This window comes from Nicotiana tabacum, chromosome 24 (assembly GCF_000715075.1).
Source record: "Nicotiana tabacum cultivar K326 chromosome 24, ASM71507v2, whole genome shotgun sequence".
NCBI lineage: Eukaryota > Viridiplantae > Streptophyta > Magnoliopsida > Solanales > Solanaceae > Nicotiana > Nicotiana tabacum.
The window spans coordinates 16,556,912-16,629,000 of NC_134103.1; the positions used below are offsets into that span (position 1 = coordinate 16,556,912).

Here is a 72,089-nt window from a genome sequence, read left to right on the forward strand (position 1 = left end):
TTCTGAATTCACTGTCGAGGCCAAAACTTTGCTCTCCATTATCTGTGCTTGAGTCATGCCTTCATGTAATGAGACCGAGGTGACACTTGAGAAGGCAAGGGTGATTTGCGCAATCATAGAGGGCAAACCAGTAAATGTGGGACATCTTATTATTGATCAGATTGCAGAGGTTATTACAGAGAGGACTAAGAGTTTATTCTTCCCATCCCTGATCACTCATTTATGCTATGAGGCTAGGGTGGAGAAGAGGCCTACAGAGAAGGAAAAGAACCCAGAGAGGCTTATTCATCCATTGCTAAGAAAGGGAGCAGGGAATGCACAGAAGAAAAGAAAGATTGATGTAGCATCTCCCTCATTTGGCCAGTGTCCTGACACTATCACTGAGATACCCGATTCTGCCATAGGGCCTTGTACTGCTATTGTACCACTTGATCAGGGACCTCTCACACTCAGGTATATTTCTCGCCAGGTCTATGGCATGGAGACATAGGTCCGCCAGCTTATAGCTGGTCTCCCTTATGGACCGTCTGGAGAGAGCACATCTGCAGGTCCAGCTGGCCAAGGAAAGGGTCCAACATTGTCAGATCTTGCTAAGGAGCAGCAGGCCATAAAATCCAAATTGGATAAGATTGAGCGGAGGCAGCGAAAGCAAAGAGAAAATAAAAAGAAGAAAAGCAAGTTCTTGACAAAGATGATGAACACCTTGAGGAAGTTTTGCGGATCAGATGACGACGACGAGGATGACTTAGAGCTCTCAGTTCCCAGTACCTCCAGCTCAGAGTGATGCTATTCAGGGAGCACCTCTTTCATTTTAGCTTGTTTTGTTTAGTTGCATTAGGGACAATGCAACACTTTAGGTTGGGGGTGGCTCATATATGATGGATGTATGTGGAGCATGATCACTTTTTGAGAACTTGTGTAGATTGGTTGACATTTATAGTTTATTAGTAATATTTTGTAGTTTAATTCTAGCATGTTAGCATTAGCATTTTCTTGTTAGTTTTTATTTTTCATAGTAGTAGTAATGAAACTCCTTGATTTTTCGTTATACTGCGGTTCTTTTCCAAGGAATTAATTTGTATTGAACTGGGTGACTTTTTCCTATGATGGATGGCGTGACAACTTTCTTAAAGGATTAGTCTTAATTAGTTTTTTTTTCTTTTTTAGGTAAATATTTTTTTTCTAGTTAGCTTAATAGCTAGTAGTGAATAAATTAGTTATTGGGTGTGATCTTTTGGCCACAAACCAACGTGTGGCTTGTTTGGTACCAACATAATTTAAACTATAGCATATGAAGTTTTGATCTTTAAAATAAAAAATGATTGAAGTGATAATCCTTGCTGTGAATTTTAGGCTCTATTTTTAGCTATTTGATTCATTAAATAGCCTTTTAGGCTATATGTGATTTTCTTTGGTTCATTGGTGTTAATTGGATTTTGGATTTATAAGTCACTCGAGTTTGCATGTATCATGTGTGGTAAGATTTGTATGAGTTCTTTTGCATTATTTGTAGTCTAGAACTTGTCTGGAATGTGCTTCAAGGCGAAATCCTAGATTAACTTGGTTTAGAAAATAATGTTAGGCCTTCCTTGGACCGTTATTGTGCTTTAAATTTTCTACCCTTGCATATTTTCCCTAGTCAACCCCTTTTGAGCATTTGAACTTTTTCTTTGGCAAATATGTTACAAGCTTTAACCCTTTGTTCTTTATTGACCTATTTTTGGCACCCTACATCCCTAAGTACTTTAAAAGTGTAAACATAGGCTAAAAGCCTAAGTTTGGGGGTAAAGGTTGGAAAAGTTGTGATGTGGAAGTTGCTTAAAAGATGAAAGGTAAAAAAAAACAAAATGATGAGTAAGAAAGAAGAAAAAAAGGAAGGAAAAATAAGGAGTTGTGAATAAAGAGAAGATTAAGTATGGAATGAAAAGTGAAGAAAGGGTGAAAAATATTTTTGAAGAAAGTGTGCTTTAATTGTTGCAAAGTGTAGTGCTTAGGGAGGTTTTGAGTCACTCTTATCCAAATTGTGCCCTACCTTAACCAAAACCTACATTACAAATCTTTTAAGTCCTACTTGATTTTGAACCAAGTGTGTCTACATTAGTGGAGAAATACATGAAGGGCAAGCATATGGCACTACTTTTGTGCATTTGAATATCTTTGTGAGAATGAGGGTTAATTCTTTCCATTTAATATCACATATGTGTTTAAATTACAATTTATAAGTTGGGATCTCTCTTAAGTGTAAGGGCACATGAAAATTCTTAGTTGTGAACTTAATCCAATCTCCAATTGGGAGGAATGAACAAAAGAAAATTGTTTGTGATAATGAGGCAAATTTTGAAGCTTTATTGTCATGACTTGGTTGCCACTTTGATTAATGTGGTGTTTGAGTACTTGAATTGAAATGAAAATTTTTGAGAAGTTGGTGATGCATATGCTTTAGATTAATTGTTGGTACCAACCAAAGTCACTAGATTGTGAAATGATGTTCGGTATGCCATTGAGCTTAATTGATGATTTTATTGAAGGATGTTCTTAGTTTTTAAATTGCTTGAGTACAAGCAATAGTTTATGTTTTGGGGTTTGATAAGTTGGTATTTTACCAACTTATCTCTTCTTGATACTTAATCTTTTAAATGATTTTGTAAAGAAACTAAGGCATTTATTGAGGTTTATTAGCATATATCAGGTATCAAGTGATTTAAAAGAGATACGGAAGAAACCAAGTCAAAATATGCTAAATTGAGGAAAAATGACTAATACCAGATAATGCTCTTTGCGATCGCGAACATTGACATGCGATCGTAGAAAGCCAGGAAATAATACATCGCGAACGCAGGGCAAAATCTGTGAACGCGAAGAAGATGCTGGTCAACTGCTCCCAAGTGCTCTATGCGAACGCGTGATTTGGTCTGCGATCGCAATGTTTACAGCATAACTCTTCGCGATCGCAGGCTTCTTTTCGCGATCGCGATTGACAAATCTGGGCAGTTCTAGAATTTTATGATTTTGACCCCAAACCATTTAATATACGACCTTGCTCATTTGTAAATTATCTTTGGCTTATTTTTCAGTTCCTGGGCTAGAAAAGACAAGTTTTGGAGCTAGGATTCTTGCACACACACTTAGGTCTTGAAGATTTGAAGCTTTTGGTTGAGAATTTCTTACTCATTTATGCTCATTTCTTCATTTTCTTGCTTTGTATTGAATATTTAAGTGTGTAGTATTTTTTCCAACACTTGAATCTTAGTTTATGAAAATATTCATATTTAAAGTGTGGATTAAATATTTTGTTGTGCTTATGTATTGAACGATTTTTATTTATTATGAAGTGGGTTATTGTTTCTTTAATTATTCTTGCTCTTTAATGTTTCCAAAGGGATTAGCTAACCCTAGAACTCGCCCATTAACTTCAAATTGATTTAGGAAAAGATAATTTGGGGTTGGGAAAGATTAATTAATAAGAACTTGAGGCTTTAACCCTCATTTTATAGATTCTACCTAGGGATAGGATTGAACTACTTTTAGCCATATTCGGGTGCTTAATCTCTTAATTATTTTAGGGGTAATTCAATTAGGGAGTCTTGTTAGTCTTCGGAAGAAGCTAATATAGAATTATTACCCGAGGCTAATTAAAATAAACTCGCTCATATTTGTAAAATCGTAAAATACATTGGATCGTTACTTAAGTGTAAATCCCGATGCATCCATGCTTGTAGCCATTGATTATTTTACTTACTTTCTAGGTTAGTTTACATTTTCGCATTTAGCTATAATATTTTCTCAACAACCATTCTAAGTATTTGGCATTGCATAATAAGTAATAATTCTTTTACATTCCTAATCACCTACATATTGTTCTCTGTTAGATTCGACCCCGACTCATAGTTGGGTAAATTATATTACATGCGACCGTGTCCATTTACTTTTTAGTAGTAGATTTGGACGTCATCACTATTGCACCATAGGTGTGAGGATCGCTGGGCAGCGAGGTTTTATAAAACGGGATTTTGGCTCATTTTTTACTTCATTTCATCCATGGGAGCCGATTTTGGAGCACTTTTGGAGTGCCATCTTCATCAACTATAATGGGGTAAGTGATTTCTTTACATTGTGAGTTAAATACATGGTTTTTACATGGATTCAAGCATGAAAATTTGTAGAAATTTGGGATTTTGATGAAAAATCTAGAAATTGGTATTCTTGGATTCTGATCACGAATTTAGGCATGAAATTGAGAATAAATTATATATTGGAGTTCGTAGTGCTATGGGTAGTGTTTGTCTTCAAAAATTTTTGGAATTTGAGCATGTGGGCCCGATGGTTGCTTTATCAATTTTTCAAGCGGAGATGAAAGTTGTTATAAATTGATTAATTATGAATATTAGAGTATATTTTGATTGGGTTGCATCTTATTTGACTAGTTTTGGATCGGCGGGCATCGGCTGGAGGTGTTAGAGAGGCTTTGGAGCCGGTTATGAAATTTCGGAGCGAGGTAAGTCTCCTGTCTAACTCTGTGAGGTGGAAACTACCCCTAGGGGTTGTATATTGATGTGTGCTACTTGTTAAAGGGGCTACATACGCGCGAGGTGACGAGAGCCCGTACGTAGTTATATTCATGTTATTGTCCGGGTAGGCTTAGGTTCACATCATGCTATAGCTGTATTATTTGAGCAGTCTCTCGCCTATTAAATTCCTCTGTTTTACATCACTACTTGAGGCTAGACTCGTTATTATAGAGATTTCACAAGTTCATGATTAGTCACCGAATAATTTTGCTCCTCTTACGGCATGTTTCCGCGATATATATACTTCATCGAAAGGTTTTTGTTAAAGAAATTACAACTCATACGTTTATTCGTGAGTGGGGTCAAGGACCCATCAAAGCTTCTTATTCTAATGGGATCGGGTCGTTCGCCTCAACAGGAATTTGTCTTTCACTTTTTATGGGATCGGGTCGTTCGTCTCGGTAGGATTTATGTACCACATTCTCATGGGAGCGGGCCGTTCGCTTCGGCATATTAATTGATTTATCATATGGTTCGGGCCGTTCTACCCTCGGTAGTGCACATTTTTATTATTATGTTGGATCGGGTCGTACGTCTCGGCATTTTCTGTATCACATTCTAATGAAATCGTGCGTAAAACTTGGCAAGAAACCAATGTATCTATAAATTCCGGATTTGAATTATGGTAACCACTTGATGAGTTTCACTATACCTATATATATGCTCCGGTTAAGGAGGAAATTTCTAATGAAGAGCTTGAGTTCCTCGTAAAGAGAGGAGATTTGTGCCACGTGATCTATATTTGTCTATTTCACTTACTTACTTTGCCTCATGATTGCTATCTCTTTAATGTACCTTATGTTGTTGGACCATTAGTGAGTGTCGATGTCGACCCCTCGTCACTACTTCTCTGGAGTTAGGCTAGATACTTATTGGGTACACATTGCTTACGTACTCATACTACACTTGCTGCACATTTTGGTGCAGGTACATATATGTCTAGAGGCCATGTGAGAGCAGTGGTGTGTATACATGTGGGGACCTAGGTGAGGTGCATTTCATTTGTCGACCCGCAGCCAGCAGAGTCTCCTTCAGAGTATTTACATTTTTTTCGTCTAATTTGTATTTCGGACAGTTGCTGTATTTTATTTTATATTCCTAGTTAATGCTCATGCACTTGTGACATCGGGTTTTGGGATGATTATGGGTTGTTCTGTATTTAATTTGTTAAAAGTATTCAATAAATTATGATAAATCAAGTTAGGGACTTTTAAATTTAATTTCGGGCATACACCCGAGTCCCAAATCATGATACGGACCCACCTGGACTGTCAAAATACTGATCCGGATCCGTTTACTCAAAACACTAACCGAAGTCAACTCAAATGAGTTTTAAGGTACGATTTCACTTTTTCATCAAATTTCTCAATTAAACATTCTGGAAAAAGGACACGAAATGCGCACACAAATCGAAAAAGGCCAAACGGAGCTATTCGAGGTCTCGGAATACAGAAACAAAAAGTAAAACTATAAATGACCTATCGGATCATCACAATGATACTAATACTTTTTTAGATAGGGTTTTAGATATAATGAAATTATTGTTTGTTAGAAGAATATATGTAATCTTAGATAGGGCTTAAGGGGTCGTTCGGAGGGAAACAAGTTATTTTACTAAATAACGGGATTATTTAGTAAATATATTTTTATTGCAAGATGTTTGATTTATTGAGCTAAAAATAAAATATACAGGGTGTAACATAAATATGTGTTTGGTGTACACTAAATAATTTGGGATAAAACTTTTTCAATTTTAATCTTGTTTAAAAGATTGGGGGAAGAGCCCAGGAGAAGGTATCTTTGTCATTTTAGTATTTATCTCGGGATTACCGGAACTATTAATTCCGAGATTATTATCCCACCGCCAATGTGGGATAGAATAATACTCAATTGTGGGATTAATCCCGAGATTGGTAATATCGAATTCAAAAATTCAACCAAACGCAGAATAAAATAATTATATATCTAATCTCGAGATTATGCTCTCTTATCCCATATGTCAAACGACTCCTAAATGTATTATTCCGTGATATTTCAAGATTTTAGGACAAACAAAAAATAGGTTTTTTCCTCGTCTTCCCCTTATTATTTTGGGCTTAATGGCTAAGTCAGAAAAGAATTGGATCCTATGAAATGGGCAAAGCCCTTGAATTATTTAAAGTCAGTGGAATCTAAGGGTGTAATTGGGAGACATTAAGATATTCATGTCCAGTTTTGTCTTATTATTGGGCCCTTGGTAGCTTCAAACTAACCAACTACACCCATTCATATAATAAATAAGTTCAATCAAGGACATAATTAGACAGCATGTGTGATCGAATTCAAGGGAATATTTGATTTTTAGTCTATTATAAATGTCATTTTAGTTATATAATATTTTCACAAGAGATCAGTATAAAATAACATCGAAGATCGTTGTCGTGTATGATCATTTTCTTTCTTCTCAGATTTACTGTCCAAGATTTGTATCAATATGGTAATGAAGAATGAACTTAAATATAATTATAATGCAAGCACTTAAACTTAAAATACCCGGCGAATATATAATATATATATATAGTCCATGTATAATATATATATGTATAATCGTATATAATTATAGTATAATTTATGTATACTGGCTGAAAAAAGTAAACAGTGAATTCGACCGCCTATTTATGTAAAAATGAGTGATTTTTAGAGAAAAACATTTTATTCTAAATCGGCACACATTTGCGACAAGATAGTTGGGATGCTATGATACTCTTGCATTTAGTAACTGAAAATTTTGAATTCATCTCCGCTTAATGAATACAAAATACTAAATAAAGTTTTGGTTAATTCAAGATCCTAAACAAAAATCTTGGTAAAATTTTATGGTATGTGATTACTTTTTCTTTGAAGTTGGCAAGTGCAAAGCCGCAACAGAATTTATGAGTTCGGTAAAATTTAATAGATTTGGCTCAAACTCTTTATTTGTATTTAGAAATTCACTTAACCCAACAAATAACACAAATTATATTCATAACTTATAAACTTAAAATTGTCGATCTGTCCACGGACTGTTTGTCCATAAAACTGATCGATAACACATGAACACAATAGATAAGTAGTCCCACAAAACCAAAAGTCATGGACCAATCTTGATTCCTCCCTTGTTGTGGAACTTGTTAGTGAAAAGGCAATATGACCTAAAAACTTAGGGGAGCAGATAGGACTTGTAGGAGAACAATGGCCATGGAATTTGACTTTAAATATAAGTGGTGCAAACTAAAAGAAAGCAACAAAACGTGTCTCGTTTTCTGTATTCTGATTCATTAAAATCTGAGTAACATACAAGGGGGAAGAGCAAAAGTGGGGTTCCATCTACAACTGTCAAATTGTGATTGGTTGAAAAAAACTTGGTTAGGACCAATTGGTTCAAAGCGTTGGTACCCCACAAATTGAATCATAAGCTATGAGACTTTCCTCATTGTGGGCTTTCATGGCACTTAGATATGAAACAACTCTATCACTTCTAAATTGATTCTTGGATTATTATCACTTTTAGTCCGTACCAGAAACTATTTATATTCGTTAATCAAAAAAGTATATAAAATTTATATAATTTTTGTATATAACATACATAATTAATGTATATATACAAAAGATATATAAAAAATATACATTTTATTTTACTATTATTTTAAAAACGGCTATATAGTGTCATTTTCCCTTTTCCAAGATAGCTATGGATATTTTTTATCATCCTTATAATAATCAAAGATCACTGCATAGATCAAGAATACTATGAAAGTGAGGTAAGATACTAATCCACATCTTGTTTATCATTGCAGACGCGTTTCAAATTAAACTGAGGTTAGATCAGAAGCAGAGCTAGCCTGTTAAGTGCTTTAAAGGATCATTAGAGTAAACACAAATTATGGTCCGATGGACCTATTTATAGAATGCAAATCCCAATTGAGTTTCAATATGTTATCACACTAGGAACTAAAGGAATCCATTATATTTTTATGATAACAAAAAAAAAGACATGTTTTTATTCATAGTTATACTAATCTCAGTGTATAAGATCCATTCAGATAAAAATACTAGATTTCTTTCCTCATATGGGTTTTAATTGGACTAAAGTTCTTATCATGTTATAGCAATCTCTGGGTCCCTTCGTTCTCCTCATAAGAAAATCTTTCACTAAGTTAATTAATAACAGAATGTTTGCAATAAATGTTCGAGATATAAAAGATTAATTGTAATAACAAAATAGAAGAAAAGTTATTTTATTAGTCAATCGTGAGTATAATTCGGTTTGTTTCCTTGGTTCTCTTCTCAGAATTATTCTCCACAAGAAGTGTCGGCCGCATTTCAAATTGATTCTGAGGAAGAATGTCTCCTGATCAATTCGACTTAATTTGAGAAAGATATTATTTTATGTCATGGTCTTTTTTTGAATATCCCAGAAGTTTATGAAATTTTCGATATGTTTCATCGAGGGACCATGTACCCTTTTATATAGGAATGAACTAGGATTTAGGGTAAAGTAGCCTGCAACAAACTTTTAATGGACTTTTGGGGTTGAAAACCATGAATTAGACTTGTCTTGTAAAGGCTCAACCTAATAGACTTGATCCATAAAATTACATGTCTATAGACTATAATGAAAACAAAAGATTGATAAATAGGAGGATAATAACAAAACCATACTAACCAATCAAATGGATATAGCCAGATCATCTAGCAAAGTCAATATTTTGGAATTATGAATATTGAAAATAAAAAGTGGAGTTGTCAAAATCGCATCATGTTGATTAATTTATGTGTTAATTAATATATCAAAGAAAATAACAAAATTTTAAGGGTATGGGATGGTGACACTGCAAGTCACTTGCTGAAAGCTCCATGCAAGTCGATCAGATGAAGATGAAAAGGCCAGAAAAATTTGAAAGGGACCTTCAAAAAATTAAATTCATATGAAAATATTATATAATATTTTTTTTGGTTACTTTTATACAACATGATACATGCTAAAAATTGCCAATTCAATGACTGCAAGAAAGAAGTGTCATGATCATATCTCAAGACTGCCATTCTCAACATTTGTTTTTGCTAGAAAACGAAAATTTTATTAAAGACAGGAAAGTTAACAAAGTACAGTAGTTGGAACTGAACGAAGAGATTCAGTTCCTATTACATCAAAATCTAAATGCGGTAAAGTAAAGTTGGAGGGGGGGGGGGGGGGGGTTGTCAAAAACTAGTACATGTTGGGAAGTTGAGTCATCTAATGTTTTCCAAATTTTGCCATAGCATCCGCCACTCCATTACTCTCCCGAAATGTGTGGTAGAGCTGCTGCACTACGACTTTATGTAGCATCAACCTGCATGCAGTAAAAAGGTGTGAGTATTTTAAATTTCATGTAGGGGAATTGCATTTGCTTCGCTTCATCGGAACAACATATAATTTCATAAATTCTACTTACAGTCTTTAAAGTCAGAGGCGGATCCAAGATTTTGGCAGGATGGGTGCATTATTAAGAAAAAGTGGATCCAGAATATAAATTTTACGAGTTCAACATTTAATTCTTACGATTGTGTACCCATTGCACTTTTGGAATTATAAGTTCAGTTTTTTTTTAAATAGTAATTTTCTTACATCTATATCTATTTTCCATATTGAAAATATTGAGATCAATTGAACTCATTGACTATATGCTATATCATACACTCTGCTACTAGTTTTAATATACACATTTTGTTTAATCATATAAGATTTTACAGCGACAAGGAAAAACAACAAGATTGACATAAGATTTGAACTCACAACCTCACCTAGAGAGGTACACTCAATAATCATCACATCATATAATACTTTGAGTATGGGTGCACACACATATATTTAAATATTTTTAAAAAATATAATATTACTATACATGATTTAGGGCGGGAAACATGGGTTGGAACCCCTAGATGCGCCCTAAAGCGCCAGTATCTCCGCTTGTAGTACATTCGTATACGGAAGGTACTTTGTAAAGCCATATATCCATGTACCATTTGTATCGTTGAAGACATTTACAATACTTAGCTTCTGCAAATGTTACTACTTTCCCTTCAAAATATTAATTATTTTAGCAAATTAAATTTATTTTAAAATATTTGACGATTTAAAAGTCCAGCAGATCTCTATTACCTAATTGAGATGTTTAAGGTGAGATAATATGACAGTTCAAACAATTATTTTTATGATTAATGCAATTAAATATTTTTCTTACTAGGTGAGTAAAAACTTTAAAATAGATCAAAGAAAATAGTTTGTCATTCACGTAAATGTGTCATTAATTTTCTTTTACCTTTTACATCTCCATTTTCACTTTGGCAATGCTGCTACCACGTATGTGGTGACATTGGACTTTAAATAAAATTTAATGTATTTGCTTAATACTAGTATATGGGACCTTTACATATCTTTAGTGGCCCTAAAACGTACGTGCGTTGAGTGGTGAAATTAGATGCTTTAATCCAACATATGTGCCCAACACTAAAGTATGGGACCTTCACCTCTCTCTCTTTTGTGGCCCTAATTAAGCTATTGCTTGTGTTTGGAAAAATGCGATCTGAATCCGATGCACATTATATTCAACATTTTAAGTTTATAGATGCGAAATATTATCTTATACTTCACTATTTTGTGGTAATGAATGGTTATAATTGTGTGTATATATTACATATTATACCCGGCATACCTCGAGGCAGAGTCAAAATTTTAAGTTTATGGGTTCGGGGTTCTAATCGTTTTTAAACTACTGGATTCTAAATTAATAATTTATATATATTCAATAAAAATTTTAAGATAAATACATAATTTAGACCAAAACTACTAGCAACGCTATCGATTCAAATATCTATAGTGATGACTTGATTATGGCCTTAGCTATCATGCAATTTATGGGCTCACGTGAACCAATAATTTCTATCCAAAATTTTGTATACTTATTTATTAAGAAATGCACAATATTTCTATAAATATTTGACTGTGAACTCAATTATTATTATATATTAATTTAAGTTTGCTATAGTTAACCATATAAACTTCAAATTTTAAATCCATCTCTGAATATGAGGTTAAACTGACATTATGCATCACTTAAGGAAAAGAAGAATTTTAGCTTCACCCACATTTCAAGGGAGATTCACACACATTTCAAGGTTTTAGAAGAATTACATAAAATTTATGATCAATTTTTGAAACTTTTTACCCTCTTCAATTAATTATTTGAAAAAAGAATGTAGTTTCAAAAGGGACAAGAAAAAAAGAAAATCTAAAAAGAGCTGAATCTTGGATGATTTTTACCTTTTTTGGTGGGTCAAACTAGAGGAACCCCACAATAATTATTAAGAAAGCTAATCTCCCAAAAATGCATGCTTAGCACTTTATCTTCTCCAAGTAAATGACAATCAATAAGACAAGACTTTTGTCTAATTATTGAAATTAATCACTGAGTGAAATCCACTACTGTTTTTACAGCTTTTGACCAAATAATCCTTCAAGAATGCCTTTCTAATTTCGTCTTCCTTCCATTTGCTTAAGAATGCTGATATTGTACATGTTATTTATTGGAGTTTAACTTCTATATATACTCTTAACAATATAAAAAATAATTAAACAGAGAGGTCACTTTAAATCCTTTATAGGTAATTTTTTATAGGGAAAAGGGCCAAATATACCCCTCTACTTTGATATATTGTTCATATTTACCATCCGTTATACTATCGGGTCAAATCTAGCCTCACCGTTAGCAAAGTTTTTAAATTTACCCTCTAAGCTAACGGAAAGCCCCAAATCCCTTCTATTTACTCCAATTCTTCCTCACAAATCAATCATCTCCTTCGTGTTATCCACCAGAGAAGAATAAAGGTTCATATTACAGAAATAGAAGTGTGGAGTTACATCATAATTATTCTCCTTGTCTTTGGTTATGCTCAAACTATAAATGAAAGGCAAAATTCACAGTTTACGGGTATGTCTCTAACGGAATGAGGATGAGTGAAATACCGTAGATAATTTGGAAGAGATTTATTTGATTCTTCCGGTGGTCGAAATGTATTTGTTTATGAAGTTATTACCAATATTTATTATTTTTTATGGACTAGGCATAACAAGGCCATAGGTATCCATGTAGATGCATTCCCTTTCGGATTTGAATTTAGCATGTTATTTGATGCAAATTTTGATGCGCAAGCACTTCTGCATGAAATTGTGACATATGATTCTTTAGTATTGTCTAAGAAATCCTAAATTAAATGACTATTTAAATTTATGTCCAGCTTCAAAATAACATTTCAAAGGAATATTTACTGGTGTTCTCATGCCTGGAGTTGGCGAGTTTGTTAAGTCTTCCTGCTCTAAATAATCAAGTGGAACAAGAAATCAACTTGTCGAGGATATTTTCTTCTCTGGTAGAGCACGCGTAGGGATAAGTAATTTGTGAGAAAAAATTATAGTAAATTGAAGGAATTTGGGATTTTGGGGCTTTCCATTAGATTAGAGGGTAAATTTGAAAACTTTATTAACGATGAGGGTAAATTTGACCCAATTGTATAACGGAGGATAAATATGAATAATATATCAAAGTAGATGGATATATTTGGCTATTTTCCCTTTTTTATAATAAGCATACATATGCAACCTAAAAACGGGATAAATAACACTACAACAAGTAAAACTATATAAATAGTATAATCATCTTTGACATTTTTAATGTATATAGAATAAATCACATCTATTTTTGTTACTCTAAACTTGTTGGCTCACAATATTATCAATTCATTCAACTAATTCGTTAATGACAAGACACAAATTCGATGATTTGAACTACCTTTTGTCAGGCCATAATCACTTCAACCAAAACCGTAACATGGTTTTTTCCAGCCTTACATAAACTCCTTTTTTTCTCCTTTCAAATATTGGAGGACCCAAACTAAAGGTGCCAGAGACAAAGTGTCTGAAACTGAACTATGCATCACAATAGGAAAAAAAACAAAGGATAGTCCCTCCTCTACTCTTGAATAAGAAGCTCGCGCCCAACTTGATTATTTCAGCAGCTACTTGTTATTTCCGATTGAAATATATAGGAGCGAGTAGATTTGTCCGTCAAAATTTTGGTAGATATATAAAAAGAAATCACCTAATATAATTTGTGTTTGTTGCAAAAAAAGATATTCTCCCATTCTTGTGACATTGAAAAGTTGAAATTAAACATCAATTATAAGAATTTGTTTTTCTTCTTCTTTTTTTGTATTTTGGTGGGGAGTCTAGGGAAGAAAAAGATCATGGTACACACCCTTGCTAAGACTATACTTGAAAGTTAAAAGCTAATATCCCACTAAAATAAAAGGCTTATGAGAATCCAAAGATAAACAGGTTTATGCCCCCCATAATGCTTACACCAACTTCTGGATTTCAAAGCATGAGAGAAGGAGAAAAAAGCTTATTTCATTCTACCCCACTCTTTCAATCCCTACTCTATTTACTAAAGCACAAATAGCATCATCAAGTGGGTTGCCCTTTAAAAATAAATTGAAAAATGGATAAATAAACATAAAATAAACAAAAGGGGGAAAAGAATATTTATAATGTACCTTCATAGTGTCTAAATTCTATGAACAGTAACAACAACTATGTATATGCCTAGTTCCTAAATAAGTTGGTGTCAGTTATATGAATCTATTCATGTTATCATCATATATATATATATATATATATATATATATATATAAATTTTGATTTTTAGTTATATTTAATATGATGATAACATGAATAGATTCATATAGCTGACACCAACTTATTTAGGAACTAGGCATATACATAGTTGTTGTTATTGTTGTTGTTGTAGAATTTAAGTTCTATGACGTAAAAAAAATAACAACCATATCTTTTTTTTTATTCACGTAGATATTATATATAAAAATCCCAAAGTGGGTCCAATCTTACAACTTGTCCAAATAAATGAAAATTAATTAGAAAATAAAAAGAAAGGAAATGGCTAGTACTAACAATTACATTATAGCAGTAACCGAATGAAAAATACAAGTTACAATATCTTTATAAGCTAATTACATGTAAATATCTATGGTGATTTATTAGTTTTAACATATATAAAGATAATAACTAACATGATATTATAAACTATACTGATAATTTTAAAATATTTACACTTGTCAGTATATATAAGGACATATTCTACCTTCATAGCTCAATGCATTACTATATAAAAAGTTCACTCTATCAGCCATTACTCTCAATAATTTTGAAAGCAAACCCCTCCCTCGTGTTCCTTCTACAACAACCCTAAAACCCCTCCTGCTTTCTCTTCACAACCACACAAATTGATCTCTCATTTCAACATCCTACATATATACTTACTTCTTTCTACTTTAAATACATTTAACTCTCCAATCTTTTCTATCTTCAACTTCTCAATTTCCTTTGATATATATACCTTTTCAAGTCATGTCCATCACTGGAATACATCCTGAAACTACTGAAAAAATGTCCAAGAAAATTATCCAATGGAGAAATAATGATTCAGGAGAGATTGATGTGTTTGAGGCAGCAAAGTATTTCTCAGGTGCAAATGAAGAATATTACAACAACAACAACAACAACAACAACAAGCATCAAAGTTTAAGAGGTGGAAGAATGAGTTTTGACATGCCTATAATGAGAAATTCATCACTTCTTCCTACACAAACTACTACTTATATTATGGAAAAACCAATGATCAAAAATAAAGATCAAAAGAAATACAAGCAACCAAGTTCTCCAGGTGGTAGACTTGCTAGTTTCTTGAATTCTCTCTTCAACCAAACATCATCCAAGAAAAAGAAATCATCAAAATCTTCAGCACAATCTTTGAAAGATGAAGATGAAAGTCCAAGTGGAAGAAGGAAAAGAAGAAGTAGTATAAGTCATTTTAGCTTTAGAAGCTCAAGCATTACTACTACTACTACTAATAGTAGTGATTCAAAGTCCATTTACTCTTCATCAAATTCTGGTTTTAGAACTCCACCTCCTTATACTCCTACTCCTACAAAATCATATAAAGATTTTAGAAGCTTTTCAGATCAACAACAAGTAGTAAAGTATAAGCAAGCTGCAGCTTTACAACAAGAAGTATGTGGTGACAAGAAAAGCACAGATTATTCTTGGTTGGATGAGAAGTTAAAGTTGAGCAAAAATAATGGTGAAAGGTATATTAAGAGCACAAATAGTGGATTGTCATATGAGAAAAGCAAGACATATAACAAGGTTGTTGATGTTGATGATGATGATGGTGCAGATAGTGATTCAAGTTCTGATTTGTTTGATTTACCAAATATTGACTTGGATTTCTATTCATCAAGTGGTTTGCCAGTTTATGAGACTACACATATGGATAATGTCAAGAGGGGTGCAACAATTTCCAGTGGCCCAATTTGAAGGGAAGTCTTGGCACAAAGGAAAAAATGGCAACGAGTTGGTTACAGTTTAAGCCGTGAAATAAATCTCTTTCAAAGTACAAAATCAGGCCGCGTGCAACAGACTCGATCTGGTCCGACCTATTCCCTAACCCTGCGCATAGCAGGAGCTTAGCAATCCCTTTTTTTTTTTTTTTTTTTTTGGCCTTTTATTCATTTCCATCTCCTTCACAAAATATTCACATTGAGCTTTTCCTCTTCTTTTTTTTGTGACTGATGTTAGGAGCCATGAAAAAGGAAGTCTTGATTTTCTTTGTCAGGATATGGGCATAGATCTGCCTTTTTTTCTTTTTTTGTGCTCCTTTAGAAGTTTTTGCAAAGCTTTTTACTGTATGTACAGTTTGGAATGTCTTGTTTGCCTTGACTTTTAGTGCTTTACTTTGTATAGCTATTATATATATGAAATGGGAATGGACTCTGGAGTGTAAGCACATCATATGTCCACCACTATAACAGCTTTGATATCATTATGCATGATTATTGATATATATTTCCAATCTCATGATGGAAAATCCAACCATAGTCATAATAACATTATGGAATATAAATCATATTTTCTTTGACTTTTGTAATAAGCATTACCAGATGAGACTTCTGATTCATATTATGAAAACTTGATATCATTAGCTGTTTCCTATAATAATTAAGTAACAAACCATCCTTTTTGAAGTATTATATCATCCAATTAGATGATACATAAAATATTGGATGAAATCACTTATAAGATAATTAAGGTAAATTTTTATGATAATAAAAAAATTTATGATAAAGGATGATAATATTTCACAAGTGTTACCAAAAAACAATTATGATAATATTAGTTAGTAACATTAAAAACAATAATTGTAATTAAGTTAACCTACATTGATTGTATAAAATCCTTATACTATCAATACATATAATTTAAATCCTTAAGTATATATCAGATGAGCTTAATTAACTGGTAAAAAATTTCTCTTATTGGATTAGTACAGTAGATTTAGCATTTGAAGAAATTCCCCCTCCCTATCTTGTGCTCTCTCTCTTCTCCCACCCCTCCCGAAAATAGTTTAATTTTTATCCACTATAGTATAAAGAATAAAAGGTAGAATTAATGTATGACTAACTCAAATAATATTCTGCATGCAATATATAATTTCTAATTCTTGATTAATTTCATTTCTTCTGTCCAAAGGATACAATCTAGGTAAACAAAATTGGGAGGTGACGGAGATAAGTTATATAATTTCTACAATATTAATGTAATCAGTTATAGCAAGTTAATTATTACTCGAATTTCATGTCTAATGGCGCAAAAAAAACCGTATTAAACAAATATTACTGTAAAAAAAAAAAAAGAAAGAAAAAGAGGGCAGCCTGCACTAAGCTCTCTTTATGTGCAAGGTCCGGAGAAGGACCGGACTACAAGGGTCTAATGTATGCAGGCATACCCTGCATTTCTGTAAGAAACTGTTTTCACGGCTCGAACCCGTGACCTCTTGATCATGATAACAATTTTACAAGTTATTGCACAATATCTTAAATTCAATTAAAAAGGATGGGTATGTGTACGGACAAAAGCATATCACTATATATAATGATAAATAAAACTTCTATGTTAAATCAATAATAATTAGAGTATGTTAGATGTAATACCACACCACTTTGTCTAATCAAAGACACAAAGCACTATAAAAATCATGCAAATCTATTCCAAAATTCGAGTTAGGAACACATTAATAAAGACAAAGAATCTAGGCCCAACCTTGATTTATTTATGCATGAAAATGACCCAGAATCTAAAGCATGCTACATAATATAAACATAAAGAAGAGAGACAATTAAACATAACAAATCAAAGAGAAGGGCGATTTATGTTCTTGTGATTATTATAAAGGTCAAAAAAGGGTCCAAAAACTAATGACTAATTAAATATGATTTTTTTGACAAATGTAAAGCTAAAGGACTAGATTTTTATAAATATTGGCAATAATCGTCTAAAATAAAGTAGATAGCACGTCTCATATATTTTTTGTGTGTGCGAGCGTTATTTAAATATTTCCTCTATGTGTCTGCATTACATATACTTAATATTTTTTTCATTACTAAAATAATTGCAACTTTTCACTTCCCGAGTATCAAAATGAATTTTTGACTAATATTTCAATTATTTTCTTTCACTGTTTAAATATATGTGATTAAAATTACAACTAATAGTAGTACTTTTCATATGTTTTGAACATCTAGAATTTAATATCGAAATTAAATTAGTTTCATTCCAATTGATCAAAAATATATCATCAATAAGCGAAGAAAGTCCAAAGAAACTAGGACGGATGGAGTATTAGAATGTGCCAAAGTTAAAAAAATATGGCAATTTATCAAACTTGTCGCCATTTTTATTTACTAAATCTAGTTATAAAAAATAAAAATAAAAAACAAGAGGGGTTATTGGCATCTAAAAACTTCGGTAAAAAATCCATATATACTTGCAATTATTTTCAAGAACCCGTTTCAATCTTTATGAACAATGATAAATTTATATTGAATGTAACAGTACTCCCATGACCGCCGAATCCTGAATCCACCTCTGAGGATAGCCATATTTGGGAATTTTTATTAGATGTTATCACTTTGAAAATTGTTTTGCACAATCTTCTTGTAACTTTATAGAGTTGTAAGTAAAGGAATAAGAAATCTTAGTAGTCAGAGTTTGCTGACTATTTAAATTTTTACCTTAGGTAAAGGTCGATTCCCCACCTTATATTTCCCTCCTTATTTCCCCTTTCTCCTTGCTCTTCCCTCTATGTATAGAAAAATATTTAATCAAAGAATTTGTCTACATTATCAAGTCAAATGGGGGCAAAGATATGGCATTGATTGAGTCATTCTTGCTCTTTATTAGAAGCAGAGTTCTAACATTTATGTAAAAATCTTTTTACACTATCAAGTTATTTAAAATTTAATTATGTAATATTTATCGTGAAATGATATGCAAATGGGTTTAACATTTAGAATTGTACCATTGAACCAATTACACTTTTAAAATTATGAATTGAAAATTTAATTATTTTTTACACATATATTTATACTTTAAGTCAAAAATACTGAGTTAAGTTGACCCGTTACCTACGATAAACAATAAAAATGGGCCAAAAAGAATGGACCAATTAGAAATGAATGAATTCAATCCACATAGCCATCGTTCAACCCATTCTCTAACTAAAAATGGGTCAATGCACGTTAAAATTAAGAAGGGATCTTCACACATATAGTCGGTCATATTTACTGTTTACTTTTTCTAGTCATATACATAAATTACATATTAAATATACATAATTATATATATATATATATATATATATATATATATATATATAATACATAAATTATGCATATATTATACTTCCACCGATTATTTTTAGTTTAAGCGATTGAGTAAGCGATTATTTGGGTTAACTTTTCAATGGAAGAATTTGACCCCAAAAAGTGTGTGTAATCCCCGTTCTCTATGCTCCCTACAAGAAGCCCAACAATGTGTATCTTTTTGTTTAATTGTTGTCTGTTGAAACGGGAAAAAGGAAAAGAAACAAAATCTTTCATCATTATGGGATTTTCTTTTTAATTTTTATCCGACGTTCGGTATTCACATAAGATCCTTTTAAATTCATATTCGCGTATGAAAGTCCTATATTATGGTGTAAAATGCTTTCTAATAACGGCGATTTCACACTCGGGACTCGAACTTGAGACTATAATTGATAATAAATGAGTACTTATCACTCCACTACGGTCCTCGACGGTGGTCATTATGGATTTGGTTAGTCTTGGAAATGATCTAAAGACTTTAGTAAGTTCATAAGCTGTAAAAGTGTAGTTTCTTCATTTACTCTTCACAAAGAAGACTTTTTTTTCTGTTCAGATTTATTTATTCTTAAGGGGTGGTTGTGGTTGAAGTGAACTTTAAATATTATTTTTTTATCCCATCCAAAAGCTATCATACATGTGTCAAGATTTGCTTTGCTATTTTATTACTATAGTATAGAGACAAATCATTGATTAAGGTATTTGGTTAGAACAATGTTGCTTCATGTCTATAAAAGCAGTTTTTGATGAGACATAACTGTCCAAAATACAACCAGTAACTCATAATTTGATAAATATCTACCATTGCATGAATTTTAACATATGGAATTTGATAAACCAGTTAGTGTTATAGGAGAATATATTAATATAACATTTGATTTCTAGATAAAGGTTATATTAGAATTGTCCATAATTTTAAACCCTGTGAAAATTATTTTGCACCTTATGAAAAGCTGATATATTGATGATTTGTTGAGTAAATTTTTGCAGATGTGCGACTTTACAACCCCTTAAGAAGCTACGCCAAATTGTTATTAGATTGATGAATTGGTAATATTACCAAGAAATTTGTTGGTATTTCCTTATTGTATCATTAGTGCGTGTATATATATATATATATATATATATATATATATATATATATATATATAAGGCAAAAATAAAAGGGTTCTTTAATATATATATTGCTTACTTATAGATGTAATTAACGACTAACTGATACACTGGCATACTTTGAAATGTCTAATGGTTAGTCACTTAAAAGTTAGCGTTATAAGCCTTATTATACAGCAGACGGAATATATATATATATATATATATATATATATATATATATATATATATATATAATATAAGAAAATTAATTATTATTATTTTCTTGTACATATACTGTGTTTATTACTATGCTCAAACATATTACTCTATATTATGAACGGTGATGCATAATAACATTTAAACTTTACAAATAGTTATTGACATTATTTAAAATCGCTTTGACAACTTCGCTCTTTAAGTTTTCGTCCTCGCTTCTTCATTCTAGATGCATTCTCATGATGTACTTTCTCCATACTAATTTATTGATTTTAGCACTTAATTGAATATATGCAAAGCACCCCAGTACACAAGACATCTCGCATTCAATCATATAGGATCCGGGGAATGGCCGCAACCTAATGGGTATGATATAAACAACTTTTCCTAATACAATCATTAACGACTGTTTTCACTACTCGAACCTCGTGACCTATAAGTCACACGGAGACAATTTTACTGCTGCTCCAAGGTTCCCTTTTATTTAATTGAATACATTTATGGGATAAATCAATTCTTTAAGATTAAAGGAAAATTAATCAAAATTACCATATAAGTAATCTTATGAAAAAAAAAATGCATTAAAACCTTAGCCAACTATCAATTTCTTAACTCTCACAAGAGTAAAAAAGGAATAGTCATTTTAGGACAGATGTAAGGATCTCAAGTAAGTAAAAATTGAACAATCATTTTGAGACAGATGGATGGACAATCATTTTTACTAACATTTCAAAGAAGGAATATTCTTCAACTACTCCCTTTTTATGCCAAAAGAAGAAAATCACAACTTCCTTAATCTCCTATATATTTCTTTTCTACTCAACCAAACCCAAGAATAGGTGGCCAATATAGAAATATCATCAAATGTCTTTCTTTTTCAAGTAACTTGAAATCCTAACAGCAAATCAAACTATTACCCTATAGAAAGAAAGTGAAATTTAACATAGAAAAATGTAATAAAATATACAAGCCTATGTGACCTTCCAACTTTGATGTATAATTAGGTCTCTACTTAATATTAAATTGGAGCAAAGTATAAGCGTGGCATATAATTGAAAGGTTGAGTGTCAAAGGCAATAGTAAAGATCAGTTGCATCAATTTTCAACACTCTATAGAGTATTAGAGTCTAGTGATTAGACACACCTAACTACCTACATTTAGTAATAATTTATTCTTTTGCCCCTTTGCTAGCAGTAATAATTTAATCTTTAATATCAATTATCACCTAAAAATGGAAACACATGCTTTTGAATTTTATTTCTTTTTTAAAAAAGAAATGCTCTCTCACACACACGCACACACTTAGAGGCGGGGACGGCGCTATAAGGAATAAATTTTGCTTAGAGCTTATATTTATATTAGATATATATTATTTTGAATATAAATTTATTGCTTAAAGGGCATTTGGACATAAGAATTATGAAATTCCGTAAAAAAGGAAAAAAAAATTCAAGTTGAAAATGATATTTGAAAACTATAGTTGTATTTGGACATGAATATATTTGGAGATGTTTTTGAATTTTTATGAGTGGTTGAAATAGAAATTTTGAAAAATAACTTTTTTGGAGTTTTTCAAATTCCGAAAAATTTCGGAATTTAACTTCAAGTGAATTTTAGAATTTTTATAGCCAAATATTGATTCGAAAAAATTATAAAAATATTATAGAAAAAAAAATAATTAAAAAAATATTATGAACAAACGGGCCCTAAAATACATTATAGATTTGATGACAAATTTTGAATCCATAAATTTAAATTTTGACTATGTTGCCCTGGTTTAGAAGTACCCATGGAAAGTTACAAAAGACCTTCAAGTTGTCTTTTTTAATTTTCATTTCTTTTATTTTCCTTTTTATTTCTCAAAATATGGGGAGTGGAAATTGTGTTGACTCTAATAAATGTACTCCTCTGGTTTACTAGTGGTTCTTTCCAACAATAAAAAGTGGCACACCACAAAAGCACCTGTTCTTAGTTCTTTCTTTTTCCACTCTTTTTCTTGGTAAGTTTGATGTAAAGTTTCAATCTTTCTGCATCAAAGATGATTAATTTTTATTCTTTCTGTGTTTCCTTGTGATTTTCTCAAATGGGTATTTTCTTGTTTGTTGTTTGATACTCTAAGATTAAGGTTCTGATTTGGTCTATGCTTGTTTCCTGATTTGTAAAGTCTGATAGTTGATTAAACTTGTGATTTCCTTATTTGGGTGATCTTGGTTTTGACTTTAGTATCATTCTTGCTAGTTTTAGTTTAATTTTCTGGTTCTATATATTAGTGGGGGTAATTTATTTTGCTTGTGTTGTTTTGAAAAAAATCATCTTTCATGTTTATATCTAAGGTTTGAAGTTAAAGATTGGAACTTTAATTTATACTGATGTGTTTCTGTCACTTTGTATTTTTCATATTCAGAAATTCAGTTGGATTTGGCTAGTGGTGAAGACTTAACTGTGAAGTTTATTAATTTGAAGCACCAATTTTGTAAGTGTTTGCACTTTGTATAATTTGAGAAGTTTTTGTTTCTGCCACTGATGGAACCTTTGAGCTATGCTTTAGAAGGGAGAGGTTTTCTGTTTCCTGATAATGTTGAACTGCCTGTTGACACACTTTCAAGAAGTAGAAATATTGTAAAGGAATGGAATTTGAACCCTTTTTGTGATGTTGATAAAAGCATTTGTGGTCCTAGCCAAGAAATAACTGAAAGCACGGGGTTGTTGGAATCCGGCATTGCTGATATTTTTAAGAAATCAGCAGCCAGCAACTCGTGCCCGGGAGCTTTAAGTGGTGAAATAGGTAATGGTTCTATGTTGGAACTTGGAGCCATGTTTAATCATAGTGCTACTAAATCTAATAATCTGATGTCATTACCAATTGGTTTGAAATTGGATGAGTTGACTGATTATGGAGAAGTGAGGACTAGTCAATCGTCAAAAGAAAGTTCAGTTCTTTCTTCTCCAGAATCTTCATTGCCAACTGGAAAAGCCACCCAGAGAAAGAGTTTGCATTCTCAGTTTCCTATATCTCAGGTTCGTGGTCAGAAGGGGGAGGAGTCGACTGTTTATAGGGAAGTCAAGAGTAATCAATCTTTAAAGAGAAACTTGGATTTGTCTTCAGTCAATTCATCATTGCAGGGAAAAAGACTTCGGACTACAAATTTGCATTCTGAGGTTCCTTTCTGTCAGGTTCACGGTTGTAACAAGGACCTGAGCTCGTCAAAAGACTATCACAAAAGACACAAAGTATGTGATGAACACTCAAAAACTGCTGTAGTTATCGTTAATGGCATTGAGCAAAGGTTCTGTCAGCAGTGTAGCAGGTATCGGTCTAGCTCATGTCTGCTCCTTTTTTCATGTAATCTAGGTTGCACTCTTTGTTTCTGACTAGCAAACAGAATTGAATGTGTGTGTGTGTGTGCGTGAACATATACATAAACACACATACATATTTCGTTAATCTGACTTTATAAATTGTATTGCATTTGATCTGGGAAAACCAGCTACTGTATTGAAGTCATTTGTTTGACGAGGCTTACGCAACTAAACCATGGGGTAGATCTTATGGATGTAATGTCTATGGACAAAGAAATAAACTGAACTGCCTTAAATGAGTACACTCATTGCTATGAAAAGAAGATGAAGTTTTAGCATCTGAGCTCTTAAAGAACTTATTTTGACACCAGTGTGAAAAAACACTATTAGTTCCTCATAGTTTCCACTTGATTTAATGCCTTACTGTTTCTGTAAACTTCAGTTTGAATGATCTGCCAAAACCTCTAGAAAGCTAGGAAATATAGAGGTCCCTCTTTGTCATTTGTAGAGTTACTTATTATAACCTGCCCATCCTCCGGATTCATTCTTCTGTGTATCATCCTTAAAATAGAGAACTGTTCTCGGTGTTAACAAAAAGTGATCAGCATTGACGTTTACTCTGGCAATATTTTTGCTGATTTTTATGCATTGGGTCTGAATGTCATACTTAAGTAGTTACGATTTCGCATGAATATTCTTGCTGTCAGTCCAGCATAGAATTGCAGTAACCTTTTAAAAATGCAGGTTTCACTTGCTGGCAGAATTTGATGAAGGTAAACGCAGCTGTCGCAAACGCCTTGCAGGGCATAATGAGCGGCGGAGAAAGCCTCAGTTTGATACTCACTGGGGTAACCTTTTCTCCTTCTGCTAATTATCCTTTATTTGCTGATTATGTTGTAGTAAGAGTTCTATGCTTGATTCGGCTTTTAGTTTCTTCAAATAAAGTGTTTTAACTTTGTTCAACCTAACGTTTCATCCTCTGTATTCCAAGTCTCTTCCTTTTTCCTATCCCTGTTATGAATATAAAAACATACTGTTGCTTTTCCCAATCCTGTTTTCGTGTGAAGGCGTGATAGAACTTTTATTTCTTAACCCGACTTGCTCATCTTGGGTGTTTTTGGAAACTTTATTTCTGCTACTTATCCTATTTACCCAATCATATCGAGTTAAAGGTAGTTTTTTGTTAAGTTTTTAATTTTTTTTTATTTGGTAAGCATATTCTTAAATGCTTCTAATCATTCTTTTAGCTTCTAGCATTCTCAGTTTGTTCTACCAATTATTGAAATGCAGGTTCGAGATTCTTGGATATGACACAAAGGAGAGTTCCATTTCTTTTCCCAGAAATACTTCCTGGTAGTTTCTTTTATCAAGAAAATTATGAAGTGAATAACAATAACCAGAACCTTAAATTAGAACGTAAGCCGTTCTGCATATCTCAATTGGCTATGTCAGTCACAAGGGGGCAATCCCCTGCAGAAAGCATCCAACATCAGTACGGAGTGAGAAAACAAGATCTATCCAAAGTTCCGGTTGGGTCAACATTATTATCTGTTCAAGAATTTTCTGCAGGGCAAAACTCCTCTTGTGCTCTCTCTCTTCTGTCAGCCCACTCACAAAACCTTCTACACAATTCAACCGACATTTCACCAACTCCCCCATGGATGGTTAAAGGAAACGATCATGCCTACATTAAAGACGATCATCATAATCTTGCAAAATCTCCGAGAGTAAGTGTTGCAAAGAGCTCGACACCAATTGAGCAAGATGGGGTAGTTCATGTTCCTGAAATTCAGAGAGACGGACATGATCAAAGAGCAAACTCTATGAATTCCAAGAATTGCCTTTCTCCAGAAGGCGGGCCTACCATGAATTTAGTGCAGTTGTCTTCGCACCTGCTAAGGGTGGAACAGGAGAAAAATTCTGTTCAAGTGAAGCAGGAAAATGATATCTTTAGTTCTTTTGCTTCCACTTGAGGTCTGGAAACATGTCCATTTGATATTTAACGCTTCTTTCGTTTCTATCAGGGATTTAAAATGTCAATTCATGTAAATCCATACTGTTTGTCAAGAATGCTTTAAGCCAAGAACTTATGGTAGTTGAAATGAACTTAAGCAAGAAGTTACATTTCAAAAGAATGTTTTGACATCATTGCTAGTTATCAAGTTATAGATAAATTAAACGCGAGACAAAGGAGTGCCCACAACCAATAAACACTTGTACTTCAGGTCGTATGTCTATGTTAAAACACGAACAAATGTTTCTGAGTTCAATAGACAAAAAATGTGTTCCTCTACAGTAGTGTAGCAGGCTACCAATGTGACTTTGCAATATTCAGATCTTTCATTTTCTCAACTTTCTTCTTCTTGAAAAGAGAGAAAACTCAAAAGCAAAAAGCAAAAGCTTTTAGGAATAAGAACTCCTTGTCTGAAATATATATTCATTTAAATTGTTGTTGTTTTCGTATATGACTTTGTCTTGATTTTTTCATTCTTATTGCAGCCTGAAGGGTCAACATCTGAAATGAAGATTCCAAAGATAATGAGGAGATTAAACTAATCCACAAGTGGCCTTTCCAACAAGTCAAAAGGCAAAGGCAGAGTAATAAATGATTGATATCAGTATATCTTTTGTAAGTGCCAGCCATACCTTTATATTTATTTCCTATCATACATCAACTGTTCGGTTTCAATAGATCCATTTCGTCGAAACAGTGCTCTTTTATTTTAATAGTCGGTATTATATTTCCAAGGAATCTTGCAGCATATACTGATGTTTAAGAAGAAAATGGTATCTGAAGGATGACATTTCTTGTGTGTAATTTGTATATAGCATTTCTTTTATGTCAGATGGAAATGTAAAACCCCCTTGAGTTATAGCGAAACAATGGTACTTGCCTTTATCATGACAGATATAAAGCTTCACTTTTCCATCAGCAGTTCTTTTAATGCAAATTCACACTCCTTATTATACTAGTAGTCGGTACTTGGCTGGTGGGAGATAGCCTCTACATAGAGGACTGGTAATATGGTCGAATTGCATGCAATCTGGTCCGAACACCACTCTTATATAAAGAAGAAAAAGTTGTACAGACTGTTTGTAGCAACTATATGAGCCTTTTTGATGGCTTAGTCTACTTTTCAATTCAACACTTTTGCTGCCATACATGTGTGGCATCAGCATCATTCTGGAGTTTAGTATTCCATTTTATCTTGTTCTCGCTATTGGTTATTGCTACTGCTTTTTTTCTCATTTTTCCTTGTGCCGAAGGTCTTTTTGAAACAACCTCTCTACATTCACTGTAGGGGTTAAGGTCTGCGTACTATCTACCCTCCCTAGACCGCACTTGTGATACTATATTGAGATTGTTGTTGTAGTATTCCATGCGAATGGAATTAGAAAAAAATCTTGTGTCTTGCAGTATATGACTTCTGCTGCAGAAAAGTTGTACCCCGTGCATGTGTGCACACATGTATGTTCGCAAGAAAAGAACCTTTCTAGCAATTATGTTTATGTATTGGCATAACTTTTTTCGGTTGTAGGCGTGCATAAATGTATATGGAGAATATGATTAAGTATAGTTTCTTATGACAGGGGTTGTGATCTTTAGCTGAATTAAACTTGGTTGGTTAGCTTTTCAGTTCAGTATAGTGTTATTTTATGCATTAGATTAGTGTGTTTTTGTTGTGGTCCTTGATAAATAAAGAAGGAAGGAAGGAAGAGGAAGTGGTCCCTCAATTCTTGGTTTTGCAACATTCCATTTGGTTGCAAAAATAGGCCTGCTGCTCCCATCATGTAGTATCATTCTAGTAAGATGTGAAAAATTGTTCAATATTCAAGTGGATGATTTTGTTTTTTTAAAAAAACAAAATTTTGGGAATAAAATTTGTGATTAGTTAATTTTTTTTTAATAAACAATGATAAAAATTAGAATTTCATAAAGTGGGATTGAGCATTGAGCATTTGTGTGCTGGGTCTATGAGTGCTAATTTCCATTCCATGAATATTATTTTTGGGAAAATGATATTGTACCGCTCTTAAAATAATAGCCGAAAAATGTATTGTATACTTTTGTATATATATACATTATGTATGTTATATATAAAAATTATACAAATTTTATACACTTATGCTGGCTACCGAATGTAAATAGTTTTTGGCGCGGGTTAAAAGTGAAAAAAGCTCGAAGAATTAACCTAAATAGTCGCCTATGTAACCATTTAAACTAGAAATAGCCAATAGATGTATATATATGCATAATTCATGTACAGTATATGTATATTCATTTATCATCAGGTATAATTTATGTTTATTGGCTAGGAAAATGAAACAATAAATCTGGCCGATTATTTGAATAAAGATTCTATATTTTAACGGGGGTTGTTGGAACCGAAGAAACCTATTTCTTTTTCCAAGTTATTATACTTCGCTGCCCTAAATATAGGTTCTGGATCAAAGTGATATCACAGACTCACAGTATCTATAATAAATACGAAATATAAGAAAAAAATAGTGTAGTACGTTCACATTTTTATTAATGGGGCATTTAAAGTTTTACAAAGGGAACAGTCAACAAATTGACTTTGGAAAACTCTGCTTCTTGAGAGGTCCCACTAGCTGTTATTAAATTTCTCTTAAAACATTCTTATTTTGTCTTCCATATATGATGTTGAGATTCTATTAGAATTTTGGAATTTTAATACATAGACATTTTATGCAAGACTTTAGACGGAATCAGATTATAGACAAACAAGATGTAATTCATAATTATTTTAATGCAAGTGCAATTCAAAAGAAAAAGAGGCTTTGAGATTAGTAATATACTAAAATTTTAAATTGAGGAAGATGTTAAATAAGTAAGCACTAGATATAAAATAGCATAGGATAGATACTTTGCTTTTACTAAAATTCGAAAATAGCAAATAGATAGAAACTAACACTAATCAGGGTAAGAAGGTTGAAGACAAGTGCAACAAACTTAAACATCCTACAAGTTTTTCCCAAGTAAATGTAAAACATCATTACATATATAGTCCCAAAGTTTGCTTCAATTCAGCATCTAAATCTATGCACACAAAAAAAAAACAATTAATGTTTCTCGTTAGATATATATGTATATGAGAAGAAAAATGAAAAATGGAAATTGAAATTGGTTAAATTTACTGTTTACTTTTTCTAGCCAATATATATATATATATATATATATATATATATATATATATATATATTATATATTCGTTGGCTATATCGGGTTTAAGCGCTTGATATGCGACTATTTAAGTTAATTCTTTCACCGAAAAAGAAAAATTATTAACTGATAACAAAACAAAAAGGAATTAGAAAGAACTCGTACATTCGTGTTGCTCTCGGACAAGGTCCCGTTTGGTGAACCATTAGAAATGTACCTAGCCCACTACGTACCAAAACTTTTGTAAGAGAATTGTTACAAAGTGGTTACAAATAAAACTAAAGTTACAAAAAAATATTTCACCTTATATACACGGATAATCTAAATAACTTTTACACTATCAGGTTATACAATTTAATACTCCATATTGTTGTGTGTTAAGTGGGCGTTTGGACATAAGAATTGTAAAATTCCAAAAAAAGATGAAAAATATTTTCAAGTAAAAATGATATTTTAAAATTAGAGTTGTGTTTGGACATGAATATAATTTTGGGTTGTTTTTTAAGTTTTGTGAGTGATCTGAGTGAAAATTTTGAAAAATAACTTTTTGGAGTTTTTCAAATTTTCGAAAAATTTCAAAATGCATCTTCAAGTGAAAATTGGAAAATTTATGAGGAAAGAAACTGAAAATTTTTCGAAAAAAAGTGAAAATTTTCTTATGTCCAAACGGGCTCTTAGAGCCGAGTCGGAGCTGTAGTGCCTGTTACGGGTTCGGCAGAACCCAATAACTTTGATTCAAACTATGTATGTGTCTTTAAAAATTTATTGAACACGTGCAAATTATAAATTTAAAATTCAGTACCTTAAAATGATTACAATCTCGAACCCATAATGTAACGACCGGGCCGGTCGTTTTGAGCGTACTAGCCCTGATTTCCTATTTATTATTTTTTCCGTATCTGTTTCTGCTTATGTGACTTACCGGGAGGTCTTATTTTTTATTTTAGAGTATTTTGGGACACTTAGTCCCTAAAACAGAAGCTTAAGTCTCGGAATTTTTGACCGTAGTTGGAAGTGTGTGAAGATGACTCTGGAATGGAGTTTTGTCGGTTCCGTTAGCTCCGTTGGGTAATTTCGGACTTAGGAGCGAGTCCGGACTGTGAATTTGAGGTCTGTAGTGTTTTGTTGCACACATTTTCTTCATCGCGTTCGCGAGGGAGTTATCGTGTTCTCATAAGGCATCTGGGAAGGTCAGCTGAGTTACTCTTCGCGTTCGCGATGTGGTTCCCGCGTTCGCGAAGATGTGGAACCCTAAGGCAACGCGTTCGCGACATGGTCCACGCGTTCGCGGAGAGGAACAGGCAGATAGAGCTTCAGGCATTTAAGCATACGCGTTCGCGAAGAGGGTCCCGCGTTCGTGTAGGGTCCGCCAGTGAAACGTACGCATTCGCGAGAGGTCACCCGCGTTCGCGAGAGGTCACCCGCGTTCGCGAAAGAGGAATTTTGGTCAACAGTTTTTTGTTCAATGCGAACGCGAGGCTTTGACCACATTCGCGAAGAAGGAATCAACTGGGCAGATATAAAGATTCAAAAACGAGGGTTTGGCCCTTTTTATCAAAACTTGAGTTTGAGAGCTCGAATTTGGACGAGATTTCGAGGGATTTTCAGAGATATCGACTGGGTAATAATTCTACACTTGATTTTGATTATATCCCATTAATCTATCATTAGTTTCATCATTAAATTTTGGGTTTGGGTTTAAAAAATTGGAAAGAAATTCTTCAACCAAGATTTTGGATTTTGATTGGGATTCTGACATCGGATTTGGATAAATTTGGTGTGGTTGGACTAGTGAGTGAATGGGTTTTCAGATTTTGTGACTTTTGTCGGATTTCGAGGCGTGGGCCTGGGGGCCGGGTTCGGGCCAATTTCGGATATTTGGCTGTAATTTAGTACTTTTCTGGTGCAATTGATCCCTTTAGCCTATATGGATTGTATTGTTCTACTTGTGGCTAGATTCGGGTGCATTTGGATATTGATTCGAGGGATAAAGGCATTGCAGAGTAAAATTTTGTGCGGTTTGAGGTAAGTAGCAGTTTTAAATCTGGTCCTGAGAGTATGAAACCCTGGATTATTGGATTATGTGAGTATTTTTGGAGGTGACGCACATGATAGGTAACAGGCGTGTGGGCGTACACCGTAGGAATTGGGATTTGGTCCATTCCGTGAAACTGTAAAGTTGAATAACTTTTTGCTAGCTATATGCTCTCCCTGTGTTATAGAAATTTAACTGCAAATCATGTTAGAAATTATGCTTAGGCTATGTGATGGTACTGTTGGGACCCGCAGAGGTCGCGTACTTGTTGAATTACTTGCTAATTATTGTCTTGTTCTCAGTCATGGTTTTACTTGCGTATCATATCTCAGCCTCTTCTTGATTTTTGTTGATACACTATGTTATCTTTGTTTGGGCCGATCTTTGTGATTTCCGAGAGCCCGAGAGACTAGAGAGGTTGATGACTGAATGAGGCCGAGGGCCTGTCTGTGAGGTATTGATACTATGGCACGTGAGTTGTCCGTGAAGCACGTGAGGTGTCTGTGCGTTTCCACATATTGATATTATAGCACGTGAGTTATCCGTGCGAAAATAGCGCTTAGGCTGAAAGGAGCCCCTCCGGAGTCTGCATACCCTCAGTGAGCGCACGTACCTATTGAGTGTGAGTACTAAGGGCTGAGAGCCGAGTGATTAAGCTATTGTGACGAGTTGAGTGTTTGTTGCCCTGAGAGGCTGTACTTGTTTTCCATTTGTTGATGCACTTAATTTCTAACTGTCATTGTTGTGAAATTTCTGAAAGATTTTATATCCGAATTACTTGCACTATAACTGTATAAATTGATTTCACTTGAACTACCAGATTTGAAAGCATGTTTATTCTTTGCTGGAATTATTGAAAATGAACTGTATTTGTATAGCTCGTCACTACCTTCTCAGTTCGTTATTTATTTTTTTTACTTGCTGAGTTAGTTGTACTCATGCTACATCCTGCACTTCATGTGCAGATCCAGGTGTGTTTGATCGCGGAGGTCGTTGATTTCTTACGCGATCGAGTACCGGAGACTATGAGGTAGTTGCCGCCGTCCGCAGACCTTGTCTCTCCTTCTATGTTTTCTTTCTTTTCAGTATTGATACTCAAGCATTGTTTGTATTAAACTGGATAGCTAGATGCTCATGATTCAGTGATACCCCGATGTCGGGCTATTTTCTACACTTATGTTTTGGGTTTTACCCCATTTTTATGAAAAACTCCGATTATTTTAAATGTCTTAATTCATTTCTGTTAAATGTTGAAAGTGTTTTGGAAATGTCGGCTTGCCTAGTATCACGATAGGCGCCATCACGACGGGTTAGGTTTTGGGTCGTGACAAGTTGATATCAGAGCCTAGGTTACATAGGTCTCACGAGTCATAAGCAGGTTTAGTAGAGTTTTGCGGATCGGTACGGAGACGTCTGTATTTATCTTCGAGAGGCTGCCGAACTCTTAGGAAACTTCACATTCTTGAATTCATGTCGTGCGAATCTGTTGATTCTAGTAACTAAACATATGTTGTTTCATTCTCTCACAGATGGTGAGGACTCGTACTACCGGGCAGGATGGATAGCCACCAGTACCACCAACCAGTGCCTCGAGATGCCGAGGCCGCGGTAGAGGCCGCGGATAGGGGTAGAGGTGCAGCCCGCACAGCAGTTGGGGCAGTACCTCTAGATCCACCAGTTGCCCTAGATCAGGACTAGATTCCAATTGTTGATGCATCAGCTCAGGCACCACGTGTGCCTATTGTGATTCCAGGCCTTCAGGAGGCCTTAGCTCAGATTCTGACCGTGTGTACCAGTCTTGCTCAAGCAGTCTCTATTCCGGCCACAGCAACTACTTCTCAGACCGAGGGAGGTGCTCAAACTCCCGTCGCCAGCACACCAGAGCAGGTGGTACAGGGATTCCAGACACCGGGGTTACCACCAGCCCAACCGGTTACAACTGCTCCGGATTATGTGGTACCTGTCATGCCTGATGATGAGTAGCGTTGATTGGAGTGGTTTGGGAGACTCCAGCCTCCATCTTTCAGTAGTACCGAGGGAGGAGAGGATGCACAGGGCTTCTTGGACAGGTGTTAGAGGATATTCCGTACAGTAGGTATTCTAGAGACCTATGGGGTCTCGTTCACTACATTTCAGTTCTATGGGACTGCCTATAGTTGGTGGGAGGCTAATGAGAGGCGTAGGCCGGTCGGCGCAGCACCCCTTACATGGCAGCAGTTCTCCGGTCTATTCCTGGAGAAGTTCGTGCCTCAGTCCCATAGGGAGGAGTTGCGCAAGCAGTTTGAGCAGCTTCATCAGGGTAATATGTCTGTGAAGCAGTATGAGATGCGATTCTCGGAGTTGACCCGTCATGCTATCTGCTTGGATCCCACAGAGAGGGAGAGGATCAGGAGGTTCATAGATGGCCTCACTTTTCAGCTGCGATTGCTTATGACTAGAGAGAGAGTGTATGGTGCTACTTTCGATGAGGTTGTCGACATTGCTCATCATATTGAGATGGTTCGCAGCCAGGAGCAAGTTGAGAGGGAGGACAAGAGGCCTCGTGGACAGGGTGGATTTGGCGATGTCCAGTTTGGGGGCAGTTCCACCACGGTAGGGGTCGTCCTTTCAGACATGCTCAGACGGCTCGCCCAGTCCACCATGGTGCATCATCTGGCCATGGGTCACACAGTCATCAGTAGGGCCAATCGTCGTTCAGTGCACTACCAGCGCAGAGTTCTCACCATGCCTCATCAGCTCAGGTTTCCACGGGTAGTTCCTCTGGGCACCAAGAGCAGCAGTTCCGTTAGAGGAGGGGTTGTTTTGAGTGCAGAGATTTTGGTCACATCAAGAGAGATTGCCCTAGGTTGTTGAGTGGGACTCCACGGAAGAGTACTCGGCCGATGGCACCAGCACCAGCAGCTTTACCACAGGCCCTTTTCTATGCTCTCCCTGCCAGACCAGATGCCATTGCTTCGGATGCTGTGATCATAGGTATTGTCTTAGTTTGCCACAGAGATGCCTTTGTATTATTTGACCCTGGTTCCACTTATTCATATGTGTCCTCGTATTTTGCTCATTATCTGGATATGCCCCGTGAGTCTCTAGTTTCACCTGTTCATGTGTCTATGCTGGTGGGCGATACTGTTATTGTGGACCATGTATATATCGGTCATGTGTGGTGACTATTGGGAGTCTGGAGACTAGAGTAGATCTCTTGTTGCTTAGTAGGGTTGATTTTGACATGATTTTAGGTATGGATTGACTGTCTCCATGTCATGTATTCTAGATTGTCACGCTAAGACCGTGGCGTTGGCGATGCCGAGGTTGCCGAGAGTTGAGTGGAGCGGCTCTATAGACTATGTTCCCAGTAGAGTGATTTTATACTTGAAAGCTCAACGGATGGTTGAGAAAGGTTCTTATCTTATCTGGCCTTTGTGAGGGATGTTAGTGCAGAGGCCCCTCCTATTGATTCTGTTTTGGTGGAGCGAGATTTCCCGGATGTGTTTCCTGCAGACCTGCCGAGCATGCCGCCCGACAGGGATATTGATTTCGGTATTGATTTGGTGCCGGGCACTCAGCCCATTTCTATTCCATCGTACCGTATGGCACCGACTGAGTTGAAGGAGCAGCTTCAGGAATTCCTTGATAAGGGGTTTATTCGGCCTAGCGTGTCACCTTACGGTGCACCAATTCTATTTATAAAGAATAAGGATGGTACTGTGAGAATGCACATTGATTACAGATAGTTGAACAAGGTCACAATCAAGAACAAGTATCCTTTGCCGCGTATTGATGATTTGTTTGACCAGCTTCAGGGAGCGATGGTGTTCTCCAAGATTGATTTGAGGTCAGGATTCGAGACTCAGATATTCTTAAGATAGCTTTCAGGACTCGGTATGACCATTATGAGTTCCTTGTGATGTCTTTTGGGCTGGCCAACGCCCCAGCAGCGTTCATGCATCTGATGAACAATGTGTTTCAGTCGTATTTGGACTCGTTCATTATTGTAATCATTTATGATATCCTGGTGTACTCTCGTAGCCAGGAGGAGCATGCCCAGCATCTGATGATGGTGTTACAACGATTGAGGGAGCAGAATCTTTATGCAAAGTTCTCCAAGTATGAGTTTTGGCTCAGTTCAGTGGCGTTCTTGGGGAACGTGTGTCCAGTGAGGGTATTCAGGGGAATCCGAAGAAGATAGAGGCGGTGTAGAGTTGGCCCAGATCTTCCTCAGCCACGGAGATTAGGAGCTTTCTTGGGTTGGCGGGCTATTACCGTCGTTTTATGGAGGGTTTCTCATCTATTGCATCGCCCTTGACTAAATTGACCCAGAAGGGTGCTTCTTTCAGGTGGTCGAATGAGTGCGAGGAGAGCTTTGAGAAGCTCAAGACTGCTTTGACCACATCTCCAGTTTTAGTTCTACCATTAGCTTCTGGTTCTTACATAGTGTATTGTGATGCCTCACTAATAAGTATTGGGTATGTTCTGATGCAGGAGGGTAGAGTGATTGCTTATGCTTCGCGCTAGTTGAAGACCCATGAGAAGAACTATCATGTCCATGACCTTGGGTTAGCAGCTATTGTTCACGCCTTGAAGATTTGGCGGCACTATTTATACGTGGTCCATTGTGAGATTTACACTAATCATCGGAGTTTGCAGCATCTGTTCAAGCAGAAAGATCTTAACTTGCATCAGTAGAGGTGGTTGGAGCTTCTTAAGGACTATGATATCATAATTTTGTACCATCCCGTGAAGGCCAGTATGGTGGCCGATGCCTTGAGTCGCCGGGCGGAGAGTTTGGGGAGCTTAGCATATCTTCTAGCAGCAGAGAGGCCATTAGAATTGGATGTTCAGGCCTTAGCCAGCTAGTTTGTTAGATTGGATATTTCTGAGCCGAGTCGAGTATTGGCTTGTGTGGTCTCTAAGTCTTCTCTTTATGATTGTATCAGGGATCGTCAGTATGAGGACCCCCATCTGCTTGTCCTTAAGGACACGGTCCAACACGGTGATGCTAAGGAGGTCACTATTGGGTATGATGGTGCATTGAGGATGCAGGGCAGACTATGTGTGCCCAATGTAGATGGTTTGCGTGAGTTGATTCTCCAGGAGGCTCACAGTTCGCAGTATTCTATTCATTCGGGTGTCGCGAAGATGTATCAAGACTTGAGACAACATTACTGGTGGAGGAGAATGAAGAAGGACATAGTGGAGTATGTGGCTCGGTGCCTAAATTGCCAGCAGGTGAAGTATGAGCATCAGCGACCAGGTGCGTTGCTTCAGAAGTTAGAGATTCCGGAGTGGAAATAGGAGCGGATCACTATGGATTTCGTTGTTGGGCTTCCACGGACTCAGCGAAAGTTTGATGCAGTTTGGGTGATTGTTGACCGGCTGAGTCAGCTCATTTCATTCCTGTGATGACTACCTATTCTTCCGAGCAGCTGGCTCGAGTGTATATCCGCAAAATCGCCAGGCTTCATGGCGTACCGGTATCTATCATTTCTGACAGGGGTACGCAGTTTACATCACGGTTCTGGAGGGCCGTGCAGCATGAGTTGGGTACTCGAGTGGAGTTGAGCACAACATTTCACCCTCAGATGGACGGACAGTCCGAGCGCACTATCCAGATATTGGAGGACATGTTGCGCACTTGTGTCATTGATTTTGGGGGTTTATGGGATCAGTTCTTGTAACTAGCGGAGTTTGCCTACAACAACAGTTATCAGTCGAGCATCCAGATGGCACCGTATAGGGCTCTATATGGTAGGCGGTGTAGGTCTCTAGTGGGTTGGTTTGAGCAGGGCGAGGCTAGATTATTGGGTACAGACTTGGTTCAGGATGCTCTGGAGAAGGTTAGAGTAATTCAGGATAGACTACGCATGGCCCAGTCCACACAGAAAAGTTGTACGGATCGGAAGGTTTGCAATGTTGCATTCATGGTTGGAGAGCGGGTCTTGCTCCGGGTATCACCCATGAAGGGTGTTATGAGGTTCGGGAAGAAGGGCAAGCTGAACCCGAGGTTTATCGGTCCATTTGAGTTATTGCGACATGTTGGGGAGGTTGCCTATGAGCTTGCCTTGCCTCCCATTCTAGCAGGAGTTCATCCAATATTCCATGTTTCTATGCTCCAGAAATATCATGGCGATCCGTCTCACGTGTTGGATTTCAGCTCAGTCCAGTTGGACAAGGATTTATCTTATGTTGAGGAGCCGGTGGCGATCTGAAATAGGCAGGTTCGAAAGCTGAGGTCGAAGAATATTGCTTCTGTGAAGGTTCAGTCGAGGGGTCAGTTGGTCGAGGAGGCGACTTGGGAGACCGAGAGCGATATGCGCAGCCGTTATCCTCATCTTTTCACTACTTCAGGTATGTCTCTATGCTCGTTCGAGGACGAATGATTGTTTTAAGATGGGGAGGATGTAACGACCCGGCCGGTCATTTTGAGTGTACTAGCCCCGATTCCCTATTTATGATTTTTCCCGTATCTATTTCTGCTTACGTGACTTGTCGGGAGGTCTTGTTTTTGATTTCAGAGTTTTTAGGGATACTTAGTCACTAAAACGGAAGCTTAAGTCTCAGGATTTTTGATCGTAGTCGGAAGTGTGTGAAGACGACTCCGGAATGGAGTTCCGTCGGTTCCGTTAGCTCCGTTGGGTTATTTTGGACTTGGAGCGCGTCCGTAGTGCGAATTTGAGGTTTGTAGCTAATTTAGGTTTGAAATGACGAAAGTTAAATTTTGGGAAGTTTGACCGGGGGGCTGACTTTTTGATATCGGGGTCGGATTCCGATTTCGGAAGTTGGAATAGGTCAGTAATGTTAAATATGATATGTGTACAAAATTTGAGGTCAATTAGATGTGGTTTGGTAGGTTTCGGCGTCGTTTGTAGAATTTGAAAGTTTAGAAGTTCTTTAGGCTTGAATCCGGGTGTAATTGGTATTTTGATATTGTTTTGAGTAATTCGCAGGCTCGACTAAGTTCGTATGGTATTTTAGGATTGGTTGGTATGTTTGGTTGAGGTCCCGGGGGCCTCGAGTGAGTTTCGGATACTTAACGGATCATTTTTGGACTTTGGAAGATAGTAGATTTTCTAGTATTTTGTTGCACACATTTTCTTTATCGTGTTCGCGTAAGACATCTGGGAAGGCCAGCTGAGTTACTCTTCGCGTTCGCGATGTGGTTCCCGTGTTCACGAAGATGTGGAACCCTGAGGCTACGCGTTCGCGGAGAGGAACGGGCAGATAGAGCATCAGGCATTTAAGCCTACGCGTTCACGAAGAGGGTCACGCATTCGCGTAGGGTCCGACAGTGAAAGGTACGCGTTCGCGAGAGGTCACCCGCGTTCGCGAAAGAGGAATTCTGGTCAACAGTTTTTTGTTCAACGCGAACGCGAGGCTTTGACCGCGTTCGCGAAGAAGGAATCAACTGGGTAGATATAAAGATTCAAAAATGAGGGTTTAGCCATTTTTATCAAAACTTGAGTTTGGGAGCTCGGATTTGGACGAGATTTCGAGGGATTTTCAGAGATATCGATTGGGTAATAATTCTACACTTGATTTTGGTTATATCTCATTAATCTATCATTAGTTTCATCATTAAATTTTGGATTTGGGTTTAAAAAATTGGGAAGAAATTCTTCAACCAAAATTTTGGGTTTTGATTGGGATTCTGACATCGGATTTGGATAAATTGGTGTGGTTGGACTCGTGAGTGAATGAGTTTTCGGATTTTGTGACTTTTGTCGGATTTCGAGACGTGGGCCTGGAGGCCGGGTTCAGGCCAATTTCGGATATTTGGCTGTAATTTAGTACTTTTCTGGTGCAATTGATCCCTTTAGCCTATATGGATTGTATTGTTCTACTTGTGGCTAGATTCGGGGCATTTGGAGATTGATTCGAGGGATAAAGGCATTGCAGAGTAAAATTTTGTGCGGTTTGAGGTAAGTAGCAGTTTTAAATCTGGTCCTGAGAGTATGAAACCCTGGATTATTGGATTATGCGAGTATTTTTGGAGGTGACGCACATGATAGGTAACAGGCGTGTGGGCGTGCACCGTAGGAATTGGGACTTGGTCCATTCCGTGAAACTGTAAAGTTGAATAACTTGTTGCTAACTATATGCTCTCCATGTGTTATAGAAATTTAACTGCAAATGATCATATTAGAAATTATGCTTAGGCTATGTGATGGTACTGTTGGGACCCGCAGAGGTCGCGTACTTGTTGAATTACTTGCTAATTGTTGTCTTGTACTCATTAATGGTTTTACTTGCGTATCATATCTCAGCCTCTTCTTGATTTTTGTTGATACACTAGGTTATCTTTATTTGGGCCGATCTTTATGATTTCCGAGAGCCCGAGAGACTAGAGAGGTTAATGACTGAGTGAGGCCGAGGGCCTGTCTGTGAGGTATTGATACTATGGCACGTGAGTTGTCCGTGCGGTTCCACATATTGATACTATAGCACGTGAGTTTTCCGTGTAACACGTGAGTTGTGCTTGCGGATATAGCGCTTGGGCTGAAAGGAGCCCCTCCGGAGTATGCATACCCTCAGTGAGTGCATGTACCTATTGAGTATGAGTACTGAGGGCTGAGAGCTGAGTGATTGAGCTGTTGTGACGAGTTGAGTGTATGTTGCCCTGAGAGGCTGTACATATTTTCCATTTGTTGATGCACTTAATTACTATCGGTCATTGTTGTGAAATTTCTGAAAGATTTTATATCCGGATTACTTGCACTATAACTGTATAAACTGATTTGACTTGAACTACCAGATTTGAAAGCATGTCTATTCTTTGTTGGAATTATTGAAAATAAACTGTATTTGTATAGCTCGTCACTACCTTCTCAGTTCTTTATTTATTTCCGTTACTTGCTGAGTTGGTTGTACTCATGCTACACCCTGCACTTCATGTGCAGATCTAGGTGTGTTTGATCACGGAGGTTGTTGAGTTCGTGCGCGATCGAGTACCGGAGACTACGAGGTAGCTGTTGGCGTCCGCAGACCTTGTCTCTCCTTCTATGTTTTCTTTCTTTTCAGTATTGATACTCAAGCATTGTTTATATTAGACTGGATATCTAGATTCTCATGATTCAGTGACACCCCGATATCGGGCTATTTTTCGCACTTATGTTTTGGGTTTCACCCCGTTTTTATGAAAAAATTCGGTTATTTTAAATGTCTTAATTCATTTCTGTTAAATGTTGAAAGTGTTTTGAAAATGTCGGCTTGCCTAGTATCACGATAGGTGCCACCACGACGGATTAGGTTTTGGGTCGTGACTCATAGGCATCAAATTCTAGCCCGTCCTCTAATTAAATAGGAGCTAGTACCTTATTTTATAGATTATTAATTTTATATATTTATTATGAACAAGTACATGTAATTACCTTTTAGGTGGCCAGTGGCCTAATAGCATAACAATCTTCGTACTATTGAAAGTTAAGCGCTAATATATAGAAGCTTTGTTGTTAATTTTGAGCTTCAAGCTTAAGAAGAGGATTAGTGAAACTCACGTTTTTAGCTGCAGCACTGAAAGCTTCTCTATGTGGTATCTCTGGATTTTCAGCTTCGATGCGTTGTATCTCCTCCCTTTCAAAGTAAAAACATACTAATTAATAAGATTCAACATGATATGATGACTATGAAAATAATCGCCAAACAACTGAATACGGATGCCCGAGCACAAAATATCTCGCATTCACGTAGGGTTCAAAGACTAAAAAGCCGTACCCTAAAGGGTATTGATGTAGTAGTCTACCCTAATACAAACACTGATGGCTATTTTACGGCCCGAACCCGTGACCTATAGGTCACACGAACTTTATAGTTGCTCCAAGACTCCCTTTAAATATCTAAATAGGCAAATAATTATTGGAAAAAAATAAAATAGAACTGATAATACTTCATGAACCGATTGTAGGCAGATGGAAGCCTGTGTTTCTTCTCAGAAGCTTCAAAAAGGGTAAAAAGAAAAAGAAGATAATATAAGTAATTCCATTAGCTTATAATTATTGCGTCACAAAACAATCATAAGAATATAAAAAAAATTATACGTTTTACAACAAAGGGTGCCTTTGGAGAAATGGATTGATCACTAGAACTTGATGAAGCAGAGGTTGAAGACTGGCCCTTCTTGAACTCACTACACAAACCCTGTTGCTTAAAATTAAAACAAATAAACAACAATTGTTTATGAAACTAATTAAACAAAAAAGGACAGTCACGTGCACAAGGCATATATCTTGTGTTCACGTAGAGTCCGGGGAAAGGACGCACCCTAAAGGGTGTAATGTAGACATCTTATCCTACTGCAAGCATTAACGACTATCTTGAATCCGCGACTTATAAGTCACACGGAGACAATTTTACTGTTATTTCAAGACTCCCCTTCGAAAAACTGATTAAATCAGAAATTTAAAAACAAAAAAACATAATGTGGCCTAATTAATTACCTGAAGAGTGAGTTGGTGATCAAAGCACTGGCCTTGAAGTGGAGGTCTAGTGCTTAAAAAGGAAAGGTTGCTGCAATGCCCATATTTCACTGTCACAGTATCCAACAGCCTCTTGTATGGAATTCCAACCTAAAACCAAATTAGACAAGAACTTTCAGGAGCAGTGGCGGAGCTAAATGCAATATAATGAAGCGGTTTACTTGAGTCCCCTTAGTCGGAAAAAAAAAAAAAACTATACTATGTAAATAGGGTAATAAGAACTTTTTCCGTATATATATAAAATATTGAATCCTTTTGAGTTTTGACATGACAAAAGTGGTTCAAAGAATGCTTTAGACCGCAGTTAGAATATATACTAGGTGTGACACTTGCATTTTTAAGATTTTATTTGTTAGAATTTCTGATTCCGTTGAGCGAGCAAGTATATATGAGAGTGCACGTGTGCATATGAGAAAAAGAAGATTGTTGAAACTGAAAAATCACGGAGAAATGATAGCTATAACAGCAAGTGTATAGTATATGTTCTAGTAGCATGTGATTTGACAAAAAATAGATTTGCTTTCTTCTTGCTATAATAAAAATTCATAATAATAATAATAAGGATAAACAATCACAGTAGCTTTCTTTTGACCTTCCTATTTTTTGCCCTTTCAAGAAACCGTATATAAATTTACCATAAGAAAAATGATTGTAATATAGCAATACAAAGCTTTGTGTGAAAATGGGTTTTGCAAGAAAATAAGAAATTAAATTAAATTAAATACCGCAAGAACAGTGTTGCAATAGTTGCAACGAACGTAGCAAAGATGTTCAGGAGATTGAACCAAATCCATGGAGTTTTTATCAGCAGGAGGAGAAGAACACATAGAGTTAGAAGTTTGAAGGATATATATTGTTTACCCGAAAAACGGATAGAGTTAAATTTGTATGTAGTTCTAAGGATATGTGGTATAACTTTATACAAACAGTAAAGATAAATAGAAATATCAAATATGGATTGCAAAGAGTACAAAATAAACAAGGTTGTAAAGAAGATGATTTTTAGGACTGAACAGGTTGAATCAATTTATGAAGCTTAAAAGAACAACTCTTCACTATAGGAGAATAGGGTGCTTGAATTACAATGTAAGCAAAAACTTGGTCCTTACAGAAATAATAACCATCCCCTTTATAGTAGAGGGATCTTACTTTAGATATAATTAAAAATAAATAGTGGGAGACCCATGATAAATCAGTTTTTCCATAATTCCTGCCAGGATTCTCTCCTCTAGTGGGATTGCAACGGCTCTTGTCTATGAGCTCGATATTGACTCGACTTTTCGGTCTTGACTCGAGCTGAGCTTTCGATCTTGACTTCAGCTCGATTCTGACTCGGATTCTTGCATTGATTCGGGGTCAGTGTTGGTCGATCTCTGAATCATAAGCTCGATAACTTTACTTTGCATCATAGTTCGATTTGGATTCGAGCTTGATAATGATATCGAGCTCGACATTGATCGGTCCCTCGGGCTCGAAGCTTGTTTGTACCATCTTCGGAACCCATCTCGAAGTCTTACTCCGATCTATTATATTTTGACCTCAATCGATCGTACGAAGACCGAAATCTATTTCGACCGTATACAGATAGTCCCTTCGTTTCTCAGGAAGGATGTGGTGAGAAACGATATGATTTTTCAACGGCTCGATCGGATTATAAGCTGACGTTTACATTGGGCTCGACCATGACGCACGTGATAGTTATCCAGTCGATTTAGTCTTTTAAGGAATTTAATGCATGTCAGACGGTGGTTGGCCACCGCTGATGCTGAACCGCCATTGCTTTAATCTATAAATAGCCCTTCCTTTTATCATTTACCACTTTTATATCTTCAATCTTCTAAATTTTCCAAGTTCTTTTTCGTACTTTCTGAGTTTATTCGCAAATATGTGATTCTTATTTGCAAGATTCTTCTTCTAAACTACCAAATCTTCGTTACCTTCTTTAAATTCAAAATGGTGAAGACATCAAAAACTGTCCCCCCAAAAAAAAAGCTTCTTCATCCCAATCCGCCGCTAACAAAACACTGGTGGATCCACGGCCTGAGGAATGCATTCCGACGGCGTGTGTTCTTATCTCCGATTTCAAACTCGATAAAGGTTCGCCGGTTCCTGGACGATATGAGCCCGTATCAAGATATATTTGTTCGATAGCCCGGGAGCATATCGAGCGGATAAAAAAATTATAACTGGAAGAACAAAGAAGTAGTAGTGCCGTCTCCCGAAGAGGATATTACTACTCACGTGAGAGGGTTTTTAAGCATGTATACTTACCCTTTCACGTTAGGTCCCCTCGACCCCGTTATCATAGATTTTTGTCGTAAATACCTAATAACCCTAGGCCAGATACATCCTTCCTTTTGGCGGATCATTATTTTGATCTGATATTTTGTGAGTAAAATCGAGGGGATGCTTTCACCCTTGATCATCTTGTCCGATTATACCGTCCTCACCTTTTTCGAGGAGAGTTAATAAAACTCCAACGTCGAGCTACCAAGGCTCTGTTCTCGAGTATAGACGATGATAAGGATCGAGGCTGGATGGGCAAATTCATTCGAGTAAGGACTTCGGACCTGATTCTGACCGAAAAGATGCCTTTTCCCGAGGGGTGGAACATGAAGCGTAAGTGTAATTCTGCTTTTATCTCTTACTATTTTGTCCTTTCATTTCCTTCACCAATATTCTCTTTTTGTGATGCAGCGGTTCCCTGGATACCCGGCGCAGTGCCCGATCTCAAGAACTGGGTACGTGATCTGATTTTGACCTCCTCCTACACCGAGCGCTCATGGCGCGACTTGTCGAAGGGCCGATGGGAGGCCAAAAATCACGATAAGCACCTTTCTCGTATCTTTTGATAATTTGAATAAGATATTTTTTACACACTTTAATAAAAAAATTTGTGTGTAGGTGTGGGCAAAGATGCGGTTTTGAGGCCCTCATCCGTCGAGGAAGAGGCTTCGGCCTCTGTCCCAAAGCCGGTGAAAGATAATAAAAGGAAAAGAGCCCCCGTCCTCGAAGATCAAAAATCGAAGAAGAGGATGGCTCGTAAGCCGAACAAGAATATCATTCCTTTGACCGTAGAATCAGTTCTGCGTCTGAGGGATGAAGAAGAAGAATAAGAGAACGATGGGTCTGTGTGGCGGCCCGAACGAAGAAGACCACCGACGTTCCACAGGCAGCTGGATCGATGGTGGTTCATAAAGCTCTGCCTCGAACTGAGGATATATCGGAGAAAGATTCGGGTAGAGTCCCCAAGTTGTTGGAGATCGAAGACGTTTCCCATCGAAGCCAACGGATGGGGGATATGTCTGAAGGGACTCTTCTCGAATCTTTTCGAACCGAAGAGAATGCCCCAGGTGATTCACTTGGGGCAGTAGCAATCGAAGACTCACCCACTTTCCCTGCTTTTTCCGCAGGGGCGATTCGGGAGGCCCAAGCTTTGGGGGCCCTCAAATTAGATAGGCCTCATAATGGAGAGGATCCTTTTCGTGACATGTTTATCGGTGTCGAGGACACTACCGGTACAAATAACGCATCAGATCTTTTTCACGGAGTGCAGCAGGCTTTGAATCGGGTAAGCCTTAAATTATATGGCTTTACCTTTAAGTTTGCTTTTCTTTTCTAACTTCGTTTCTTCTTTCTTTGCAGGCCGCGACAGTTCATCGAGAATCATGTTCTCGGTCCCGAACTGAGCTGTGTTGATATGAGGCCGAGCTTCAACGGGTTACAGAGGAGAGCAACTCCCTAGAACTCCTCTTAGGCCAAAGGGGGGAAGAAATAAAAGACCTCCGAGCTGAGTTGGCCAAGGCTCACCAAGATCATATCGATCTGTCCGAGCATGTAATAATACTTTAAAAGCCTATGGGCTCGATACCGGAATGATGGCTAATTTTTCGGTCTCACAGCTGCAGCAGAAAATTGAGATGATCGGAAAACTCTGTGAAGAAGTCGATGTGATAAAAGCGGAGTCTTTGAAGTGGAAAGAAGGAATTGACCGCTTTGCTGCAGAGAAAGAAACTGTTTGAGCCCAATTGTCATCGGCTGAAAACCAACTTCAAAAAATAAAGGATAAAGGCTCGGTCCAAGCAAGAAGAATAGAGGAGCTCGAGGCTCGGATGGCCTCTGAACATGCCAAGGCAGAATCTGACGCCGAAAAGGCAAAGGCCGATGCAGACACACTCGTGGCCGTCTATCGGGCTGATGCGAAAGCTGCCCAGGTCCAAGCAAGAGAGGCAGCCGAGACCGCCGATACTCGAACACATTGGGTCGCTGAACTTGCTAAGTGCCGATCTCGGAGGGAGACCCTCGAGGAGATCCATGTTCGAGGTTTCGACCTCACTAAAGAGATTAAAAGGGCCAAAGAACTCGAAGTCGATGCTGAAGCCTTGGTTTCCGATGACGATGATGATGATAATGATGATGATGATGGGAGTAAGGGCGGGTCCGAGAACGGGGGGAGCCCGATAGATAAGAGACCGCTCCTGGGGATAACCAAGAAGATTAGTCCTTAATTTTTATGTTGTAATCAATTATGTAAACAATCTTGTATATAAAAATATCCCTTTTTTCTGACTTGCTTCTATTATGTTTCCTGTTTTGTGAAGATTTTATTCATGCCTTATGAATATTTTCACAAGGATTTAGGCAACTTGATCAAATTTGGACTTCATAGCCTTTATAACCGAGTGAGCGCTTACTCAAACTAGAAGTGATGTAGCCCTTAGGCTTAGTAGTCGAGTGAATGATTCGAACTCGAAGTAATGTAGCCTGTAGGCATAATGATCGAGTGAGTGCTTGCTTGAACTCGAAATAAAAATAGCCCGTAGGCTTAGTAGTCGAGTGAATGATTCAAACTCGAAGTAATGTAGCATGTGGGCGTAATGGTCGAGTGAGTGCTTGCTTGAACTCGAAATAAAAGTAACTTATAGGCTTAGTAGTCGAGTGAATGATTCAAACACTAAGTAATGTAGCCCGTAGGCATAATGGTCGAGTGAGTGCTTGTTTGAACTCAAAATAAAAGTAGCATGTGGGCATAATGGTCGAGTGAATGATTCGAACTCGAAGTAATGTAGCCTGTAGGCGTAATGGTCGAGTGAGTGCTTGCTCGAACTCAAAATAAAAGTAGCCCGTAGGCTTAGTAGTTGAGTGAATGATTCGAACTCGAAGTAATATAACCCGTAGGCATAATGGTCGAGTGAGTGCTTGCTCGAACTCGAAATAAAAGTAGCCCGTAGGCGTAATGGTCGAGTGAATGATTCGAACTCGAAGTAATGTATCCCGTAGGCGTAATGGTCGAGTGAGTGCTTGCTCGAACTCGAAATAAAAGTATCCCGTAGGCTTATTAGTCGAGTGAATGATTCAAACTCAAAGTAATGTAGCCCGTAGGCGTAATGGTCGAGTAAGTGCTTGCTCGAACTCGAAATAAAAGTAGCTCGTAGGCGTAATGGTCGAGTGAATGATTTGAACTCAAAGTAATGTAGCCCGTAGGTATAATGGTCGAATGAATGATTCGAACTCGAAGTAATGTAGCTCGTAGGCGTAATGGTCGAGTGAGTGCTTGCTCGAACTAGAATAAAAGTAGCCTGTAGGCTTAGTAGTCGAGTGAATGATTCGAACTCGAAGTAATATAGCCCGTAGGTGTAATGGTCGAGTGAGTGCTTGCTCGAACTCGAAATAAAAGTAGTTCGTAGGCTTAGTAGTCGAGTGAATGATTCGAACTCGATCCTGCTTGCATAATAAATCTCAAAATAGAGGAATTTTTCTTGGATATAAGATATCGGTATAGAAGAGAACTTTTCTTTGCAAGTCATTATACATGTGTTCATGTTTTGCGTCAGGGCTCGGGCCAACTACATGAGTATGGTTCGTTTTGACCATTTGGCTCTTACAACTTTTCCTATTGGAACCCTGTTGTTACAAAATAACTTTCTTGCATCAGAACTTGATATATTTGAGGGCTAATGCCCCCCTAGTATTCGAGGTCGATTGTAAAGAGGCCTCGGATACTGTCGAATTGTCTCTAACTATAGCACATGGTTATTGCCTCGTTAAAAACCTCACCGAAAAAACCCATTTGGGATAAAAGCCGATCTAAGGGAAAAAGAGTGCAACACGTACTTTAAAACCTGAGGTCTCGACGTCTTTGATCGAACTCCTGCAATGGGTTAGCTTCGAATATGTATATATGGGCGAAAGGAAAGAGAGAATCATACCTTAACAATAATATCGTTTGAGGAGTGATATGTTCCAGTTGTTCGATAATGGTTTGCCATCCATCGTTCCGAGTTTATAAGATCCCTTTCCGACTATATCGAGGACCTGATAGGGTCCTTTCCAATTTGGGCCGAGATTCCCTTCATTAGCATCTCGAGTATTAATGGTGACCTTCCTTAGGACTAAGTTCCCGATCCTGAAGTGGCGGAAGTTAGTTCTTCTATTGTAGTACCTTTTGATTCGTTGTTTTTGTGCAGCCATTCGAACGAGTGCCGCTTCTCATTTTTCATCTAATAATTCAAGGCTAGTGTTCATTGCCTCATGGTTTGATTCCACCGATGTATGTCGAAACCTTGCGCTGGGTTCTCCGACTTCGACTGGAATTAAGGCTTCGGAGCCATACACTAAGGAAAACGGAGTTGCTCCTGTACTGGACTTTGATGTTGTTCGATATGCCCATAGGACTTCGGGCAGAATTTCTCTCCATTTACCTTTGGCTTCGTTCAACCTTTTCTTCAAGTTTTGGATGATAGTCTTGTTTGTTGATTCGGCTTGTCCGTTCCCACTGGGGTGATACGGTGTCGATAATATCCTTTTTATTTTATAATCTTCGAGAAATTTTGTTACTTTACTGCAGATAAATTGCTTACCATTATCGCATATTATTTCTGCGGGTATCCCGAATCGACACACGATGTGATCCCAGATGAAATCTATAACCTCTTTTTCTTTTACTTTCTCGAACGCTTGTGCTTCAACCCATTTTAGAGAAATAGCCAGTCACAAATAAAATGAGTTTAGCTTTACCTGGGGCCGATGGTAGGGGGCCGATGATATCCATCCCCCATTTCATGAATGGCCATGAGGATAGGACTGAATGAAGTTGTTCTCCGGGTTGATGGATCATCGGTGCAAATCTTTGACATTTATCACATCTTCGAACAAACTTCTTAGTGTCCCTTTCCATGCTATCCCAGTAATATTCTGCCCTGATGATTTTGTGAATCAGCGATTTGGCACCGTAGTGGTTCCCACAAGTGCCTTCATGGACCTCTCGTAAAACATAATCGGTGTCTCCCGTTCCCAAGCATATTGCCAATAGTCCATCGAACGTCCTTCTGTATATTGTTCCATCTTCAGCCAACGTGAATCGAGCAGCTTTAGTTCGTAGGGCCCTTGATTCTTTAGGGTTCGATGGGAGTTTTCCGTTTCCCAAATATTCAATATACTTATTTCTCCATTCCCAGGTTAAGCTTGTGGAGTTTATCCCGGCATGCCCTTCCTTGATTACGGACCTCGAGAGTTGAACAACAGTCCCCGAATCGATCTCATCTTCCTCAACCAATGACCCCAAATTTGCGAGTGCATCAGCCTCACCGTTTTGTTCTCGAGGTACATGTTGCAAAGTCCATTCCTTAAAACGGTGCAAAGTTACCTGTAATTTTTCCAAATACCTCTGCATTCAGCCTTCTCAAACCTCGAAGGTTTTGTTTACTTGGTTTACTACCAGTAAAGAGTCACATTTAGCTTCAATCATTTCTGCTCCCAGACTTTTGGCCAGCTCAAGACCTGCAATCATGGCCTCGTACTCGGCATCATTGTTAGTTAACCTAGAAGTTTTGATAGACTGCATAATGATGCCACCCGTGGGGAGTTTCAACATGATGCCAAACCCGGACCTCTTCACATTTGAAGCACCATCTGTGAAGAGGGTCCAAACCCTCAATGATGTACCCGATTTTAACAAGAGTTCTTTCTCAACTTCGGGTATGAGGGCTGGCGTGAAATCGGCCACGAAGTCTGCTAAAATTTGAGACTTGATGGCCGTACGGGGTTGATATTCGATATTGTACCCACTGAGTTCGACGGCCCATTTGGCCAATCGGCCTGATAGTTCGGGTTTGTGCAAAATATTACGAAGCGGGTAAGTGGTTAATACGCATATGGAGTGATATTGAAAGTACTGTCTTAACATCCTAGAGGCACTTATCAGTGCAAGTGCCAATTTTTCTAGGTGCGGATATCTAGTTTTTGCTTCTCCTAAGGTCCAACTTATATAATAAACGGGAAATTGCGTACCTTGCTCTTCTCGAACTAGGACACCGCTTACCGCGATTTCCGATACTGCCAAGTACAAGCAAAGTTTTTTGTCTGTTTTTGGAGTATAAAGTGGCGGTGGGCTCGATAGATATCGTTTTAATTCCTCTAATGCTTGTTGGCATTCCGGGGTCCAAGCGAAATCGTTCTTCTTTTTGAGTAGAGAGAAAAATTTGTGACTTCGATCTGACGATCACAAAATGAATCGCCTAAGGCTGCAATCCGTCCCGTTAGCCTCTGTACGACTTTCACGTTGTCCACGATGGTGATGTCTTCGATGGCCTTGATTTTATCGGGGTTAATCTTGATCTACTGATTTGACACCATGAAGTCGAGGAACTTGCCCGAACCGACCCCGAAAGTATATTTCTCGGGGTTGAGTTTCATGTTGTATTTCCTTAAAATCTCGAACGTTTCCTGCAAATGGGTCAAATGTTCCTCTGCACGCAGGGACTTAACTAACATGTCATCAATATAAACTTCCATTGATTTACCTATTTATTCTTCGAATATTTTATTTACTAGGCGTTGGTAAGTAGCTCCTGCATTTTTTAGCCCGAAGGGCATCACATTATAACAATATGTTCCATATCTGGTGACAAATGAAGTCTTTTCCTTGTCTTCCGGGTTCATGTGGATTTGATTATACCCGGAATAGGCATCGAGAAAAGTAAGGATCTTATGACCGGCCGTGGCATCGATCATGCGATCGATGTTGGGCAGCAAAAAGGAATCTTTGGGGCATGCTTTGTTCAAATCCTTATAATCTACACACATTTTAAGTTTGTTCCCTTTTTTAGGCACTACAAATACATTGGCTAACCATTCGGGATATTTCACCTCCCGAATGAATCCTATCTTGAGAAGTTTGGTTACCTCGTCCTTTATGAATGCATGTTTTACCTCGGACTGGGGTCTTTTCTTTTGCTTCACCGGTCTGAACCTAGGGTCCAAGCTTAGCCGATGTGTCGTTATGTCCAGTGAGATCCCTGTTATATCTAAATGGGACCATGCAAAGCAATCAATGTTATCGATAAGAAATTGAATAAGTTTTTTCCTGAGTTCGGGGGTCAATCCTGTTCCCAGGTATACCTTACGTTCGGGCCAGTGCTCGATTGGTGAGACTTGCTCCAATTCTTCAATCGTTGATTTGGTAGCATCGGAATCATCGGGAATCACAAAGGGTCAAGGGATCCTTTCATCATCATCTTCGTCGATCTTCTGATTATCTGGTCGGTTAAGGCCGATGTCTGTGATTGCTATTTGGTATCTCGTTCCCCTTTTAAGCCCGATCCCTTTACTGGAGAAGGCGAGGATATTGGATTTACTTCCTCGACGGAAAACATTTCTCTTGTGGCCAGTTGTTCTCCATACACTGTTTTGACTCCTCTCGATGTTGGGAATTTAAGGACCTAGTGTAGGGTCGAAGGTACAGCTCTCATGTTGTGGATCCATGGCCTTCCAAAAAGGGCGTTGTACCTCATGTCGCCTTCGATTATGTGGAAATTCATTTCTTGGATGGTCCCAGACACGTTTGTCAGTTGAACTATCTCGCCTTTGGTGGTTTCACATGCCATATTGAATCCGTTTAGAACCAGGGTTACAGGTACGACCTGGTCCCGTAAATCGAGCTGTTCTACGACCTTCAATCTAATGATGATGGCCGAGCTACTGGATCAATTAACACATACTTAACTTTAGTTTTATTCAAAAGTACGGATATTACCAGTGCATCGTTATGAGGTTGTATGACACCTTCTGTATCTTCATCATTGAAAGACAAAATTCCTATGGGTGCATAATCCTGAGTTCGAGATCGCTTTTCTCTCACAATCGATGTCTTAGTGCGTTTAAGCATCAGCCCTTGAGGGGTATCGACACCGCCGATGATCATGTGAATGACGTGTTGTGGTTCTTCTAGCTGAAATCCCTGTTTTTGAAATGGTTCTTCGCCTTGTCGCTTAAACATTCTCGAAGGTGCCCTTTGTTGAATAACCGGACTACCTCCTCTCTTAGTTGCCTGCAATCTTCCGTTCTATGGCCATGAATGCCATGATATTCGCACATTTGATTGGGACTCCTCTGGGCATGATCGATCTGCATGGGTCGAGGCCATTTAGTATCTTTGATGCATCCGATAGCCGACACGATGGCGGATGCATCGATGCTGAAGTTATACTCCGATAACCGAGGCGCTTCCCTAGATCCGGTAGGCCTGTCGAACCTACTTCTGTTCATCAGCCCCCCGGGACCCTTGATCTTGATCATTTCTTTTGTTATTTTGTCCGAGGTTATGTCTCGATTAAATGATTCTGCGGTTTTTGTTATACGGTCGGTATCAATCCCCGATCGGACCTTGTTCTCGATTAATATCCCTTCGAGCATCAGGTTCAGACCCCAATTGATCATCTTCGACCCTAATTTTTGATTGGTACCGATTGTGCACGTCGGCCCACGTGATGGTTGGGTATTCGATCAAGTTATGTTTCAACTGCCGTGAAGCCGTCGAACTTCGTTCGTTCAAACCTTGGGTGAAAGCCTGAACAGCCCAATCGTCTGTGACTGGTGGCAAATCCGTTTATTCCATTTGAAAACGAGATACAAACTCCCTCAGCATCTCGTAATCCTTTTGCCTTACCTTGAAAAGTTCTGATTTCTTTGTTGCGACTTTTATGGAGCCATCGTATGCTTTTACAAAAAAATCTGCTAACATGGCAAACGAGTCGATGGAATTTGGTGGTAGGTTGTGATACCAAATCATTGCTTTCTTCGAGAGGGTTTATCCGAATTTTTTTAACAACACAGATCCAATTTCATCATCTTCCAAATCATTGCCCTTGATGGCACACGTGTAAGAAGTGACGTGCTCGTTGGGGTCGGTCGTTCCATTGTATTTGGGAATTTCGGGCATACGGAATTTTTTGGGGATTGGTTTTGGGGCTGCACTCGAGGGAAAAGGCTTTTGTATGAATTTCTTGGAATACAACCCTTTTACCATGGGCAGAGCCACTGGGATTTGATCGATCCTGGAATTATATGTTTCTACTTTCTAAACGTTGGCTTCGATTCGCTTTGTGAGCTCCTCAAGTATTTTAGAAATTTTGGGAGTAGTCCCCGATTCTTGCTCGTTTGACCTTACTACGACTGGCTCTGTTCGGTGGATAATTTATCGAGGTGGACTAGGCTCCGGTCTGCTTGGTAGCTGGGTTTGGCTCTGCAACTGAGCTATCGCTACGTGCTGGGCTTGCAATATTTCAAAGATCATTCGCAAGTTGACTCCGTTCTCCTCCACATTATGGGAGTCTCGAGCTGCAGATCGAGTACCGCCATGAATGTTATTTTCAGGCTCGGAACGTTGGTTTGCCTCAAAGACCACAAGCGAGTTGATATCTAGCAGTACTTCGGCTCGAACTTCAGGTACTTCGACTCGAGCTTCAATGACATCGATAAGTGGCCTTCCGGCCCTGGGCATCAAGTTATTGGTTTGGTCTTGAAGGCCGGCTTCGTTGTCGGTAGGTAAAGCCATTAATCGAGGGTTTTCCATTGCTAATTCGAAGTTAGAGACACCCTCAAAAGACGAGTGTAAACTGGTGTGTGTTGCAGATTTGTATCAAACAAACAATATTATCCTTAGCCCCACGGTGGGCGCCAAACTGTTTAGTCGAAAAACGGATAGAGTTAAATTTGTACGTAGTTCTAAGGATATGTGGTATAGCTTAATATAAACCGTAAATATAAATAGAAATATCAAATATGGATTACAAAGAGTACAAAGTAAATAAGGTTTTAAAGAAGATAATTTTTAGGACTGAACAAGTTGAATCAATTTGTAAAGCTTAAAAGAACAACTCTTCACTATAGGAAATATGGTGCTTGAATTACAATGTAAGCAAAAACTTGGTCCTTACAGAAATAATAACCATCCCCTTTATAGTAGAGGGATCTTACTTTAGATATAATTAAAAATACATAGTGGGAGACCCATGATAAATCGGTTTTTTCATAATTCTTGCCAGCTTTCTCTCCTCTAGTGGGATTGCAACGGCTCTTGTCTATGAGCTCGATATTGACTCGACTTTTCGGTCTTGACTCGAGCTGAGCTTCCGATCTTGACTTCAGCTCGATTCTGACTCGGATTCTTGCATTGATTCGGGGTCAGTGTTGGTCGGTCTCTAAATTATAAGCTTGATAACTTTACTTTGCATCATAGTTCGATTTGGATTCGAGCTTGTTAATGATATCGAGCTCGACATTGATCGGTCCCTCGGGCTCGAAGCTTGTTTGTACCATCTTCGGAATCCATCTCGAAGTCTTACTCCGATCTATTATGTTTTGACCTCAATCGATCGTACGTAGGCCAAAATATATATATATATATATCGTCCAGAAGTTGAGGATTTGTTTGTTCTTCCTACAGGACAAAATATGGGGTTATTGCTAAGGAAACAGAAATATTTGAAGTTTCAAAGAATCTTGATACTTATACAGGTAACTCTGTGACCTATATGTGTTTATAGTACACACTAAAGAAAATACTACGTATGAATTAGCATCGGACAGATTCCATTGCTAAAAAACATATTTTTGTTGCTAAACCAGTTCAACATTAATGGATTAGTGATGAATTATCGAAAACCTTGATAGCTGACTACGGGCGATTTAATATTAGCGACAGACTACTAGCAAGGAATTTCGTAGATAATTCTTTTTCTTTTTGTAGTGAGTATATGTTCTATTTATAATACATGAATGTTACTTGGATGATTATTGTATCTTCTTCTTCTTCCATTGTTTGAAACTTCTTTTTGGTTTTAGTGATTCTCGCTGCTTCTAACATTTCTGTACCTAAAACATTTCTCTCGAAAATATGGTTAACGTACCCACTGATTCTGACATGGCAACTGGCCCTATCCCTTTGGCGGTGCGTATGCCTCCTCATGGCGATAGTGTTTCTGATGCCATTGAAGATGAGAATTTTCTTACGGTGAAGGAAATAATCCCTCGTAGTGAAAAAATTAGGTCCGACTTTTTGAAGATGCCTGAGGATAACCCTGAGGCCTCGAAATCGGCGATGAAAGAGGTCGATCTTGCTGAGCTTAGGGAAAAGTTCAAAATTCCTGCCCATATCGATCTGATCCCAGTGGGACGCGATATGGTACAAATATATCGCCCTGATATTGCGCGTTCTATGCGTATCCTTTCTACGTTGGATATTCCTTTCCTCTTCTCCCAATGGCGGAGGAATTTTACCGTTATTATGGAATTTGCCCGGCCCAACTCTCTCCATACATCTACAAGCTTATATGCATGTTGACGAAATATGCGGAGTTGGCCGGGGTCGGGGTCACACTCCGCCATTGATGCATCTCTTCGCCCCGAGTTTCTATAGGGCGACGATGTTACACCTTTGCCACCGAGGAAGTAAGTGTCTGGTGGTGAAGATGGACGACAAGGCAAATCGCCAGTTTTGGCTCAACTACTTTTTCTTCAAGACCGAGGACGTGGTGATCAACGCGAGCGGATTCCCTGAGACTTGGAATTTCGCCCGTAAGTATCCCTTTTTTGTCAAGCGTTTGTTCTGCCTAGTTTTATCGTAGTCTGGCATTTCATCCCTTCTTCGTAGTCTGGCATTGCAGTCGAGACTACGCCCCCTCCTTTGGTCGGGGATATTCATGACCAGGTCAGTCAAATTCTACCTCACACAGTGGGGATTCATGAATAGCCGGCCTTTTTCAAGAAGTTCGGGCTTGTGTCTTCCGTGACCGGTGAGTTCATATATATATATATATATATATATATATATATATATATATATATATATATACGTATATATACTGTCATATGACCTCATAGTCGCTTGCTCGCTATAGTTTTGTATAGGAAGTGACTATCTTTTAATCTTTCTTTTTCAGCTCGAGGATCTTCGAGGAGACTGAGAGCTCCTGCTTCTGCATTTCGTAAGAGGAAGGATGCTTCTTCTTCGAAGTCTGTTCCAGTTATGACCGCGACCAGGCCTGCCCGGTCGTCTGCTTCCATTTCTTCTTCTGCCGCGGTTAGGTCTGCTCGGTCGTCCACTACATCTGCAGCAGGACTCCCAAATTCTCCTTTGCATCATCTTGTAGACGAGGATGATGAAGAGGAATCGTCGCCGAATGGTGGCAACTTGCTTCCCCACAAGAGGAGATTAGTGGACATCGGCGAAGGAGCTGCCCGGGCAGTGAATTCGGTGATGGGGGATTTTGTCATCCTAGAAACGATGACCATAGATCTTGAAGATGACGCCAAATTACCGCCCGTGATTCCGCCATCATCCGAAGCCTTCAAATTCTATCACGGTCTCTCCCTGAAACCGTGATGGAATTTGAAGGGCCATCGACGAGAGTCCCTGATGACTTACGGCATGATGAGCCATCAGTCTCGCGACCGGACGAGGATCCTTCTTCAAGGGCCGACATAAAAGGAAAATGTGTAGCCGAGGAAAGTTACGAGACGGGCTCTGATATGGATGTCGAGGAGGTGAGGATGATGGGGGAGAGACTTACCCAACTTGAGGTGAGATTGAAGGGGACCACGCGAACTATTGTGATACCCATGGATCGAGATTTGCTGGTTGACATGGAGGATGTGGTCCCTTCTCTTGGTCTCATTTGTTCTGATGTGGAGAGTAAAACCCTTGAAAAGCTGAAGGATGCCACTTTATCTAGGAGCATATCCGGCCTCGCTCTTAGGGTAAGTTTTTCGATCCCTCTTCATTTTTGTATGTAGACTTCAAAGCTTCGTTCTTAGTCTTCGTTTTCTGTTTCTCTTTCTTTCAGACTGTAATTTTGGAGATTGAAAGCGCCTAAAGAGAGGAGAGGCGCAAGGCTATTTTTCATAAGATGGAGCAGAAATATTGTGAATACCGTAACAAGCACCGCAAGATCTGTAGACGGTTCGGTGAGAGCGACAATTTACAAGTTCTTCGAGATGAACTGAAGGATCATCAGAAAATGCAGCGTCCTTGGGGGCGTTAAGGAACAAAGAAGAAGAGATTGAGGTGAGCAAGGGGGTCGAGGCTCAATGTGTCGATTTTCAAGCCCAAGTGGTCTCATTGCGCATCGAGCTCGAGGAGTGTCAACTCAAAGCAGACGCTCTGAGTGGTGAGGTCGCTAAGAAGGCAGTGAAATTAGAGGAGGCGGAGTTGGCCCGGTTGGGGGGCTGCGAGGAAAGTGGAGGCTTTGGAGATCGTGATCCGCATTCTTCGTTCTGAGCAGGAGAGTGCTCTGGAGACGGCCAGGCTTAGAGAGAAGCGGCTTGATGAACGGATATGGGAGTTGGAAAAAGAGGCTTTAGGCCTTTGTGATTGAGCTGCTGCTCTCGAGGCCGAAAAGGCACAGTTATTGGCTCGGTTGTCTTATAATTTTGCCGAATAAGTGTTAAGGCAACGTTGCTTTGGCTATACGTTTGGCAAAAACATGGGTAAACATCATGTATTTGTACTTTGTTCATACAATTGGAGAAATTTACATATTTTCCGGGCTGGCATTCTAGTCCTAGTTTATCTAGTGTTGGATGGCATTCCAGTCCCAATCTATTTAATCCTTTCATTGGTCGGCCTGGAGAAGCATATTGAGAGGTCGAGCAATGAACTAGCCGTCCTGTGCCTCCGTCTGTTCGTATTTCAACTTGAAGTGTTTCCTTCGTCGCCTCGATAACAACCTCCTTGAGAAAACTCAATTGGGACAAAACTCGAGTGAGGGAAAAAAAAGTACGACTTGGAGGACGCTTTTTCTTAAAAGCTGAAGTACTTGAGGTGTGTAATATTCCAGTTGTTTGGTAGTCACTTTCCTTCCATTGTTTCTAGGGTGAATGACCCATTGTTTGTTGTCGCCGTGATTTTGAAGGGGCCATCCCAGTTTGTACTGGAGTAATTAAATTGAAACAGATGGAGTAATTAAAAAGGTTACCTGTAACTATTTTGTTAATGACTTGATTATGTAAATATTTTTTTAACCGTACATATATGGTGTTATAGTTAAATTCATTATGAATATACACTAACACTAACATACCAAACAAAACTTTTTAAGGGGGTTGAGTGAAGTCTGAAATGAACAAAAACGAACAAGAGACACAAAGTAGAGGCGTGCATGAATATTGAATCAAATAAGACAAGGTTAGCTAGGGTTACGGTGATGGCTTCCTCTAACATCTAATAATTCGCTCTCTTTTTCTAGGTGCCAAGTTAAAGAAAGAAAACTGAAAATGACCAGTGCTACAATTACAATTAGTCACCATCACACATAAAATAATTCAAGATTTAAATTTAATGGGTTCATCGTTTTTAGATTTTTAGCATTAAATTAAACTCATTGTATTGTTAAAATTATTGGTTCAAATTTAATACTTTTAGAGATTTTAGTAAGTTTTTACATATAAATTCATACTTTATGTCGAAAATTATGTGTTCAGTTAAAACCGTAATCGAAATGTTATATCCGCCCCGGCCATCACAATGATTTTTAGTACCCAGGGAAGAGGGGGTTTCTGTCTTTATATTGATGGGACCCTTCTTTGTTTGCTAAACAAGGAAACTAGCAATTTTCCCAATTGATCCTCTACAAGTTTCTATAATAGTATAAATGACTTCCCAAGTTTGGTCGTATATATATAGACTTTTTAATTTGTTTTCTTTTTATATCTCATGCATGCAAAGGAATCAATGCCCTTATGGCCAAAGATCACCCCCCCCCCCCCAAAATTCCTTCCTCGATCATTGACAAATACCAATCCAACCATGGGTGAATTTAGGATTTGAATTTTATAGATTCAGATTCGATTTTATCATAACTTTATTTTTGCACTTATTTAGTTAATTTTTTTTAAATATATATACACAGTCTAAGGGAAAACTACTAAGTTTATGTGAACCGACAGCTTAATTGTTCATTGGTTTTGGGCCCTAAACCAACCAATAGTTTAACCTTTTTTATATAGTTTAAAATATAATTAATTTTATGTTGTCTGATCATCTAAAAGATAACTATATAAAAAATATTTATAAAAGGGGAAGATTATAATCTGAAAAAGTTAAGACAAATTATTTATTATAATAAGATAAAATGTGTAAGAAAAATGAGTAGATAATATTGACTAAGAACAAGAAGGAAAGAAGAACAATTTATCAAAAATACTGTGTCGTGGCAAGCCACTGCCTTGAATGCGATTTCGGCCCGACTGGGTGCAAATCGTTAAGACCGGTCGCTCCCCAAGGTTCTACAGCACCTCCAAACATGTGCACTCATGGCTGAAAGTTTAAAATTTGCACAAAACAGTTGCCCAGAAAGAAGAGAAGATGAAGGTATTTATCTGTGTTGGATAATTCACAAAGAAGACTGCCTTTTTATAGGCAAAGTTATTGGACAGTTACAGATGAATGAATTAATCTGTAGCTGTTACAGAAATTTAAAATATTGTAGGAAGAAAGTAATGATTAGCAAGATGAATTCTTGGTTAAGAATTGAGTTAGTTATGATGGCTAATCCACAACCTATTTATAAGTAATTAGGGAGGTTGCATGTATGACAAGTGTGGAGACCCTTTTAACACTTGTCCAAATATATTAGTCCACTTGGCTTCAATATTAACAAGTGCACCTAGTCTTCCATGCATTAAGACACATGGTAGATTTGCATAGCCACTTGTCAAAGCCCTTCAACACTTAGCTTTAAGGTTTCATGCAAGAAGCCACTTGAAAATTGATAGGACACTTGTAAAATAAATAGACCCATGGCTATTGGTGGTAAATAGATTTTCAAAAAAAAATCTTTGACTTTGCATTATAAATAATACCAACAATCCCCCACTAATGCAAAGACAAAAATAGAACAATTCTAGGCAAACGAAGGAACATGTACTTAAGTGTCAATATCTTTTGATTTGAATTGACACGTAGTGAAATGAGGCAACAACTAACATCTACAAAGTGAAGTACTCTTGAACTGAATGGACATTAGTTGAGAACACCATAATACATACTATATCCTTAATTTTATGCAAACTCCGCGACATTAACAAAGTGATTTTATGGTCATGCACATACCTTGGGTCTTATGAGTGCTCTAGAAAGACATCCCAAGTCTCTCATAAAAGGCGACCACACCTCTATATTCACGTAGGTGATTCCATCAAGTCTATCTACACATAGACTACCTTAAGGCTATGGAATCATTAAGGGCAAAATATGCTCAACTTTATAAATCACTACCCCTTGCCATAGGGATAGGAAATGTAGTGCATATTGAGGTCTCATATGGCTTCGTTTGACCACAAATGGGTATCCACCATACTTCCTCAATCCATGGGCTTTAGCCCCATCCCCCTCGACGTTTTAAGGATAACTCTCCTTGCCAAACCCTTGGTTAAAGGATCCGCCAAATTTCTTTCGGATCTTACATATTCCAAGGAAATAACACCATGTTTCAATAACTGTTTTACCGCACCATGCCTAATGCGGATATGTCTCCTTTTTCCATTATACACACTATTTTTGGCAATTTCAATTGCCGCATGTGAGTCACAATATAAATAAACTGGTGAAGCTTGTCTTCCCCCACAAAGGCACGCCTGCCAATAAGTTTCTCAACCACTCGGCTTCTTGCCCTGCCAACTCAAAAGCAATGAATTCAGACTCCATAGTAGATCGTGCTATACAAGTCTGTTTTGAAGACTTCCATGAAATAGTACTTGCACCCAAAGTAAACACATAGCCACTAGTGGAGCTAACTTTATCATTACCAGTAACCAGTTTGTATCACCAAATCCTTCTAAAATGGCAGAAAATTTATTAAAATACAAACACCAATCCATAGTACCTCTCAAATACCTTAGTAAACGATGAAGAGCATTCCAGTGTTCACTACTATGGTTGTGAGTATATCTACATAATCTACTAACAACATAAGCAATATCATGCCGTGTATAATTCATGAGAAATACTACACTACCAATTATCTTAGCATACTCAGTTTGAGAAATACTAGATTCCTTATTCCTTTTTAAGTGTATGCTAGGATCATAATGAGTTCTCACAAGTGCTACATCAAAACAATTAAACCTTTTCAATATTTTCTCAATATAATGAGACTGAGACAATAAAAAACCATTAGAAGTTCTTTTGATTTTAACCCCTAAAATCACTTCTGCTTCTCCAAAATCTTTCATTTCAAATTTAGAAGACAAAAAAATCTTAGTCTCATTAACGACATTCACATTAGGGCCAAAGATTAACATGTCATCCACATACAAACATATAATAACACAATATGATCCTATCATCTTGGAATAAACACAAGTATCAGATACATTAACAACAAAACCATTACCCACTAATGTGCTATTAAACTTTTTGTACCATTGTTTAGGTGCCTGTTTTAGGCCATACAAAGACTTTTTCAATTTGCATACTTTATTCTCCTATCATTGGATCACAAATTCCTCAAGTTGAGACATATAGATCTCTTCCTTTAAATCGCCATTTAGGAAAGTCGTTTTAACATTCATTTAATGTATCATTAAATTATGAATAGTGGCTAAAGCAATAAGAGTTTTAATAGTCGCTATCTTAGTTACATGAGAATAAGTTTCAAAGTAATCAATGTCTTTCTTTTGGTTAAAACTCCTAACAACAAGTCTAGCCTTATATTTCTCAATTGTACCATCAGGTCTCAATTTCTTCTTAAATATTCACTTGCTGCTTATGGGTTTACAACCTTTAGGCAAATCAGACAAGTCCCATGTGTGATTAGAAACTATAGAGTCTAATTCACATTTAATGGCCTCTTTCCAAAAAATAGCATCTATTGACCTTATTGCTTCACTATAAGTCTTAAGGTCTTCTTCTATTAAATAGATAGACACTAATTCATCATTCAAAACATCAAGATCAACATTTTCAGTCAAGAAAGTAGTGATAAAGTCATGACCAAAGTTAGCTTCAATTCTACGCCTCTTACTTCTTCTAAGTTCATTTTCATGCTCATTAGCAGTACTACTAGAAGAAGGCACAATATGAGAATTAATAGACATAGATATAGAAGCATTATTAGGCACATCACTATGCACATTATTTTTCAATGGAAAGTATGCTCAAAAATTTCTGCATCTCTAGATTCACAAATAGAACTATCATTCAAAGACATAAATCTATATGCAGCACTATTTTGAGCATAACTAATGCAAATAGCATCAAAAGTCTTGGGTCCAACTGTGATGACCCAAAAGGTCATCTTTAAATTTGATAATTATCTATATGTTCTTAGATCTCAAAAAATACTATTTATCATTCCTCGACTTGCGTGCACGGTCCGTATAATTTTTTGAAAACTTTTTATGTAAAAAATAAATTAAAATGTGAAATATAGCTTTAAAACTTAACTGAGTTGACTTTGGTCAACATTTTGAGCAAACGGACTCGGATCAGTGTTTTTCTCATTCCAGTAGGTCCGTATCGTGATTTAGAACTTGGGCGTATACCCAGAATCAAATTCTGAGGTCCCTAGCCCGAGATATGAAATTTGATGAAAAATTAAAAGTTTGAAAGCTTAATGTTTTTAAGAATTTACTGATGTTGGATTTAATGACACCAAGTTCGTATTTTGGTTCCGGAGCCCGGTATAGGTCCACTATAATATTTATGACTTGTCTGCTGAATTTGGTGAGAAATGGAATTGATTTGACGTGCTTCGGACGTCCGGTTGTGAAAATATAAGTTTTAAAAGTTTTCTTGAAATTTTCATTCGATTTGGTGTTCGATTCATAGTTCTAGGTATTATTTTGGTGTTTTGATTGCGCGAGTGAGTTCGTATTAAGTTTTTGGACTAGTGTGCACATATGGTTTGGAACCTCGAGGGCTCGGGTGTAATTCGGATCACGATCGGCGCATTTTGGAACCATGAAACTGCTGAACATGCTGCTACTGGTTTCCTTCTATGTGATCACGTGGCTGTATCCGCGATCACGAAGGCTTATTGTCACGGATGAAATTTGTACTATGCGATCGCATAGGGAAGTCCGCGATCGCACAGTTGTAGCAACTAAGTCACCGCGAATGCGAGGGCAAGCCGCGTTCGCGAAGAAGGAATGAGGCAGAAGCTGAAGCACAAAATTTGTGCTATGCGATCGCATAAGGTAGTCCGCGATCGCGGAAGGCTAAGAAGTTGTGCTTCGCGTTCGCGAGAGCACTGTCGCATTAGCGAGAGCAATGTCGCATTCACGTAGAGTTAAAATGGATAGGCAAAAATTATTCTACGCGGTCGCGAACGAATTTCCACGATTGCGATGACTAAAAATCTGGGAAAACAAAACCTAAGTTCTAGAGGGATTTCGTCCCATTTTCCACCATTTTTCATTTTTGAGCTCGGGTAAGGTGATTCTTGGGCGATTTTCACGGAACATTGGGGTAAGTGTTCCTTATCCTATATTGATTATATTCCATGATTCCGTACTCGTTTATATCATGAATCCGTGAAATTTTGGGAGAAAAATTAGATTTTTATAAAATCTTCCAAAAAAGAAAATTTAAGATTTGAAGGTCCATTTGATATCGGAATTTGATAATTTTGTATGGTTGGACTCGTCTCGGAATGGATGTTCGGATTTCATAAGTTTTTCCGAGATTCGAGACGTGGGCCCCGCTGTCAAATTTTAAAGTGAATTTTGGATTTTATCCGAAAAATTAGTAAATTCATATGAAATTAATTCCTATGATTCGTATTGAGTATATCGGATTGTTTGTGAATAGATTTGAACATTTTGGAGACAAATTTAAAAGGAAAGGTTGTGGTCGAGTAACTGATTGAAATTGCAAAGCGAGGTAAGTGTCGTGGTTAACCTTGACTTGAGAGAATAGAACCCTCAAATTATTTGTTATGTGAAATGCATGTGAACGATGTATAGGCGAGGTTACGAGTGTCTATACGTCGTCAAATTAATTGTTTGCATAATTATTTGAAAATCCTAAATTTATTTTAGTACACGAATTAATTGTTATGATAATTGTTTCTCTCTTATTCTTTGTCAAATATTAATTCTTGAATTCCTACAATAATTGCTACATGCTGATTTGATTTATGTGCATTAATTGCTACTTGATATTTAGCATATTAAATAATAAACTGCCTATTTTCTCCTTGATTTTTATAATAAATTGCTATTTATCATTGTTTGTTTCATAATTAAATCATAATTATTGTATGCTTATTGTCTTAAAAATTTTATATTAATTGTTGCATTTATTGGGGTAATTTCTTCTATAAGAATTGGTAAATGGATATATTGGAGAATCGGGTTGCATGCCGCAACAGACTTATTAAAAGTCCATATTGGGGGATCGAGTTGCACGCCGCAACATACTTATTAAAAGTCCATATTGGGAGATCGGGTTGCACGCCGCAACAGACTTGTTTAAAAGTTCATATTGGGGGATCGGGTTGCACGCTGCAACAGACTTGTTTAAAAGTCCATATTGGGGGATCGGGTTGTTTGCCGCAATAGACTTATTTAAAAGTCTATATATACTTGATTAAAATAAATATATAGGAGGATTGAAAATGAATATTTTGTGTGAGCGGGTTGCACGCTGCAACGGAAATTGATTAAAATAATAATTGATTATGACTGCTGAGTTGGTTTCAACTATTAGAAAAATGGGTTACGTGATTTAATTATGTTATGGTGGTTATTACTATTATTGCGTACATATTAATGTAAGTGACCTGCCTTAGCCTCATCACTACTTCGTCGAGGTTAGGCTCGGCACTTACCAGTACATGGGTCGGTTGTACTGATACTACACTCTGGACTTCTTTTGTAGATTTCGGAGTTGGTTCCAGCGGCGTACCATAGACTTGCTCGGATTTCAGGTACCAGAGGAGACTTGAGGTATAACTGCACGGCGTCCGCAGTTCTGAAGTCCCCGTCTACTTTACTTTAGCTGTGTGTTTTTGTTTTCAGACAACTTTATTATATTCAGACCTTTATTTGTATTATTCTAGAAGCTCATGCACTTGTGACACCAATTCTAAAATGGTATTTAGACACCGTTATTTTATGGATTATTCACTACATTTCAGACTTTACTTCCACATTTAATTCTTTGTTATTCATAAATTTAAAAATTGTTTTAAAATGGATAATATTATTCTAATGTTGGCTTGCCTAGCAAGTGAAATGTTAGGCGCCATCACGGTCCCGAAGGTGGGAATTTCAGGTCGTGACAGTTGGTATCAGAGAACTAGGTCACATAGGTCTCATGAGTCATGAGCAAGCGTAGTAGAGTCTGAAAGATCGGTACGGAGACATCTGTACTTATCTCTTAGAGGCTATGAAGTTTAGGAACAATTTCACTTCTTTCATTCTTTATCGTGCGGAATTGATTTAGCTTGAAACATATATCTCGTATACCTTTGTATCCACTCGTGTATGACATTGCGCACTCGGTATCAGTTGTGCGTCAACAGTTCGTGATGCCGCAGATGGACTACGAGAGAGCGAGAGATGCTCAAACATTGCCTCAATGTGTGGTTCTGACTGAAGATGCGGACGCATTGAGAGACCACCTAGTGAATCTTGTGGGGGTGCAACGGACCTTGGCATATGGTTGATTTATACGAGCTGTGAAGGTTAATATTATGGATCATCGGACATGGTGAACTATGACTTCGCGTCGAGTGGGGGAGTCCACTATCAATGAATGGATTGCGGGGTGATGTGTTATATCAGTTTTGGCCTGAAATGTATATATGTGGTACTGAAAGGTTTCCCCAAAATTTACACATGTTTAAGGCCTGAGATTTTGAAGAAGATAAGGTTGGGACTTGCGGCATGTCCACCTACTTAATAATCATATACTTCAGTACCAAAGGAATTAGAGAAACAACTTTAAATTTACATAAGGTCTACTCAGCGTAGACGTCATGGTTGCAGATTTTGGGGTGCTTCGGAGGAAGTACAGTGGTTGACGAGATTCTGGACTATGTGGTTCGTTCCATGGAGTTCTACTTTTGTGATCGTTGTGTATAAATAGGGGTAAGGGTTACCTCTTAGAAGAATTGAAGAGTATGTTAATAAATGGGTCAGCTCAACAGTGTTGAGTCAGCTTAAAAAAGATGAAATTGGCCTTGGGAGAGATAATTCTCCACGGGTGTCTACGGCAAGCCTATGAAGAGGACAAACCAACCAATGCAACACTGCCCACTTGGCTCAGTTCTCGTAAACGCTTTTGAAAGAGTTTATTCCCGGATACTCCGTAATACGTGGCGCATAGGGTTTGAACGGTTGCGTCAGGTCACCATGACAGTGTCATAATATGCTATCAGGTTCAATAAGTTAGCCCGTCATATTCCTACTTTTCTTCATACAGCCAGAGAGCGAGTCCACAAATTCATTGAAGGACCCAATTATAATCGTAAAATTTTGTACGACTCGGGAGCTACAGGCTGATACTTCATTTCCGCTAGTGGTAGAAATTTCCAAGATATTAGAAAGTGTTCGAGGTGAGAAAAAAAGAAAACTAAGGAGACCAAGACGTCTCGAGGTTCTGGGGGATTCAGTGGATTCTACTCTGCAAGTATAAATCATTATGGCGGGGGCTCGGGCAGTCGGCGAGCCCAGTCCGCACATCGGATTACTCGGGGTGCTCCAATAAGTTCTTTTAATGCACCACCGACATGAGTTCCTACAAATGGTTATTCCAGTTATCTGACACAGACTCAATATGAGCAGCCAAACCTGCAAAGGGGTTGTTATAAATACGGTGATATTAGGCACATCATGAGAAAATTGTCCCAAACTTGGGAGAGACATATTTCGTCAAAGCACTCAGGCTACGTGCCCCATTGCATTTACTACACCACCCACACGACCAGTTATGGGTGGAGGACGGGCGGGTAGAAGGCGTCTTAGAGGTGGAGACCCAGCCGTTGATATATATATTTTATGGCATGGCGGAGGTTGTTACATCAGATGGTGTCATTACAGGTACGACCTCAATTTAAAATAAAGGAACAATTTCCTTAACTTGATTCGGTTCTGAGTATCAAGACGAGTCCTCCTATTATGCTCCATTATGAGTGAGCTTCGTAATTCTATAATCTACTTATGTGTTTACTCATGTTGGGAGATTCTATGGAGATAACTACACGTATCATTCCATGTTGGTCACTAATAAGAGCTGCGAGGCTAAAGGTGGCTTCTATTACCAATTTTGATAAGTTTTGAAGTAATTTCCGGATAATTAATTATAAATTATGAATTATATGCCCTACCAGTGTAGGGTTCATTATATGTTGTGATTTGGTGTAATCGAAATTATTTAAAAGAAGAAAATGGAAATTTTTGATTGGCACGATGTGCATATTACTTGTGATTCGGAACTGAGGACGAGATCCCCACACTTTAATATAAATTGATATGTTTAAATCGGGCTACGAGCTGCGGTGAAAGTTATACAGGGACGAAATCCTTGTGAGGGAAATTCTTGTGTTTAAGTTCTCTCTTGTGAAATTAAAGTTGTACTATAGCAATAATAGGGAGTCATGCCTGTTAGGCTTAATTGAAAATTCTTGTATGAAATTCTCTGTGCATACTTGCCAAATTTGTGTTGTAATTATTGAGTTTTAACCTACGAGATAGGTGCCCACCTAGGTGGAGTTAAATGTGACTCGTTAATTCGAGTAAAATAATTATGAGGTCTGATTACCATCAATTGAAGATTAGGGCATCTGATGTCCCTAAGACAGCTTTTCGGACTCGGTATGGGCATTACGAATTGCTAGTAATATCATTTGGGCTTACCAACGCCCCATCAACACTTATGGATTTGATGAATTAGGAGTTCAAGCCCTATTTGGGTTCTTTTGTGGTTGTATTCATTGATGATATCTTGATTTACTCCAGCAGTCGAGAGGAGTATGAGCAACATCTTCGGAGTGTGCTTCAGACTTTGAAGAATTATCAGTTATATGCCAAATTTTCAAAATGTGAATTTTGGTTAGACTCAGTTGCCTTTTTGGGGAATGTTGTATCGGCAGAAGGCATAAAGGTGGATCCTAAGAAGATTGAGGTTATTCATAATTGGCCTAAACCTACCTCAGTTACAGAGATTCGGAGTTTTTTGGGTTTAGGAGGTTACTATCATCGGTTCATGGAAGGGTTTTCATCTATAGCAAGCCCATTGACCAGACTAACCCAGAAAGGTGTCCCATTCAGATGGTCATACGAGTGTGAGTTGAGCTTTGAGAAGCTCAAGACCGCTTTGACTACGGTGCCAGTGTTGGTATTACCCACAGGTTCATGATCGTATACAGTATATTATGATGCATCTAACATTAGGCTGGATGTAGTATTAATGCAAGATGATAGGGTGATTGCATATGCGTCGCGGCAGTTGAAAGTTCACGAGAAGAATTATCTTGTTCATGACTTAAAATTGACAACCATTGTTTATGCGCTGAAGACTTGGAGGCATTATCTCTGAGGTGTCTCGTGTAAGGTATTTACTGATCATCATAGCCTCAGTATTTGTTCAAACAAAAATATCTTAATTTTAGGGAGAGAAGATAGTTGGAATTATTGAAAGACTATGGTATCACCCCGGAAAGGCCAATGTGGTGGCTGATGCTTTGAGTAGAAAGGTTGTGAGTATGGGCAGTCTTGCATATATTCCAGTTGGTGAGAGGCCGTTAGCTGCAGATGTTCAGACCTTGGCTAATCAGTTCACGAGGTTAGATGTTTCAGAACCCAGTCGGGTTCAAGCTTGCACAGTCGCTTGGTCTTCTTTATATGAGCGCATCACAGAGCGGCAGTATGATGATCCTCATTTACTTGTCCTTAAGGACACGGTGCGGCACGGTAATGCCAAACAGGTTGTTGTAGGGAAAGATTGAGTTCTGTGAATGCAAGGTCGTATTTGTGTGCCTAATGTTGACGGGCTTCGTGAATTAATTTTTGAAGAGGCACACAGTTCCAGGTATTATATTAATCCAGGTACCGCCAAAATGTATCAAGATTTGCGGCAACATTATTGGTGGATGAGAATGAAAAAGTATATAGTTGCATATTAGCTCGGTGTCTGAATTATCAGCAAGTTAAGTACGAGCATCAGAGACCTGGTGGTTTGCTTCAGAAGTTAGAAATTCCTGAGTGGAAATGAGAGCGTATCACTATGGATTTTGTTTTTGGACTCCCACGGACTCAGAGAAAATTTGACGCATTTTGGGTCATTGTGGACAGATTAACCAAGTCAGCACATTTCATTCCAGTGGCAGTTACCTATTCTTCAGAAAGATTAGCTGAAATTTACATTCGTGAGATTGTCCGCCTTCACGGTGTGCCCGTGTCTATTATTTCAGATCGAGGTACGCAGTTTACCTCACACTTCTGGAGGGCTGTACGGCGTGAGTTAGGCACGCGGGTTGAGTTGAGTACAACATTTCATCCACAGACAGACGGACAGTCAGAGCGCACCATTCAGATATTAGAAGATATGCTTCGCGCTTGTGTTATAGACTTTGGAGGTTCTTGGGATCAGTCCTTGCCACTTGCAGAGTTTGCTTATAATAATAGCTACCAGTTGAGCATTCAGATGGCTCCATATGAGGCATTTTATGGAAGGCGATGTCATTCACCAGTTAGCTGGTTTGAACTGGGAGAGGCTCAGTTGTTGGGTACCGATTTGGTACAGGATCCCTTGGATAAAGTCAAGATTATTTAGGATCTACTTCGCACAACTCAGTCTAGGCAAAAGAGTTATGCCGACCGTAAAGTTCGTGATATTGCATTCATGGTTAGAGAAAGAATATTGCTCCAGGTTTCACCTATGAAAGGTGTAATGAGGTTCGGAAAGAAGGGCAAGTTGAGCCCTAGGTATATCGGACCCTTTGAAATTCTAGAAAGGGTGGGTGAAGTAGCCTACATGCTTGCATTACCGCCTAGTTTATCAGCGGTTCATCCGGTGTTCCATGTGTCTATACTCCAAAAATATCATGGTTATCCGTCTCATGTGTTAAATTCCAGCTCAGTCCAATTGGACAAAGATTTGACTTATGAGGAGGAGCCGGTGGCTATTCTAGTCCGGCAGATCCTGTAGTTGAGATCTAAGAGTTATCCTTCAGTTCGGGTGCAATGAAGAGGTCAGCCGGTAGAGGCATCTACCTGGGAGTCCGAGTCGGACATGCAGAGTAAATATCCACACCTTTTCACCAGCTCATGTACTTTTTCTAACTCCGTTCGAGGACGAACATTTATTTTAGAGGTGGAGAATGTGATGACCCAAAAGGTCATCTTTAAATTTGATAATTATCTGTGTTATAAGACCTCGAAAAGCACTATTTGTCATTCTCCGACTTGCGTGCGCAGTCCGTATAATTTTCCAAAAAAATTTATGTAAAAAATGGATTATAATGTGAAATAGAGCTTTAAAACTCAACTGAGTTGACTTTGGTCAACATTTTGAAAAAATGGACTCGGATCAGTATTTTGACAGTTCCGGTAGGTTTGTATCGTGATTTGGGACTTGGGCGTATGCCCGGAATCGAATTCTGAGGTCCCTAGCCCGAGATATGGAATTTTGATAAAAATTAAAAGTTTGAAAGCTTAATGATTTTTAAGAATTTACTGATGTTGGATTTATTTACACTGGGTCCGTATTTTAGTTCTGGAGCTCGGTATTGGTCCACTATAATATTTATGACTTGCCTGCTGAATTTGGTGAGAAACGGAGTTGATTTGACGTGATTCGGACGTCCAGTTGTGAAAATATAAGTTTTAAAGTTTTCTTGAAAATTTCATTCGATTTGGTGTTCAATTCGTAGTTCTAAGTGTTATTTTGGTGTTTTGATTGCGTGAGCGAATTCGTATTAAGTTTTTGGACTGGTGTGCATATATGGTTTGGAACCCCGAGGGCTCGAGTGTAATTCGAATCAGGATCGGCGCATTTTGGAACCATGAAACTGTTGAACCTGCTGCTACTGGTTTCCTTCTATGTGATCACGTGACTGTGTCCGCGATTGCGAAGGCTTAAAATGTCACGGATGAAATTTGAACTATGCAATCACATAGTGAGATCCGCGATCACACAGTTGCAGCAACTAAGTCACCGCGAACGTGAGGGCCAAGCCGCGTTCGCGAAGAAGGAATGAGGGAGAAGCTGAAGCACAAAATTTGTGCTACGCGATCGAACAAGGTAGTCTTCGATCGCGGAAGGCTGAGAAGTTGTGCTTCACATTCGTGAGAGGACTGCCGCATTCGCGTAGAGTTAAAATGGATAGGTAGAAATTGTTCTACGCGATCGCAAACGAATTCCCGCGATCGCGATGAGTAAAAATCTGGTCAAACAGAACTTAAGTTCTCGAAATGGGATTTCGTCCCATTTTCCATCATTTTCCATTTTTAGCTCGGGTAAGGCGATTCTTGTGCGATTTTTACGGAAAAACATTGGGATAAGTGTTCTTTACCCTATATTTATTATATTTCATGATTCCATACTCATGTATATCATATATCCGTGAAATTTTGGGAGAAAAATTAAATTTTTATAAAATTGTCCAAAAATAAAAATTTAAGATTTGAAGGTCCATTTGACATCGGAATTTGATAATTTTTGTATGGTTGGACTCGTCTCAGAATGGGTGTTCGGATTTCGTAAATATTTCCGAGATTCAAGACGTGGGCCCCACTGTCAATTTTTAAAGTGAATTTCGAATTTTATCCGGAAAATTAGTAAATTCATTTGGAATTAATTCTTATGATTCGTATTGAGTATATTGAATTGTTTGTGAATAGATTTGAAGCTTTTGGAGACAAATTTAAAAGAAAAAGTTGTGGTCGAGTAATTGATTGAAATTGCAAAGCGAGGTAAGTGTCGTGGTTAACCTTGACTTGAGGGAATAGAACCCTTAAATTATTTGTTATGTGAAATGCATGTGAACGACGTATAAACGAGGTGACGAGTATCTATACGTCGTCAAATTCATTATTTGCATAATTATTTAAAAATCCTAAATTTGTTTTAATACACGAATTAATTGTTATGATAATTATTTCTCTC

General features: G+C 37.7%; 3 protein-coding genes across 4 annotated transcripts; 2 read left to right on the forward strand and 1 right to left on the reverse strand.

Moving 5' to 3' along the window:
• The first annotated feature begins 14,813 nt into the window (after positions 1–14,813).
• On the forward strand, positions 14,814–16,493 carry LOC107778037 (protein BIG GRAIN 1-like E). Its single transcript, XM_016598218.2, has one exon. It carries the CDS (start codon positions 15,049–15,051, stop codon positions 16,015–16,017), a length of 969 nt encoding a protein of 322 aa, XP_016453704.1. The 5' UTR covers positions 14,814–15,048; the 3' UTR covers positions 16,018–16,493.
• A 6,079-nt stretch (positions 16,494–22,572) lies between these two features.
• Positions 22,573–26,914, forward strand: LOC107778036 (squamosa promoter-binding-like protein 6). 2 transcript variants are annotated; one of them, XM_016598217.2, is made up of 5 exons: positions 22,573–22,711; positions 23,117–24,020; positions 24,757–24,860; positions 25,303–25,986; positions 26,512–26,914. In XM_016598217.2, exons 2-4 carry the CDS (start codon positions 23,236–23,238, stop codon positions 25,983–25,985), a joined length of 1,572 nt encoding a protein of 523 aa, XP_016453703.1. In that variant the 5' UTR covers positions 22,573–22,711; positions 23,117–23,235; the 3' UTR covers position 25,986; positions 26,512–26,914.
• A 13,761-nt stretch (positions 26,915–40,675) lies between these two features.
• LOC107778039 (protein CRABS CLAW-like) lies at positions 40,676–42,501 on the reverse strand. Its single transcript, XM_016598219.2, has 5 exons — positions 42,424–42,501; positions 41,660–41,788; positions 41,261–41,366; positions 41,110–41,158; positions 40,676–40,796 (listed from the first exon to the last, which is right to left on the reverse strand). The coding sequence occupies exons 1-5, from the start codon at positions 42,490–42,492 to the stop codon at positions 40,676–40,678; spliced, it is 474 nt and encodes a 157-aa protein (XP_016453705.2). The 5' UTR covers positions 42,493–42,501.
• Positions 42,502–72,089: the final 29,588 nt, after the last annotated feature.

Excerpts from the sequence above, each read along its gene's own strand:
- LOC107778037 (XM_016598218.2), top strand. The coding sequence starts at position 15,049 with ATGTCCATCACTGGAATACATCCTGAAACTACTGAAAAAATGTCCAAG.
- LOC107778036 (XM_016598217.2), top strand. The coding sequence starts at position 23,236 with ATGGAACCTTTGAGCTATGCTTTAGAAGGGAGAGGTTTTCTGTTTCCT. Across the intron at positions 24,021-24,756 it reads TTCTGTCAGCAGTGTAGCAG|GTTTCACTTGCTGGCAGAAT; the intron begins GTATCGGTCTAG and ends TTAAAAATGCAG. Across the intron at positions 24,861-25,302 it reads TCAGTTTGATACTCACTGGG|GTTCGAGATTCTTGGATATG; the intron begins GTAACCTTTTCT and ends ATTGAAATGCAG.
- LOC107778039 (XM_016598219.2), bottom strand. The coding sequence starts at position 42,492 with ATGGATTTGGTTCAATCTCCTGAACATCTTTGCTACGTTCGTTGCAAC. Across the intron at positions 41,789-42,423 it reads ATTGCAACACTGTTCTTGCG|GTTGGAATTCCATACAAGAG; the intron begins GTATTTAATTTA and ends ATTTGGTTTTAG. Across the intron at positions 41,367-41,659 it reads ATCACCAACTCACTCTTCAG|CAACAGGGTTTGTGTAGTGA; the intron begins GTAATTAATTAG and ends TTTAATTTTAAG.